The following is a 72,089-nucleotide window of genomic DNA, read 5'->3' on the forward strand; positions in this document are numbered from 1 at the left end:
AGAACACAAAAAGTTGCATTCTAAGGGAAGACATGAACATTTAGTTTGATAAAGGTGGTATCTGCCAAACATCCGGCTCACTCAGCAGCAGATTTATTGCTATAGTTGAAATACTGAGGCCTCCGTGTGCTTTATCTCGAGTGCCAGCCCCTCCCCTGAACAAGTGGAGTGTTTGGGAACCGTAGAAATGTCTTTATGACCAAAGAAAAATACTCTATACATCGTTTTCAATTCTCACCTGAATGAATTTACCATTAAAAACGAGGAAGCTGTAAATAAATAAATAACACCACCACAAACACTTGGAAGATTTTAGGACCATTTCTATCCTACTAGTGTCCAGTACTGCAAGTATTTCACATCAACAATTGTCTAAGCACTTCAATGGCTAGGCCCCTAGTGCTGTGTTAAGAGAGACGGTGCTGTTCGAGCCGCTTGTGAAACTGACTAGCCCCAGGGTTTGCACTATTAATAGAACTGGTATACGCCATGCTCTGGAGACACAGGGAGCCGTGAGGGACCAAAGCTCTTCTCTTCACTGGGGAAGTAAAGAGTGTGATTTTTACAAGGTCTAATGGACACATACTCACTCACACACCAGATAGAAGGTGGTTTGTACATTACAGACACAGAAGACATACTGGTCTGTGCACGTCATCTGTGACCAGGAAGAAGGCGGCATGTCCCTTACGGTCACAGCAGCTGTAAGGGGATATATAACTTACTCAGGTTTCAGCACCCTGAGATGGTCTCTCCAATACTTGATGCTTCTGGCCTGACATTGTGTCTGCAAATAAGGTGCACTCGGCACCTCTAGCTTTGTGTTGAATTTGCTTGTAGGTCCCACCACTTTCAAATGCCACTAGTTGTCACTGCATATATTGGGTGGGTACCGGGTGGGTGGAGGGGAGCAAGGGTTTTTGAAGATTTTTTTTTTAAACACGTAAATGTGTGTGTACATAATTGCATGCACACACGTGGAAGGTAAAATAATTAAAACACACAACTCAATAGATCGCGATTCGCGACACACCGCCATCTACTGGGGAAAAAAGCAATTTAATTTCTGAAGGCATCGATAACCCATGGAGATAGTTATATAGCCAGTCATTACCAATACACACAAAGGCTCATCCTCTCACTCACCCATTCAAAAACGTCCACACCCAGTCACTCATGTATTCCATCTGTAAAATACCCATGCATTCGTCTATACATCACTGATACTCCCACTTAGTTAGCCATAAAGACACTCCCACAGCCACTTACATTAGTATATATGTTTGACACCCAGTTTCTTTCAGTAAATAGTTACAATTACTGGTTGATGTCATCAGTGATGTCATTTGAGATGTCATAAGTGATGTCTTCAGTAAATTAATTTGAGATGCCATCAGTGATGTCACTGACCATGTCAGGATGATAATATGTGAGGTCATAAGCAGTGCATTGCGGGGACATAAGTTTTGTTTAAGTGAAATATCAGCCTAACTATAACATCCCTGTAAGCCTTGTTTTCTTCAGTGAATTTCTCTAGTTTTTAAATCTATATCTTAACTATAATATCCCTGTAACATCCAGAGATTTCAGTGAAATTCTACATATTTTACATATATACAACAATAAACACATACTACGTATTCGATCTTGATCCAGGAGATGCCGTCATCCCTAAAAGAAATACTTTTTAATCTGCAAAATTGTTGTTCCGTCCCTCTCACCGCCTGAGACATCAGAACATATAAATTCAGAACCATTGCTTAAAACGAGCTCAGGGGATGAAGTGTTTACATTTAGAGGTTATGATGAAAGATAAAACACTGTCTTACGCGGATTTGTGTGATGGAAGAGGCTTTGTCGGAAGACAGAGAAATGCAGAAAGTGATAAGGTCGAAAAATGCATTGTTTGAAGGCAAAAATATACAGCTTTCTTCGTAAACAATTCACCCAGAAGGTAGATGTCTAGCATGTGGTTAACGGGGGTAAAATAATAAAAGGGGCAATAAGTAACACAGTAGTCAACTCGCATCACATCATGAGAGTGATCATCAAACATCCAATGCTTTTCAACCAACAGCTTTAGCGTGTTTGGACTTTTTTATGTTGTTTTTTTCCTTATCAGTAAATATGCGTATTGATACTGACCGGGAACTCAGGACTGAGTGTGGACTCCTTTAATGGTTTAGGGTGAAATGGCAGGTACGCAATCATGCTATGCTGTTACATTATGTTGCCAGCATGCGTGCATTGCCTGCCATTACTATGGAAACCTTAATGCTTTCTTCACTTGGACGCCCTTTTAGTATGGTTCTGGCATTTATAAATGAGGTCTGATTGCAGCATTCACTGGAAAATATTCAAATGTCTAATCCACTGGATACCTTATATTGTTGGCTTCACAAGAGCACGCTCTGAGAATTGTGCACGTGGAATGGCCATTGGCGAGGACCACTGTCTGTTTTGTTTTACGATTTCAGAATGTTGTGCTGTTAGGAGAGAGTAAGGAAACTAATTTGTGGAATATGTCAGTAACGCCAGGATAGCCAGTATGACCAGTGTGCCTTTCAGGAGGCTGTGCAGGAGGAGCATTTTTAAAATATGGCCTGAAACTATGATGCCATTAAGAAGATTACGAATAACAAAATGCAAAGAACAAATCTGAACCGGATACACAATGTTAAACGAAGGCATGGGAAACTTCAAAGTTCTGTGCCTTGTTGTATTGCCTTCTGTTTTATAATCCATGGGGCAGATTTACAAGCCCCTTGCGCCACATTTGTGTAACTTTTCCGATTTTAAAAGTGACGCAAAAGTGGTGCAAGGGTCTTGTAAATCTGCCCCCATGTGTTTTCACGTTAGTCTCCCGGTTATACTCTTTTATTTAACCTTCCTTTTCTACTTAGCATGTATGGGTCATATCAGCAACAACCGGCGATAATTATCGGTAAGCGCACTTAGCGCTAGGATAATTATCGCCAGCTATCGCTGGATTCTATCGCAGAGATAGCGTGCTATCAGCAACGCATATCTCCAAAGCGATAGAAATCCAAGCGTTAGCTACAAAACAGTGCGATTATCGCTGGAAAACCGGCGATAATCGCACTGGGACAGGCGATACCTTGCTGATAGGGCTGGGTGAACTTAGCCATGTAATCCACCTCCCATTGGATTACATGGCTAAATCAGATTAAAAGCAGGCGCACAGAAACCTGCGTTAAGCGCGGTTAGTGCTTCTTTTATTATCGCTAAGCAGGTTAGCGATTTCCTTGTTAATTGGAGAAATGTCGTTTAGCGACATTCTCCACGTAAGTTTTGCAAGGTACGCCCACTTTGCATCTCATTAGAGATGCAAAGCTGGGAGTTAAGGGAAAGGGCGCAAAGGCAAGGATTCACGCGATAGCGTGACCTTGCTGATAAGGCGATAAAATTATTGCTGCTTTTTGGCTGAAAACGGACGCAAAAGCGGATATAATTTTATTGCGCCGCCTTGATGATATGCCCCTACGTTCATTAATAAATGTTGCATGATGATCATACACAATATGCATTGCAAAGGACGCCTCTTGATTGTTTAGGATTTCTTTGAGGACTTTGTAATTCTTGGGCGACAACCAGCATCGTTATATTTGATTTGTGATGGAGCTCAGGCGGCCTTGATTGAGGCTGACATTCAATTCAGCTGAGGCATGGCGAGAGTTTTGAAAACTTCATTAGGAGACGTGCCAAGCTAGGATATTTCACTTTTGGGTGCCTTAAATGCCGAGTTTAACGCTCACAAATGATGTAAAGGCAAAAGCAAATACCAGGTGCCACTTACGTAAACATACCTTGAATCTGCCAATTTAAGATGAAGGAGACATTTTCAGTAAAGGCTGCCACGCTGAGAAACTCGACCTTTTCCTTCAGTGCGCACAGTAACTTGTCACCGCGCTTCATTTAGCAACCTTTTCGTCAGAATTGAGCCTTTTCAAACTGCGCCTGGGTCATACCGTTCTAGGAATACATACTAAAACTAGAAAATGGCAATAAGAGCCTGAAGGATGGAGAAATATTCGTAAATTCTCTCAAAGTAAATTACATAAAAACCACTAGAACCCACAGTTTAGCTCAGGAGAATGGCAAGTCAACAGTGTTGTCAGGTATTTTGCACCGACATTTCTAATTATATCCCTAATGAGAGCAAAGCACAGATATCGACAGCCCTCCCCTGCAAACGTGGTAAATAGCTGCTTAACACACAATAAATTAAGTAAATCAGAGATCACTTGGTTTGATCGAAAACAATTTTCTGCAGGTTTATTTCATGAGTGAAATTTGCCAAAGTGGTGAGTTAACTAACGGACGGGCAGAGGTGAGTGACCTAACCAGCCCAGCTACCTGATGAGCCAAACAGCACCGTGGGCCAACCTATTCGGAGCTACCATTTCTTTACTTGGAAAGATTTCTCCTTTAAATCTTTGGGCACCAGTCACATATTATTACTCTAACCTTTTTAGGGGTGGAGCGGGCAAGGGCACATCCCGGTTTCTCAACCTTGCGACCACCCAAAGGACTAACAGGGCACTGTTGTTTACATCCCAGGGTCCTGCCATAAAAACTCATGTGGTTTGGCATTGAGAAATCCTTGCTGTGCTCCCTCAGATGGCACCCCAATGTGCTAAATTGCCTCGAGATCACCCTGCAAGCCCACCAATGCCCTGGATGTGGCCACAGTCGCATCTGGGGCCCCCTCACTATGTCAGGCTCTATGATCTCCTGCAACCTGCAGCTACTGGTCCTTGTTACTGGACCAATTCTCTATCAACCTCTGGCAGGTGTACCCCATCCCTATTGCAGTACCCTGTGGTGTTTGCATTAGTGAGGCCACGCTTCATTTAACCAAAGACCCTCTGCTCGACAAACCTGTGCAATGGGTTACCAGTCCTTCTTCCCGGACCAAGTCCATATCAACCTCGGATAGGTGCACCTGGTCCCTATCTGCAACTTTGTGAACAAACTGCACCAGAGCATGCTGGAGAAACCCACCCATGCTATCTGTTGGACTTGGCCCTTCTTGCAGGGTCATCCCTGAACTTTTTGCCTTCCTCCTGTATTTTCTCTGACCTTTTTTTGTTGGTTCTATGATTCTGAGCACCTTACCACTGCTGATCAGTGCTAAAGTGCATATGCTCTCCCTATTGTAAATCAATGTATGGATTAGTGATTCCATGATTGGCTGGTTTGGTTTACCTGTCAGACGCTAGTACAGTGCACTGCGTGTGCCCAGGGCTTGTAAATCAAATACTGCTGGTGGGCTTGCAGCACTGGTTGTGCCACCCACAGAAGCAGCCTGTAAAAGTGTCACTCAGGTCTGCCATTGCCATAGGGTAGAATGGGCAGTTTGATTATTACATCTTATAATGCTAACTGACCCAGGGAATTAGGTAGTAATTCGAGTTTAGTATGCCTGAACTCAGAATGATAAAATGCATATTTTAGTGAACTTGGTTTTAACATTCTGTGTTTGAAAATACCACTCTTAGAAAGTAGGTATTTTCTTGTCTTACTATCCAAGCCTGCCTCTGCTAGGTTGTGTATTCCTTGTCTGGAGTTTGAGTGACAGGGGCTGGGGGATTCCAGGAGACAGGGTGAGTCAGCACAGGGCTGAATAGAGAGATTTGCATGCAGATGGGTGGGAGGAGTTGCACCTGGGACCTGAATTGGGCTGTGCCTTCCCTCCACAATGCTGGCTCCACATCCTGTGGTGCGTCTGATGTCTCTGCCCTGCTTTCTGAAAGGAAGGAAGGAAGGAGTCTTGTCAACAAAGTGCTCCAGGACTGACCAGAACTGGTTTGGACTAGGTGAAGGCCTCTCTGCCTTCAGAGAACAAAGAGAAAATGAGTTTAAAAGGGGGGACCCAGACCCCATAACTGTAGATCACTTTGGGAAGCAAGAAGAAACCTTTGCTGAGGAGAGAAACCAGAGAGACTGAGGAGAGACTATCCCTAAGCTTGAAGGATGAGCCTGCAGTGGTTGCCTGACTGCCAAAGAGAGGAGAAGGCACTTTGTGTATACTTTATTAAAATTGTGAAGGATTTCCAAGGGCTTGAGAAAAGAGCTTGCCTTCTGCTGAAGTCTCAGGGACAACAGACTTCACCCACCAGCTCTCCAAGAGTTCTTTGGAAGTGCCTGCTGTTTTGCGAGGCTTTCTGAGGGACTGCGTGTCGCAAGGAGCTGGAAGCGCGACTCACGAGCAAGAAGTGTGTCACCGCATTGCCGCTGTCACTTCACAACGAGAAAGCGCCTCGCATCGCCGGAGAAGTGGATCGACGTCGCAGCAAACGCCACCACAGTGAAGGGAGTGACGCCTGGGGTGTGGAATAATTGAACTGGGAATTGTGTTTTATCTGTGTTCTTGATTTTAAAAATATACCCTGCTGCTGCTATTTGCCTTTTGCACAAAGACCGTATCGATCCAATTCCCACATCCGAGCACGACCGGAACTAGCGTACCCTCGCTAGGAGGTCAGCACTCTAGTCTTTTTTGGCTGGCGCCTATTTAACGTCGCCCTGGAGCGACCGCGCACAATTTCGACAGTGAAGGGAGTGACGCCTGGGGTGTGGAATAATTGAACTGGGAATTGTGTTTTATCTGTGTTCTTGATTTTAAAAATATACCCTGCTGCTGCTATTTACTTTTTGCACAAAGACCGTAACGATCCAATTCCCACATCCGAGCACGACCGGAACTAGCGTACCCTCGCTAGGAGGTCAGCACTCTAGTCTCTTTCGGCTGGCGCCTATTTAACGTCGCCCTGGAGCGACCGCGCACAATTTCGACAGTGAAGGGAGTGACGCCTGGGGTGTGGAATAATTGAACTGGGAATTGTGTTTTATCTGTGTTCTTGATTTGAAAAATATACCCTGCTGCTGCTATTTGCCTTTTGCACAAAGACCGTAACGATCCAATTCCCACATCCGAGCACGACCGGAACTAGCGTACCCTCGCTAGGAGGTCAGCACTCTAGTCTTTTTCGGCTGGCGCCTATTTAACGTCGCCCTGGAGCGGCCGCGCAGCGGCCGCGCGCAGCAGGTGCGTCGGCGGCGCGCCAGAGGCGCGCCAATGGCAAGCCCGTCTGCGCCCGTCCGCGCCTCGGACGCGCCTGTCGCGCCTAATAACGCTGCTTATAAGCCCTTGCCCTGTGCGAAGCCACCCACTGCGCGGCTTTGCTACTCTCGGACACAATTGTACGAGCTCAATAATTGTGCTTTGACTCTGGAAGCGCCGGAGGTAGGGCCTCCATTAGGGACTGCTGTCTGCTCTCCCCACGAGGATGGACTGAACTGTGGACTGTTAAACGTTAGGTCTCTCCCCAAGCACTCCACGGAAATCCAACTGCTAATTGACGAACACAACTTTGATATACTGTTCATGACGGAAACCTGGCTTGCGCCTGGTCTTGACTTAGAACTTGGCGCTGTTTGCCCTTCTGGTTTCAAAGCCTTTCACAAACCTAGATCTAGCGGCATGGGTGGCGGAATTGGGATCATCTACAAAGAAATATGGGATTTCTCGCCATTGGACATTGACGAGATCTCGCAGCTTGAAACTCTGGGCTTCTCTCTGAAGGACAGGTCTGGTCATGTCTTGACTGGGATTCTATGCTACAGACACCCGGGGACTGTAAGCGAACAGTCACAACAGCAGTTTTTGGATGTGATCGGCAATTTGGCACTTACCCACCATAGATTGATGATTTTGGGAGATCTTAATCTCTGGCCTAATGCAATGATGAAAACAGCATATAATAATATTGTTCAATCATGTGCTAATTTTAATCTATCACAACATGTGCTGGAGGCAACTCATTCGGCAGGACATGTACTAGATCTGATATTTGCGGCAGAGAATGTAGTGACTCTGGATAATATCCTCCCAGTGGATTGGTCTGATCACCATCTGATTAGATTCAGAATACTGTCGATCCCTAGGTGTAGATCCCCCCCGCTCAAGGATACCAACAGTGTCCTGGTTAGGGACTGGAAAGCCTTGAGGAGGAAAGCTCAATGTGCATCTCTCTTTGATGCGGCCCCTCTCCCTGACTCAGGGCAGTCGGTTGATTCTAACTATAAGGAGCTCTGCAGTTATATTACGAATACCATTAATCGGTCTGCTCCTATGAAACGGCTTAGGAAAAGAGGATCTCCTTCTGCACCCTGGTTCTCAGAGGAACTAAGGGCTTTTAAAATTCAGTGCAAACATGCAGAGAGGCAGTGGCGTAGTCAGTATCTAACCAGTGACAAGATTATCTGGCGGGAATTGCTGGTCAGATACAAACAAGCCATTATAACTACTAAGGCGTCGTATTTTGCGGACCTTATTTTAAAAGCCCCCAATAGTGCTAAATGTGTTTTTAATATCCTGAGAGGTATTACCAACCCAGAGTGCCTGGCCAATAAGATTACTCCTTCGCAGGATCTGTGTGATGGGTTGGCAGCCTTTTTTCACAACAAAATAAAGGGAATCCTAGAGGGCTTGCAGCCTGATCCTGTGATCAGCTGCAAGGCTGGAGCAGAGATACTAACAGTGGATCCGCCCGGCTGTACAGGCTTCAGGATAAACCAAGAGGTATTGGCAGGACCCTGTTTAGATCATTGGACGTGTCCTTCTTTGGAGGATTTTTCCAACTTGGCCAAGAAAGTCTGTTCTGGTTCTCCGTTAGACCCTATTCCGCAGAAACTCTGGAAGGAATTAGGGTTGGAAACTTTCCCGCACCTTCATCAGATTACTAATCAGTCACTAATTAGTGGTGTGGTTCTGGCCTGTTGGAAGGATGCGCTGGTATCTCCCCTTTTGAAAAAACCTTCGCTGGACCCCGCTTGCTACGGGAACTATCGCCCTATTTCCTTGCTGCCTTTCCCAGCTAAGATAGTTGAGCGCCTCGTCAGCCAGGAGCTTTCGGGGTTTCTGGAGTGCAACGGCAAGCTGGAGGAGAACCAATTTGGTTTCCGTCCAGGGCACAGAACCGAGACTGCATTGGTTACTGCCTTGGATGATCTGCGAATGCGGGCGGATAAGGGGCACTCTGCAACTTTGATATTGCTAGACTTATCCGCCGCATTCGATACGGTTAGCCATAACATCCTCCTACATCGGCTTGAGGAGGTGGGGGTCACAGGTTTGGCCCTAAAGTGGCTCTGTTCTTATCTGTCGGACAGACGGCAGGCGGTCTCTCTGCCTCCGTATCAGTCAGATTTTTTGCCTAATCAACAGGGCGTCCCTCATGGTTCTTCTATTAGCCCGATATTGTTCAATGTTTATATGCGACCTTTGGTTCAAATCATTAAATCTTGCAATGTTATGGCAGTCAACTATGCTGATGATACGCAATTGATCATCTCCCTGGAAGGTGATCAGGTGGACTCCTTACCCACCTTCCACAATTGTATGCTGGAAATGACGACTTGGCTGAAAAATAATGCCTTGCAGTTCAATGGTGCCAAAACTGAGATCTTACATTGTTCAGTGGGCAAGGTGCCTTTAGCCTTGCCTTCTAATTTCTGGCCTCTTCCCTTGGACACCCCCCTGGTTCCAGTAAAGACTGTGCGTAATCTGGTGGTCTGCTTCAATGAGAAGCTAAGTCTGGAGTCACATGTCAACAAAGTGGCCTCGAACTGCCACATGATCATGAGAGGCTTAGTAAGGATCCTACCTTTGCTTCCTCTCCATGTGAGAGGCACAGTGGTTCGATGCACTATCCTTAGTCGCTTGGACTATTGTAACGCCTTGCTGCTTGCGTCTCCAGATTATTTGATCCGGCGACTACAACGTATCCAGGCAGCTGCCGCAAAACTTGCCCTTCTGAGACCGTGTTTTTCCTCTAGCACTAAGGCTTTGTCCGAGCTTCACTGGCTGCCTGTGCAACAGAGAATTCTGTTCAAATCCTTGTGCGTAACCTTTAAAGCTCTTCATGGCCTTGGCCCTAGACCGCTGCAAAACCTATTTAGTTGGTATATCCCCACACGCACTCTGCGCTCTTCATCAGCTTGGCGGGCCATGATTCCCAAGACGAAGAGATCTACCTTGGGAGGCCGAGCTTTTAGCACTGCGGCTGCGTGTTTGTGGAATAGTCTTCCATTGGAGCTACGACAGGTCCAGGATTTGACACTATTCCGTGGGCAGCTCAAGACCTGGCTGTTCCCCAAAGTATAACCCCCCAGTCCTCTCCTCTCTTCTTCATTATGTCATTAGCGCCAGGATGCCCGTAGGGTTGCAGTGCGCTCTATAAATATTTATACATACATACATACATACATCACCGGGAAGCGTGTCGCAGGGCCTGTCGCGGCTCAGAAGAACAGTTGAGTCAGCGCAGGGTCCCTGAATCGCCTCGCATCGCCGGAGAAGAGGATCGACATTGCATCAGATGCCGCCGCATCACAGGGAAGAGTGTCGCAGGGCCTGTTGCGGCTTGCATCGTGTCGCATCAAGAAAAGACGGCATCTTTGTTTCATTGTACCAGATCTTCATCGCATCATGGCGTTGCATGCCGCATCGGCCCTGAAGCGCAGCAAGAAACCGACGCATCACCGCTCCTCGCAGAGAAGAACCGACGCATCCCCTACGCAGCAGTAGGGACCCAACGCATCACCGTTCTTGCTTGTAAGGAACCGACGCTTCACCTTCCCTGCAACACTTTTGTTGTATTGCGTTACACATCTTAAGGTACATTGAACTCAAAGTGTCGCAGTTTAACATCTAAAGAGAACTAAGCTAATTCTACCATTTTAAGTACAGTATTGTGGATTTTTGTCGTTTGTGGTCTTGTGATAAGTTTATATAAAGAATACTTATTTTTTATATAAAACTTGTGTGGTGTCCATCTGTAGTGTTGTCACTTGATTACTGTATGTGTTCACAAATGCTTTACACACTGCCTCTGAGATAAGCCTGTCTGCTTGTGCCAAGCTACCAAGGGGGTGAGCAAGGGTTATTTTAGGTGTGTACCCTCTTACCCTGACTAGACGTAAGGGCCCCTACTTGGACAAAGGTACCTACCTCTGCCATCAAGAGACCCCCAAATCTAACATTGGTGGTCAGCGGTGAGGATTCTTGACTTGCATTTGTGACTCATGTACAGTTATTGGTGAACACTACTAGTGAGTGCAGAGCAAAACACAACCACATACTGTCTTTCTGTTTTCTGGTGCCCTCCTGGAAGTATTTTTGATATTATAACTCTGTTTAGTTGTTGCAAAATGGAACTCGACTTCTGGCGCATGTTTGTCTACACAATGAAGGAGCTACTTGTGTTTTGCAAGGAAAGAGGGCTGCCTGTGAAGAGAAGGTCCAGGGAGGATCTAGATGCATCCCTATTTCAGTATGAGTTACCCAGCTGGAAGGCAACACTACCAGTTGAGTTTGAGATGGAGGAATTCCCTAAAAGTGAGGGAGAAACAGAAAAAGATAGCTGGCTTCTGGCTTATGAGCAGAGGCTGAGAGATTTTGATGAAGAGCTTAGAGAGCTTGATGAGGCTCAGAGGGCCTCAGCCCAAAAAGAAGAAATTTGGGCAGCTCAGGAAGTAAGCTTTGCTGAGTTGGAAGTAGAGTCCAGCTCAGATAGTGGCAGCAAAATTGAGTTATCTAGTGCTGATGGAGCAGTACATACACCGAGAGATGTGGCGCCTGACTTGAAGGAGGAGGTTAACATACATCGGGAGGTTCAAGAACATGAGATAGCTCCAGTAGTGCGCAGTGTCCCTGAGGAAAATAGGGAAACTGACGCAGGGGTTCATGGTCCTAGTGGTGGGTGGGACACTCTACTGACTCTAGATGAGAGGTGCAGGGAGAGGGGTTCCCCCAAAGTTGAAGTCCTGGTATGTGAGTGTGAAGACTGCACCCAGAAGAGTGTGAGTTGAGTGACAGAGACAGTCAGATACTGTCTTGCCAATCTCAAGAGAGTGGTGTGGAGTATGTGTGCGAGGCACTGGATGGAGAGGTGAAGGATAGTTTGGTTAATCCTTGTAGGGGGCTGTGTGATCCAATTGTGGGAGAGCATATGGTAAGTCCCTGTTTTCCAGAGCTATGCCAAAACCTGTTGGAGAGTGAGTTCTTGGACCCCAGGGAGCTCACATTGGAGGCAGACCTTTTGGTGGATTTCAGAGGGCCTGGAGAGGCATTGGGGAGTGACCCTGAGGGGAGTGGCTCAGGTATCTTCCAACCCAGAGTGGTGGAAGTGGTTAAGAGTAGCCCAGCTAGGTCCCACTGTATTGGGAGTGGTGTAGGGACTCACGTCCTGTCTCTGTGGTGTAGGAGTGAGTGCAGGGCTGCGTGTCCCAAAGTGCCCAAAACTCAGACTCAGGGTATAGATGGTTCTTTAAGGGAACACCAGGTAGGGAGCCTAGGCTGTCCTGATGGGCCGCCTGTTGAGGAGAATACCCTAGTGTCTGGGGAACTGGGAGTGCCTGTAAGCAGGCCTCCATCAGTTCTGGTGTCTGGCAGTGCTACTCCTAAGTGGAGGGTGCAGAAGTCCAGAGTGAGGGGTGAGAGGGGGAGAGAGTCCCCAGTGGAAGAACCAGTGGGTCAGGGGCCAGCCAGAAGGGCTGAGTCACCAGTGAATGACCATGGTGACACCACTTCTGTCCCGGGGGATCTTCAGGCGCTATCAGATGGACAGGGGTTGGGAGATCTGCGCCAGGGAGACTGTCACACGGCACATGAGTTGTGTGTCACCCTCGGGGGGGCATAGGTGTTCCTGAGGAAGTCCTGGTGCGCCGGGCGAGTGTTCAACCTCAGGGGTTGGTCCCTGGGTTGGGAAGCCAGGTTCAGATGTTGTCAGACCTGGAGGAAGGGGCAACTGTAATCAGTGTCCTGACCGATGTAGCTTCTAGGGGTACCACTCCAGTTGGGTTGGTGACGTGCTCTGGAAGGGGGTGTAGAGGGAGGGAGTCCTCGCCTCTGACCCTGGTGCAGCCCGAGGGTTTAGACCCTAGGTTAGAGGGCCAGGTTCAGGGTGTCCCTCCTGACCTGGAAGCCCAGTTGCAGGATAGAACCTTGAACTGGTGGGCGAATTGTGCAGGACACCTGCTACAGGTACCCTGACAATTCTGAAAGGGGGTATCGCTCCAGGTGGGAGGGTACAGAGCCCCAAGGAGGAGGACCAGATGTGTGAGAGCCCACCCCAGTCACTTGTCCAGCCGCCGGGTACCGGCCTGGGGCTGGTGGGTCAGTGTCAGGATGTCATACCTGACCTGACAGGAGGGAGAGTGGACAAAGGGTGCCAAGCACCTGGGGCCACTACCCCTCGCTCTCTGACGCCACAGAGGTTTGAGCGCCCTGAGAGGCATAAGGCCTGGGTCTCATCACTGACTACTGTCAGTGGCCACTGTGGCTTGCTGTCTGTCTGTTGGGACACATCTGTGAGCACGCTAAGGTTAGGTGCTGCACAGATGGTGTCCACAGGTGAGGAGAAGAGTTCCCCATGGGTTAGCTTGTTGGGCCCTGAGAGTATGGACAGAGGGATTGAAATGGGTTCAGATTGGCGTAGAACTGGAATATGCCCCTGCAGTTGCGGGCCAGGGCCAGGTAATATTGCCGAAAGCAGGGAAACCCATCGAGGTAGTGATTGGTCTGCCCTGCGTTTTGGCTGGAAGGGGGTTGTGTTGGACTTGCCCCTTTTTGCAGGGTCATCCCTGAACTTTTTGCCTTCCTCCTGTATTTTCTCTGGCCTGTTTTTGTCTGTTCTATGACTCTGAGCACTTTACCACTGCTGATCAGTGCATATGCTCTCCCTATTGTAAATCAATGTATGGATTAGTGATTCCATGATTGACTGGTTTGGTTTACCTGTCAGACCCTAGTACAGTGCACTGCGTGTGCCCAGGGCTTGTAAATCAAACACTGCTGGTGGGCTTGCAGCACTGGTTGTGCCACCCACAGAAGCAGCCTGTAAAAGTTTGTCTCAGGTCTGCCATTGCAGAGCCTATGTGCAGTCTAGTACGGCCATGTTGACTGGGCAAGTGCACTCACTTGCCAGTCCCTAAATCTTTCCTTTTCTTCATATCAGACACCCCTATGGTAGGCCCAAGGGCAGGGTGCATTATAAGTAGAAGGTAGGACATGCCCTGGTGTGTGTGGCATGTCCTGATAGTGAATTACAGCCCTTTTCGTTTTTCACTATTGCAAGGCTCCCTGTTCCCCATAGGCTAGAATGGGCAATTTGATTATTACATCTTATAATCCTAACTGACCCAAGGAACTAGGTAGAAATTCGAGTTTAGTATGCCTGAACTCAGAATGATAAAATGCATCTTTTAGTAAAGTTGTTTTTAACATTCTGTGTTTGAAAATACCTCTTTTAGAAAGTAGGTATTTTGTTGTCTAACTATCCAAGCCTGCCTCTGCTAGGTTGTGTATTCCTTGTTTGGAGTTTGAGTGATAGGGGCTGGGGGATTCCTGGAGACATGGTGAGTCAGCACAGGGCTGAATAGAGAGATCTGCATGCAGATGGGTGGGAGGAGATGCACCTGGGACATGAATAGGACTGTGCATCCCCTCCACAATGCTGGCTCCACTGCCTGTGGTGTGTCTGATGTCTCTGCTCTGCTTTCTGAAAGGAAAGAAGGAGTCTTGTCAACAAAGTGCTCCAGGACTGACCAGAACTGGTTTGGACTAGGCAAAGGCCTCTCTGCCTTCAGGGAACAAAGAGAAAATGAGTATAAAAGGGGGGACCCAGACCCCAGATCTTTAGATCACTTTGGGAAACAAGAAGAAACCTTTGCTGAGGAGAGGAACCAGAGAGACTGAGGAGAGACTATCCCTAAGCTTGAGGGATTAGCCTGCAGTGGTTGCCTGACTGCCAAAGAGAGGAGAAGGAACTTTGTGTATACTTTATTCAACTTGTGAAGGATCTCTAAGGGCTTGAGAAAAGAGCTTGCCTCCTGCTGAAGTCTCAGGGACATCAGACTCCACCCACCAGCTCCCCAAGAGTTCTTTGGAAGTGCCTGCTGTTTTGCTAGGCTTTCTGATGGACTGCGTGTCGCAAGGAGCTGGAAATGCAACTCACGAGCAAGAAGCGTGTCGCTGTACTGCCGCTGTCGCTTCACAACGAGAAAACACCTCGCATCGCAGGAGAAGAGGATCGACGTCGCAGCAGACGCCTCCGCATCACCGAGAAGCGTGTTGCAGGGCCTGTCGCGGTCCGCATTGTGTCGCATCAAGAAAAGACGCCATCTTTGTTTCATTGCACCAGATCTTCATCGCATCACGGCGTTGCGTGCTGCATTGCCCCGGAAGCGCAGCAAGAAACCGACGCATCACCTCCCCTCGCAGAGAAGAACCGACGCATCCCCTATGCAGCAGTAGGGAGCTGACGCATCACCATCCGTGCGTGTAAGGAACCGACGCATCACCTTCCCTGCAACACTTTTGTTGTATTGCGTTATGCATCTTAAGGTACATTGAACTCAAAGTATCGCCATTTAACATCTAAAGAGAACTTAGCTAATTCTACCATTTTAAGTACAGTAATGTGGATTTTTGTTGTTTGTGGTCTTGTGATAAGTCTATATAAAGAATACTTATTTTTTATATAAAACTTGTGTGGTGTCCATCTGTAGTATTGTCACTTGATTACTGTATGTGTTCACAAATGCTTTACACTCTGCCTCTGAGATAAGCCTGTCTGCTCGTGCCAAGCTACCAAGGGGGAGAGCAGGGGTTATTTTAGGAGTGTACACCCTTACCCTGACTAGGTGCAAGGGCCCCTACTTGAATAAAGGTACCTACCTCTGCCAACTAGAGACCTCCATTTCTAACACATACCTAATGGGGCTTTAATTGTTATAAATGATTATCAATTTAGACCCCCCTAACCTGTGGAAAGGCAAGCTGGCTCTCCAAATTGAATCTGAGCCCTGTTCAATATTACGTGGAGTTATGTACCTTAAAGAAGCCAGTACTGTTCATATCAGGAACCCTTAAAGTAGACGTTAGCTGAACCAATGGAAGGCTCTCATGCTAAGTCACCAACACTTCATGGCCAGTAACGGGATCATATGCGTCCAACCTGAGATTAAACATGTTGAAGGCTCTAATCTATAAGTCAGACTAAGAGCTAGAGTAAGAGCCGTTTCGTCTTGGTGTTGGCCAATATGTAAGGGGTATTTGAATGAAAATTGTTCATTTTTAAAAAATGATATACCGATGAACAAATTGGGTGCCATTCAAAAATAACTTTAAAGCAGATGGCTGTAAGCGCATTCCTCCATGCAGCTGTATGACCACTGGGAACTGTATTCCTTGATTAATTGTATTACCATATGTCTTTTTACTGAATATTCAGATTTTCTTTTAGCACTATCTTCAGCTTTTTTCCTTTTATATCTATATTATATATGATCAACTTTTTTGGGTGGTGTGATGCACTAACTGTTAGACTTTTGCATGATGTAAAGACATAAAAACTGCATAGGTTTGCTTTGCCATAGCCATCACCCAGACAATGCCATTGTCTCAAATCATTAGCTGAACTGCTCCGTACCGTGACTAACTGTCTGAAAGCATAATGTGACCTGTAAATGCTATTTAACCATCATATACTCTGCACTGAGTCCAGGCAACACTCACCACTACAAATGCCTCAGTACAATGAGCATCTTTGTGACCTCATCGTGCCACTAAGGGTGGGCGAAGTAAGAGTTGTATTCAGCCAGCTTTACTTTCTTTCCTTCTGGTTATGTGTATAGTGGCTCAGAGAGGATAAATAGGTCACAATCGGCCACAGGTAAACATATGCCAGTTAATTTCTCAAAGAAAAAGACTCATTCTATTGCATTTATACAATATAGAGGCTCCAGTTAGTATTAACGTGTGTGTAATTTGTCTTGCTCCTGTAGACTCGAAGGACGTTATATGCTGGTGACTGACCCCACCTCAGCTACCTGACTGCTCAACGTTTGATGGGATTAGCAGCATGTGGTGTAAAGCAATGGGTGTCTTTATGTAATTACAATCTCCATAATTTCTTAAAAGAATTTCACATGCGCACAGTTTAATACTGTTCAGTTTTGCTCCTCATCTTACCAGGCTGCTTAACTTCTAACAATGAGTGGTTTGATCATACTAATGTGGCTTCTAATAGTTGCAGATTCCTACTTTACAAGCAGACCACATTCTTGTAGGTCCTCTTGGAACACATCTGTTTCAACATAAGTAAATTAGGTGCTTAATTTGAATTGTAACTCCTGCACGGGACAGTCCGCTGCCTCCTTGCAGGATGGACACATGCAAATAAAGAAATAACTATGGCAGATGCATTGTGAAATTAGCTTGAAAGTGGGTGCTTAAGGAAGAGATAAAATGTGTGTGCATGCCGTTAAAGAGGTGACACCAGTCAGGCCTTGGACACCCCAAATGGTTTAAAGTAGGAAGCTGCAAAGCATACCATCATCGGCTTTAGTACCATGTAGGTAGAACCAATTTACAGGGGAGCTGTCGTTATTCGACCTTAATCCACATTGCAGAGCCCAGGCCAGGTACCAAGGTCAGCCTCTCGGGGCACTAGGCCACCGTCCTTGGACATGTTGCTTGTAAAAGGACAGCTACAAACTGAAATACAAAAGACTTGGGCAATCTTAAAGACCATTAGTTCGCTTTCTGTTGTCATAATGAGGAAAAAGAAATGTTACAAAGAGCAAGGAAACGAGGCAGCTTAATTTGTAAAAAGGATGAAAGTGAACTTATCTAACAATGCACATAGAAGAAACAATAATTTCACACTGTATAAATAAAACAGTGTGCGCTGTTAAGATTTGGAGAAAGCAGCAATGCATGCCTGCCAACCATGGGGCAGATTTACAAGCCCCGTGCGCCCCTTTTCCCCCACCGTTGCGTCACTTTTGTGACGCAGCGGCGGTGCAAAGCTAGCGGCATGCTGCGACAGATTTACAACATGACGCATCTAGGGAGATGCGTCACGTTGTAAAGCCCTGCGCCTCATTAAACCCACGTCAGGTATAATGTATGCAGGGTGGGCGTTATGTCGGAAAAAGCCTCGGAAAAGTGACGCAGTGAAATCTACAAGATTTCACGCAGTCACTTTTCCAACGCTGGTGCGTCAAATCCTTACGCCTGCTTCAAGCAGGCGTAAGGCGTGACGCACCATGTTAAGGATAGGGCAGGTTGGAACAGTGCTGGAGTTGCGTCGCGCTTGCGACACAACTTCAGCACTGCGCTAACCTTATGCCGGCAGATGCGTCACGCATCTGCTTGTCCTTGCGCCACGATGCACCACATTGTAAATGCGGCGCATCTGCGGTGGTGCAAGGGCTAACTTGCGTGACGCATCTTCCCTGGCGCATCCCTGCTGATTTGCAGGGATGCGCCAGGGAACGTAAATCTGCCCCCATGTATGTTAAGGATGCCTGGTCTCAGGGGCGTCACAAAAACTCCCGCAGCCCCTGTGGTGCGGGGGGGCCCCAGTCTTCAGTATGTGAAGGGAGCCCCCTCAGCTCATCTGGAGAGAGCTTTGAGAGGCTTCCTCTAAAGCAGCTGCAGAGTGCAGCCTGCTCTGAGCTCCTCGCACTGACCCAGGACTGAAGAGAAACGAAGTAACAAGTTACATTGTCAGGCCCAGAAAAAGGATAGGGTTGGGGGCCCTCAGAGAGAGCATTGGGCACTGCTCCTCTGAGAAGGCACGAGGCAGCACAGAGCTGACAGGGGCAGGAGAAGGTTTGCGGCTCCAGGAACAGGATCTGCTGGGACACATTGGAAGGTAAACAAGCATTTGCATTGCAATTGGTCTCACATTTGTGAGAGTTAGAGCTATTGACGTTGAAAAGGACAATGTATTTTACCTATGTGTTTTCTGTTTGGAATGGAGTGAATGTGTCTGGTGTCAAGTGGACATATATGGTTCGGATTGGAATTGTTAGTTGTGGAATTGTGTTGTGTGGATTGGATCTGTGTAGTGAAATAATGGGGCATGGTGTGCAGTGTAATTATGTGGATAGCAAGTGTGTGGTATTGAGTATACTGGAATTATGTGGAGTGGAATTGTGTGTCATGGAGTGGGATTGTGTGTCTTGGAGTGAGATTACCTGGAATGGTATTTTGTGTTGTGGAGTGGTATGCATTGGACGACTACTAAGTATCCATTTTATACATACCTCCAACCTAGCCAGTACAATTAACACAAATAGGAAACTTTTTTGTCTGTTGTTTTGGTTAGGTAACATAGCATTTTTACTAATAACCCCAAAGATGACTAATTCTATGCTTACCTCAATATCATGTGGATGCTGTTTGCTTTCTCTTCTCCGCATTTCAGGCAACTCTCCACCTCTTGATTGTTCATCTTCCTTACCTTGTTCGGAGACCAATATGCTCTATGCACTGTGAATAAATGCTTTTTTTCTGAGAGGTGCAGATTTAGTTGTGCACCATAATGCTGACATCGATACTTGTCTAAGGTCTTGTACATCCCGCGTCGTAAGGTCTCTCCCCCAAAGCTCTGTGGGTAATGTGAAGTCTTCATCCCTTCAGCCAGAATTAAGGGGTATCCAGTACCATCTGGATACCTCTTTTTAGGTCAAGCATTCAAGACCTCTTGTATGTACTTTAGTCTATATACTTTAGTATATACTTTAGTATATACTTATATGTGTATGTACTTTGTGGGCTCTGGAGATCAGCCCTAGGATTTGTCTGCTTCAGCTTAGGGACTTTCTTGTCTGTTCAACTGCCTCTATTTAAAAGTCTTGATAGAAAATGACCAGCAGAGGTCAGTGAAATGCCTGAATTGCTTTCTGCTGAGGGACTTTCTTTTTTTTTTTCTAACAACAGCCTCTATTTAACTTTCTTGATAGAAAACGACCAGCAGAGGTCAAAAAAATACCAGAATCACTTTAGCATTCTCTAGATTCCAGTCCATAGAAATTGTCTTCCACCAGCACCCATAGACAATAATATTTTTTATAGATCTTGTATGTTCAGTGATATTGTGGTAAATATTTAAATTACCTGTACTATTTTTTATGCGGTAAAGTCTAGTAAGAATAACTCAGTCAAAATAAGAGGCAGAATCCGTGGTATTAGAGGTTCTGAAAAGGGCTTTATTCCTTACAAAGGAATTATAGTTCGAACCAGGCAATCATATTCCATCACCACGAAGGTTCAGGAAGGGATCAGCAATACATTATTGACAAGTAACAATATTTATATGAAAAGCATTGCATTAAGACAGATGCAGGAGGCGTAACAGCTGATAATACAGATAAGAATACACATACGTAATGAAAAATAGGCGTAATACAGGCGTATACTAGAAACGTCATTTAAAATGATGTCACAAGTGGGTGGATCCATAAGAGAATCCTGCAGTGTCAGCAGAAATATTTGGCAGAGATGCGCGCGCAGCCGCATGACGTGTGATTGACGTGCAACTAGAGGGTGAAGGGGAATTGACATTTAGCTCTACATGTGGAGACAGAAGTCTGGGGGGTCAGGTCAACCTAATCCCAAATAATATCTAATATCTTTGTTTAAGGAACTGTTTTATCCAAAAGGAAAGGTCTCTCGGACGGAATCTATTCTATACTGACTGTTAGTGCATGTACAAGCGTCTATGTGTCTACACGAGATGCGAGGGGGCAGGAATCTTCCATGGTAACAGGGGCTATGAATTACTTGTATAAAGACAGCAAGGCCGAGCCCTTTGCTCGGTAGCTGGAAGGATGTTTACCTAAACTACTAGACAGGAATGCATTGGGTGAGGAGCGGAGCAGATAACTTGAAGGCTGAATACAGTTTTTGGCAGGCAACAGGCGCGTCAGGCACCGTTAGCCGCGCAGAGAGTAAGACAAAGTTCATGGACACGGATGCAGGTCCAGGCTGGAGCATTTCAGAGGCAGAAGCAGAAAAAGGCTTGATGGCAGAATTCAGGGCCTACTCGCCTGAACTATAAAACTAGAAAAGTGAACCACATAAAGTCGGTGGCCTTTCATACTTAGGAATGGAATATTCGACCCATTCATGGCGGATCTGAAAGAGGGCATGTTGACGTTGGACGCACATGTATTTGCGTCTTCATAGCTGGAACTGGAGGGAACATACATGTACTTATAGCATGTACATGGAGCCGTTGGGGTCTAAGATAGGGGACACAATTGACCATGAAAATTCATATTTCCTCATTCCCTCCTTGTCCCCTACGGACCCTCATGAAATATCCATCTTCATCAATCCATCAATCTGTTCATATAGCATCATTTGTTCTTCTTTCTTCTTCCGAGATCTTGAATGAAAATTTGAAGGCGGGATACACGATGTGACACACAGACCACAAATCGCTGGCCCACATTGTAGACACAAGCAGCAACTGAATATTATGAGAAAGCCAATACCTAGGAAGGATAGGATCCTCCATCCCCAGGCTGACAACACGCTCCAGAACCAACCGGACCAAGTCCAGGTGCCTGGATTCTGGTGTATCTGGCTTACGATCTTATGAAGTCGAGTTATGGCTTTATATACTGACGGCGCGTTTTCTGGTATGAAAACACAGCAACTTGATCCGATGACCCTACAAGCTCCGCCCCTATCGGCCAGAATGACGTCGAGGACAAGACGATTTTGGAGAACAACAATCCGCATCGCAGACTGCTCCTCTGTTAAGTTGCCCAAGGCGGAAGTAGTTTCATTCACTACTGCTTCAAGGGTTCTAGTTAATCTACGTATCAGCTTACTATTAGTGACTGTACCTATGTAGGGAAAGAAACCTTTATTGAAATCTGTGTATTTCTCCCATGCTGTTTCAGTGTAGTCGACAATCGGGAGATCTCTCTGCTGTCTATTGTGTACTAAATGGGTGTTCCTATGATAATCAGGTGGGGCTAGGAAAACAGGTGGCAGAAGGAATGCAATGTAACAGGTACCATCCCAATCTAGGGGTAGGCGTATGTATGCGGTGTGACCACAGATGAAGTAGGAGTGACGAGAAGCTCTAAATGTAGACTTGCCTTTATCACTGAATTCTATTACAGTGGTACATTTACTATGGCCCATGTGTATTGAACCATTCTTTCTTACACATAATTCGCCTCTAACTGAAAATACTGGCATAGTGGGCAAGATTGATGTGGCTTCGGATTCAACATTCAGGATCATGAGATTAAGTGTAAAGTTACCTAATCCATATACTTCGTTTTCTAGATCAGTTCCTGTTCTTTTGGGAAGTCCCTCCTTGTTAGGGTAGCAGACTTTAAGTAAAACTAGGTTCAGGTTTCCCCATACCCAGTTGTCTTGATAAACTACTGTATTTGAATCTAGGGAATTAATCAAACTAAACCATGCTCCGCAGGAGCCATTGTGTGTGAATGGATACGGAAAGAGGGGCAGAACTCCCTTGTATTTCTGATAGGGAGGGAGTCGGCCACATATCCAACAATTTGTAGCATTGCTGGTCTGATGAGAATGATGTAACATACTAATGAATGTGTTGTTGCGCAGCGCAAATCTATAGGACAACTCATGCGGAGGTAATTCGCTAAAAGAATGTTCGGCAGTAGCATTGTAAGCACGCTTGAAAATAGGATAATACATGTGTAATAATATACCGGAAATAATAATGAGAAGACTTAGGAAAAACATAATTAACAATGTCACTATGCAGTGACTACGAAGTGATTTACAGTACGCATGTTTCTGTCTATTTCTCTCTCTATTTCGGTCTAGAGGATACATGTCAGAGACAAATTCAACCGATTCACCTTGGAGAGGACTTAAACAATCAAATTGTCTGACTTGCTAGACCTTAGTTTTAGTTTATAGTTTTCACTCTCGGTCTTTTCAACCAGGGGTAGTTTTGAATCAGTCTGTGAGGGAATGCAGGGCTGAGGGTTCACGTCGGACGGTAGTCCATAAAATTTTTTGATGTGGCTCGAGTGCAACCACCCTTTACGTCCCTCAATCTTCACGGCTGTCCTTGTGGTCAATAAGACGAGCTTCGGCGACTGCCACCGAGGCTCCAGCTGGCTCCTCCTGTCAAAATTCCTCACAAACACGAGGTCCCCCGGAACCACGTCGTGGGGCTTCACCTCAGTGTTGTCGGGAAAAGCTGCAGCTACCTGTGAACGACAAGATTGTAGTGCAGACATCAAGGAAGCCAGGTAATCTGTCAGCATATTACAGTCAACATCAGTGATTTTACGAGGTATAGGCGTCCCCCACATATTTGGTGGTCTACCGAAGATCACCTCATACGGGGATAGCCCTGTTCGAGAATGTGCTACCATTCTCATGTAAAAGAGCGCAACTGGTAAGGCTACTATCCAGTCGACACCTTTTTCTCTACATACTTTGGACAGTCTAATTTTCAGAGTTTGATTATGTCGCTCCACGAGACCTGCTGCCTCGGGATGTCGGACACAGTGGAATTTCCATTGGTAGCCTAACAGAAGTGAAACATGTTTCATTAGCTCGGATGAGAACGGCTGGCCATTATCTGAGTACACGATACGGGGCAAACCATACCGTGGGAAGAATTCTCGAACTAACTGTTTGGCAGTAGTCGGGGCAGTGTAATCTGAGACGGGATACGCCTCTGTCCACCGGGAAAGAGCGCATACAACTACGAGGACATATTTGAATCCTCAACAACGTTCCATCTGGATATAATCCATCTGGAGGACTTCAAAAGGGTGATCGGGGGGTTGAAATCCACCCTGTTCTACAGGTACGCCTTTTCCTGGATTGAACTGACAACAAATCATACAGGTACGTACTTTCTGTTTAGCTGCTGCTCGTAAGTGTTTATTGAACCAAATGTGTTGAATACTGTCTAGCATAGCTTTCTCTCCTAGGTGCGCTGGACTATGTATTGTGTTAATGATGACCTGAACCATTGAGTCGGGGAGAAACCATATAGATTTTCCCTTCGTCATCCATCCTTGATCCGTTTGGATCCCTCCTAATTCAGTCCATCTCTTTATTTCTTCTGGTGTAGCATGTGTCTGTATGTCAATTACATCAAGGGCGGGATCCTTAACTGTCATGCAGTGTGTTGGTGTCGGAACTATTGTCTTTGTCGTGTCAGTTGGACGAGTCTGATTCTGAGCAGTCTGTTTAGCTATTCTGTCAGCTAGGTCGTTACCCTGAGAAATAATGTCAGTCACTTTTGTATGGGCTTTACACTTCATAATCGATATTGCAGTCGGCAGATGTATTGCATCTAACAGAGCTTGAATAAGGGGACCGTGCTGGATGTGGGCACCGTGAGAAGTTAAATAACCTCTCTCTCGCCACAGCACGCCGAAGTCATGGACGACTCCGAATGCATAACGTGAATCTGTGTATATGTTGACTTTCTTATTTTTGGCTTGAATACAGGCTTGTGTCAGAGCGATGAGCTCTGCTGCTTGAGCTGACAAGGTATCGATACAATTTGTTTCAATAATTTCAGTGTCCGTTGTGACTGCATAAGCGGCCACTAACTCTTCTGTATTTGTTCTCATGCATGAACCATCTACATACAATGTCAGGTCTGGATCTGATAATGGAATATCTGTCAAGTCTTGTCTGGGTTTCGTCGTAATAGTAATAACTTCAATACAATCATGTGCCAATGGGTCTGTTCCACTTAATGGCAAAAGTGTGGCAGGATTTAATGTACTACAACGTCGGATTTCTATGTGTGGCTGGAACAATGTTAGTTCATAACCCGTCAGTCTTGCTATAGTCAAGTGTTGTGTTTGGGTCCGGTTCAAGAGAACCTCTACTGCGTGTGGTACTTGTACTGTCAATTGATGTCCTAATACTATGGCATCGCTTTTTCTGATTGCTAAAGCTGTTGCTGCGACTGATTTCAGGCACGCAGGAAGAGCCTGAGCTACGGGATCTAATGTACTAGAAAAATAAGCACATGGCTTGTGTGATCCTGCCTGTTCCTGCGTGAGTACTGACAGAGCAGTACCTTCACGTTCTGTAACAAAAAGTGTAAAATGTTTGCTGTAACATGGCGTTGCTAAAACAGGTGCTTGGCATAAAGCTTTCTTTAAGCTTTCAAAAGCTTGTGTGTGTTCCTGAGTCCAAGGGTGGACAGTCGGTGTCGCTGCCTCCTGTGTTGTCAACTGAATGAGTGGTTTCGCTAGAAATGCATATTGAGGGATCCACTGCCTACAGTACGAAGTGAGGCCTATGAATGCCCGTACCTCCTTTTGTGTCTTAGGTGGCGGCATGTTAACAATTAACTGGATACGGTCGGGTGTAAGCTGTCTTCCCCCCTTGGACAGCAAGTGCCCGAGATACACAACTTGCTGGACACAGAATTGCAGCTTTGAAGGGGACACTTTGTGCCCCTTGTTGGCTAGGAAATGTAAAACCGTCAGTGATGCTTTTTCACATTCACGTTCGCTTCGGGCGGTGATCAGCAGATCATCGACATACTGAAGCAGGGCAGTGTTAGCTGGCATGTGGATACTGTCAAGTTCTCTTTTCAGTGCTTGGCTATAGATGCTGGGGCTTTCTGTGAATCCTTGAGGTGCGCGTGCGAATTTAAAACTTCGTCCATTCAAACTGAATCCGAACAAATATTGGCTTTCCGGATCGATTGGGACGCTAAAGAAAGCGTTCCTGAGATCAATTACAGTAAAGAACGTTGCTTCTGAATCTATGGCTGTTAGCAATGAAGAGATATCTGGGACCACGGGGTATTGTGGTACAATGCATTTGTTTAATTCTCGCAGATCAATAACTAATCGATATACTGGTGGTGCTTTTGGATCAGTTCGTTTAAGAATCGGAATTATCGGGGAATTACATACATTGGAGTCGGTTTCCACGACCACTCCTTGTGCAATGAGCTCGTCAATGATTTGCAGTAAAGCCACAACAGCATCTGGGGGTAATTTGTATTGTCGTATTCGTGGTAGTACCACTCCAGTTTTTATTGTGACTCGATATGGTGTAATGTGCATACAACCTACATCAGTGGGGCCTTGCGCCCATAAATGTGCAGGTAGATTCTGTAACCGGTGATCCATGTCTCTAGACACGTAGTGACCTTTAAAGTCACGCAAAAATAGTCGTACTCCTTCCGGAGAACAACATATTACAGCTCCTAGAGCTTTCAATGTTTTTATACCTAACAAGTTTTCTGGACATGATTTCGTAAGTAATAGATCTGTAGTCCGTGTCAATGGACCAACTGTAAATGCCAGTGGTTGTGATACTTCGTTAATAGTGGGCTTTCCTGAAAAACCAAGGGAAATATTTTGTGAGCCTGAGAGGGGTACCCCTGGGACTTCGCTGTGACGGATAGTGGTTCTGCTTGCCCCTGTATCGAGTAGAAACTTTCTGTCTTTCCCTAATAACTGACTCTGTACATAAGGACCTTCTTGATCTACTGGAACCTCAATAAGGGGTAAGCCAACTTCCCTCTCTAGGCTATTTCATGTGTAGCGCTGATACTCTGGGTAGTCATTTTGTGCATACTGGTACATCTGTTGTGTCGTGTTTTGTGTTGCAGCAATAGGCTGTGGTTGTTGTTGTAGTTGTTGTTGTGGTTGTGGTGCGGTCTGTTGTACAGCTGGCATAGGCTGTATATTCTGAGGTACTTGTTGTTGGATCTGATCCTGTCTAGGCGGACGTGGTCTCTCTTTCGTTATACCCGTAGAGATATTATGTTTCAGAACTGCGCAATCGTGTATATAATGACCTGGCTGTTTACAATAGTTGCATGTCCCTCTAACAGGACCTACTGAATCATTGGACTGTGTCGTACCCTTTTTATGACCGTCAACTGGAACTGACTGAGCAACAAGCATTTTCATTTTTGTGTCTTTCATACGTCTTTGTTCATGTTCTTGTTCTTCCCTAATTCTATTGTGATGATATTGTAACATTTGTAACATCTGTGACGGTGTGTTTCCTTGCCAGGTACTCTCGAATTTCAGTACTCTACTCTTAACTTGGGGCAGGGAATTCTCAACTAATTTTGTCACAAACAGATGTGGATACGATTCACTACTTGCTTTTATGCCACTATTAATACCAAAACATTTTTCAAATCGGGAATAGAAATCACTAGTGTCTTCATCTTGTTTTTGTTTACAGGCTGAAATTGCACCCCAGTCTTCCTTTTTCGTAGTTAATAAACGTGGTAGTACCTGCACTAATAATCCTGGTAATGCTGTAGTCCTTTCCCCAAGCCCTGAACCTGCAGCTCGGGCCTTTTCTTCGTTTTCTAATACTGTCCAATCTATCTTTTGGTCTCCCACCTCCCATTCCTTTTCTTTGAGTTTCTCGTAAATACCGGCGGGTAATAGGACTTTTAATATTTTCATAATGTCCGGGTAAGTATACTCTCCCATGAGTAACATGTATTTTATCTCACGGTGGAAACCTGCTGGGTCTTTGTCATGGCTAGGTACTACTTTCTTCATCTCTAATAATTCAATTTTAGTTATGGGCGCGTACACAAACACGCGTTTAAAAATATTGTCCTCACCTCTGACTGGGTGCACTTCGCGTAAGGGATTCTGTCTGTCTATGTGATACGTTTTTCTTTCCTTGGGGGGAACTGAAACATGTTCTGGGCATATGAAGACAATGTACTGGTGTCGATATTCCAGAATTTCTTTAATTAAATCAGTACCTGAACCTCTCCATTTATTCGTGAGTAATTCTATCAATATATCAGGCAGGGGACCGGGATCGGAGTGTTGGCTTCTATATAATATAACGAGATGTTGTATCATGTATATACCAGCTAAACGCTGTTCGTCTGGGGTGAGATTCAAAAACGTGTGTGCCAACGCATCATCACTGTATTTTTCAGAACTGTCAACCCATTGTACCGCTGACCTGGCTAATTCTTGTTCATCCATAGAATCGAGCATATGATACCCCCTTCGGTCTCGGAGTAATTTATCAGCGGCCTGGAATAAGTGTTCAGGGGACTTCGGATTTAACATAGGGGCTTGAAAATGTCTGTTATATTCTGGACGTATCGGACGTATCGGGTCATTAAAGTATCTGGTATTGTTACAAGGTCTTCCCCTACCTACATAAGCTATCGTTTCTAATTGTCCTGTGGGCATTTCTGATTCTTCCTCCTCCTCTCCCTCTGATTCAGTTTTGTCTGCCTCTAATCTGGCTTTATGTATTCGTTCTACTTCTTTGCGGATCTTTCGGCACATAACTACTATACATGTCTGTTTATCATGTTTTCTCTCTGATATATTCTGACCCCATCGGGTAAGTACTTGCATTTCATCCTGGTCTACCTCGGACCTATCTCTGTCTCTGATCAAGCAGTTTATGAAGAAACGTAACAGTTGTCTCTGTATATCCGCTTTCTGGTATTCCATGGCTTCGTCAATACTTTCAGGGCCTTGCCCTGTTTGGACAAAGCGATATATATTGTCTAAATGTTTAATCATTCCTGGTAGCGTCGTTAAATATAGTGAAGCTCGTCGTATACGTAGTGATGATAGCAGCATTCTATCATTTTTACCGGGCACTGGATCATATCTACAATCTACAAGATGTTCCTTAAACATGTCGGACGTTGCTATTTGGGGTGTACGTTGGTTGGCTAAATCTCTAAGAGACGATTTGCTTCTTGATGGTGGTGTGGCAAAAATTGCTGTCGCACCTTCTGAGGTGCTAGGCACGAAAGGATTCGTGGGATGTAAGGTAGAGACTGTGGATGCAGGAAAAGCGGTGGAAGCAGATGAACCTGTTGGATTGTGCGGAGGAGTTTGTGGTTGCGGAGGTGGGGGCAGATGATCTTGGTGTTGAGCTCCAACGATAGGTGGCGTGTGTGGTGGATCATTAACATATTCGGGAGCTACATCGTCTAAATAGGAGGAAAGGAAAATATCTTTTGCGGTCTTTGGATGTGCTTTAGTCGGGAGTAATGGGGGTGGCAAATCTTTCGGTATTTCCGGGGTGGCCTTAGGTAAACCTTCGGCCAAAAGAGGATACATACCATTCATAAGAGTGTTTCGTTGTCTGTCTACTTGTTCTGTTTTTACTCGAATACCTTCCTCAACTAATACGCTTTCTCGGGCTCTATTTGAGTTCTCCCTACTTTTCTCTTCCAGTCTGAGCGCTTTCTCTGTGCGCCTATGCGATTCTTTACGCCATAACTCAATGGCATCTTTCTGTGACTGTCTGGCTTTCTTTTTCCATAATTCTTCTTCTACTCTCATGATGCAGTCTGCATCCCATGTCCCAGCTGCGGGCCACCTCTGACTTTCTGCTAGATCCTTGGTGTAGTCCACCCATAAGTCAAGATATAATACGGCATCTAGACCATGTTTATGATACATAAAATACCCTGGAGTGTCCCTAGGTGGAATGGGAACAGCTTCTTCGAGTACTCCTTTTCTAGTTTTGATCTGTCTTAATTTTGAAAAGAACGGCATCTTTAAACCTTGTTACTTGGTTCTTACTCGAACTGGACTTGAACACAATTAATACGAAAAACACAATAATGAACACTCATTCATACCACAATTTTTGAACACAGTAAAACATTTAACATTTAACATTTAGCTTTTTAACGAACATTTAATTTAGAAGAAAACTAGTTACTGACATAATACTAATACTAGATAATACTGAATTATATACATGAACATACTGGATATACTGCTAAACAGTACAGATACACTGCTAAAACAGTGCAGACCGGATCTGTGTACCCAAACCCGTCAGGACCGGCACAAATTAATGTGCACGTCTAACTGCCTCCCCAGCAACGGTACTCACCGGGTAGCACGGAACGGAAGGCCTCGGAACTGAACTGAACTGGACCGGACTCGACTCGACTGGACTCGGAACTTCGGAACCTGGTGGGCCTCTGTATACCTCGGATCTTGCTCTCTCAGCTAGGCTCTGGTCGGGATACTTCGCACTTCTCACCGCCTCATCTGGGTGTTGTTCGCAGCCTCAGTCATCCCCGCTTGGCCGGAGGGAGATACAGGAAATCCTGCGGGTACGCGTTTTTGTCCGTTCAGCTGTGGCAGGGGACCGGGCCTGCAACGCACCTCCGGCGCGTGAGATGAGAAAGTGTCCCTATTCGGGCGCCAATTTATGTGGTAAATATTTAAATTACCTGTACTATTTTTTATGCGGTAAAGTCTAGTAAGAATAACTCAGTCAAAATAAGAGGCAGAATCCGTGGTATTAGAGGTTCTGAAAAGGGCTTTATTCCTTACAAAGGAATTATAGTTCGAACCAGGCAATCATATTCCATCACCACGAAGGTTCAGGAAGGGATCAGCAATACATTATTGACAAGTAACAATATTTATATGAAAAGCATTGCATTAAGACAGATGCAGGAGGCGTAACAGCTGATAATACAGATAAGAATACACATACGTAATGAAAAATAGGCGTAATACAGGCGTATACTAGAAACGTCATTTAAAATGATGTCACAAGTGGGTGGATCCATAAGAGAATCCTGCAGTGTCAGCAGAAATATTTGGCAGAGATGCGCGCGCAGCCGCATGACGTGTGATTGACGTGCAACTAGAGGGTGAAGGGGAATTGACATTTAGCTCTACATGTGGAGACAGAAGTCTGGGGGGTCAGGTCAATCTAATCCCAAATAATATCTAATATCTTTGTTTAAGGAACTGTTTTATCCAAAAGGAAAGGTCTCTCGGACGGAATCTATTCTATACTGACTGTTAGTGCATGTACAAGCGTCTATGTGTCTACACGAGATGCGAGGGGGCAGGAATCTTCCATGGTAACAGGGGCTATGAATTACTTGTATAAAGACAGCAAGGCCGAGCCCTTTGCTCGGTAGCTGGAAGGATGTTCACCTAAACTACTAGACAGGAATGCATTGGGTGAGGAGCAGAGCAGATAACTTGAAGGCTGAATACAGTTTTTGGCAGGCAACAGGCCGCGTCAGGCACCGTTAGCCGCGCAGAGAGTAAGACAAAGTTCATGGACACGGATGCAGGTCCAGGCTGGAGCATTTCAGAGGCAGAAGCAGAAAAAGGCTTGATGGCAGAATTCAGGGCCTACTCGCCTGAACTATAAAACTAGAAAAGTGAACCACATAAAGTCGGTGGCCTTTCATACTTAGGAATGGAATATTCGACCCATTCATGGCGGATCTGAAAGAGGGCATGTTGACGTTGGACGCACATGTATTTGCGTCTTCATAGCTGGAACTGGAGGGAACATACATGTACTTATAGCATGTACATGGAGCCGTTGGGGTCTAAGATAGGGGACACAATTGACCATGAAAATTCATATTTCCTCATTCCCTCCTTGTCCCCTACGGACCCTCATGAAATATCCATCTTCATCAATCCATCAATCTGTTCATATAGCATCATTTGTTCTTCTTTCTTCTTCCGAGATCTTGAATGAAAATTTGAAGGCGGGATACACGATGTGACACACAGACCACAAATCGCTGGCCCACATTGTAGACACAAGCAGCAACTGAATAGTATGAGAAAGCCAATACCTAGGAAGGATAGGATCCTCCATCCCCAGGCTGACAACACGCTCCAGAACCAACCGGACCAAGTCCAGGTGCCTGGATTCTGGTGTATCTGGCTTACGATCTTATGAAGTCGAGTTATGGCTTTATATACTGACGGCGCGTTTTCTGGTATGAAAACACAGCAACTTGATCCGATGACTCTACAAGCTCCGCCCCTATCGGCCAGAATGACGTCGAGGACAAGACGATTTTGGAGAACAACAATCCGCATCGCAGACTGCTCCTCTGTTAAGTTGCCCAAGGCGGAAGTAGTTTCATTCACTACTGCTTCAAGGGTTCTAGTTAATCTACGTATCAGCTTACTATTAGTGACTGTACCTATGTAGGGAAAGAAACCTTTATTGAAATCTGTGTATTTCTCCCATGCTGTTTCAGTGTAGTCGACAATCGGGAGATCTCTCTGCTGTCTATTGTGTACTAAATGGGTGTTCCTATGATAATCAGGTGGGGCTAGGAAAACAGGTGGCAGAAGGAATGCAATGTAACAGGTACCATCCCAATCTAGGGGTAGGCGTATGTATGCGGTGTGACCACAGATGAAGTAGGAGTGACGAGAAGCTCTAAATGTAGACTTGCCTTTATCACTGAATTCTATTACAGTGGTACATTTACTATGGCCCATGTGTATTGAACCATTCTTTCTTACACATAATTCGCCTCTAACTGAAAATACTGGCATAGTGGGCAAGATTGATGTGGCTTCGGATTCAACATTCAGGATCATGAGATTAAGTGTAAAGTTACCTAATCCATATACTTCGTTTTCTAGATCAGTTCCTGTTCTTTTGGGAAGTCCCTCCTTGTTAGGGTAGCAGACTTTAAGTAAAACTAGGTTCAGGTTTCCCCATACCCAGTTGTCTTGATAAACTACTGTATTTGAATCTGGGGAATTAATCAAACTAAACCATGCTCCGCAGGAGCCATTGTGTGTGAATGGATACGGAAAGAGGGGCAGAACTCCCTTGTATTTCTGATAGGGAGGGAGTCGGCCACATATTCAACAATTTGTAGCATTGCTGGTCTGATGAGAATGATGTAACATACTAATGAATGTGTTGTTGCGTAGCGCAAATCTATAGGACAACTCATGCGGAGGTAATTCGCTAAAAGAATGTTCGGCAGTAGCATTGTAAGCACGCTTGAAAATAGGATAATACATGTGTAATAATATACCGGAAATAATAATCAGAAGACTTAGGAAAAACATAATTAACAATGTCACTATGCAGTGACTACGAAGTGATTTACAGTACGCATGTTTCTGTCTATTTCTCTCTCTATTTCGGTCTAGAGGATACATGTCAGAGACAAATTCAACCGATTCACCTTGGAGAGGACTTAAACAATCAAATTGTCTGACTTGCTAGACCTTAGTTTTAGTTTATAGTTTTCACTCTCGGTCTTTTCAACCAGGGGTAGTTTTGAATCAGTCTGTGAGGGAATGCAGGGCTGAGGGTTCACGTCGGACGGTAGTCCATAAAAATTTTTGATGTGGCTCGAGTGCAACCACCCTTTACGTCCCTCAATCTTCACGGCTGTCCTTGTGGTCAATAAGACGAGCTTCGGCGACTGCCACCGAGGCTCCAGCTGGCTCCTCCTGTCAAAATTCCTCACAAACACGAGGTCCCCCGGAACCACGTCGTGGGGCTTCACCTCAGTGTTGTCGGGAAAAGCTGCAGCTACCTGTGAACGACAAGATTGTAGTGCAGACATCAAGGAAGCCAGGTAATCTGTCAGCATATTACAGTCAACATCAGTGATTTTACGAGGTATAGGCGTCCCCCACATATTTGGTGGTCTACCGAAGATCACCTCATACGGGGATAGCCCTGTTCGAGAATGTGCTACCATTCTCATGTAAAAGAGCGCAACTGGTAAGGCTACTATCCAGTCGACACCTTTTTCTCTACATACTTTGGACAGTCTAATTTTCAGAGTTTGATTATGTCGCTCCACGAGACCTGCTGCCTCGGGATGTCGGACACAGTGGAATTTCCATTGGTAGCCTAACAGAAGTGAAACATGTTTCATTAGCTCGGATGAGAACGGCTGGCCATTATCTGAGTACACGATACGGGGCAAACCATACCGTGGGAAGAATTCTCGAACTAACTGTTTGGCAGTAGTCGGGGCAGTGTAATCTGAGACGGGATACGCCTCTGTCCACCGGGAAAGAGCGCATACAACTACGAGGACATATTTGAATCCTCGACAACGTTCCATCTGGATATAATCCATCTGGAGGACTTCAAAAGGGTGATCGGGAGGTTGAAATCCACCCTGTTCTACAGGTACGCCTTTTCCTGGATTGAACTGACAACAAATCATACAGGTACGTACTTTCTGTTTAGCTGCTGCTCGTAAGTGTTTATTGAACCAAATGTGTTGAATACTGTCTAGCATAGCTTTCTCTCCTAGGTGCGCTGGACTATGTATTGTGTTAATGATGACCTGAACCATTGAGTCGGGGAGAAACCATATAGATTTTCCCTTCGTCATCCATCCTTGATCCGTTTGGATCCCTCCTAATTCAGTCCATCTCTTTATTTCTTCTGGTGTAGCATGTGTCTGTATGTCAATTACATCAAGGGCGGGATCCTTAACTGTCATGCAGTGTGTTGGTGTCGGAACTATTGTCTTTGTCGTGTCAGTTGGACGAGTCTGATTCTGAGCAGTCTGTTTAGCTATTCTGTCAGCTAGGTCGTTACCCTGAGAAATAATGTCAGTCACTTTTGTATGGGCTTTACACTTCATAATCGATATTGCAGTCGGCAGATGTATTGCATCTAACAGAGCTTGAATAAGGGGACCGTGCTGGATGTGGGCACCGTGAGAAGTTAAATAACCTCTCTCTCGCCACAGCACGCCGAAGTCATGGACGACTCCGAATGCATAACGTGAATCTGTGTATATGTTGACTTTCTTATTTTTGGCTTGAATACAGGCTTGTGTCAGAGCGATGAGCTCTGCTGCTTGAGCTGACAAGGTATCGATACAATTTGTTTCAATAATTTCAGTGTCCGTTGTGACTGCATAAGCGGCCACTAACTCTCCTGTATTTGTTCTCATGCATGAACCATCTACATACAATGTCAGGTCTGGATCTGATAATGGAATATCTGTCAAGTCTTGTCTGGGTTTCGTCGTAATAGTAATAACTTCAATACAATCATGTGCCAATGGGTCTGTTCCACCTAATGGCAAAAGTGTGGCAGGATTTAATGTACTACAACGTCGGATTTCTATGTGTGGCTGGAACAATGTTAGTTCATAACCCGTTAGTCTTGCTATAGTCAAGTGTTGTGTTTGGGTCCGGTTCAAGAGAACCTCTACTGCGTGTGGTACTTGTACTGTCAATTGATGTCCTAATACTATGGCATCGCTTTGTCTGATTGCTAAAGCTGTTGCTGCGACTGATTTCAGGCACGCAGGAAGAGCCTGAGCTACGGGATCTAATGTACTAGAAAAATAAGCACATGGCTTGTGTGATCCTGCCTGTTCCTGCGTGAGTACTGACAGAGCAGTACCTTCACGTTCTGTAACAAAAAGTGTAAAATGTTTGCTGTAACATGGCGTTGCTAAAACAGGTGCTTGGCATAAAGCTTTCTTTAAGCTTTCAAAAGCTTGTGTGTGTTCCTGAGTCCAAGGGAGGACAGTCGGTGTCGCTGCCTACTGTGTTGTCAACTGAATGAGTGGTTTCGCTAGAAATGCATATTGAGGGATCCACTGCCTACAGTACGAAGTGAGGCCTATGAATGCCCGTACCTCCTTTTGTGTCTTAGGTGGCGGCATGTTAACAATTAACTGGATACGGTCGGGTGTAAGCTGTCTTCCCCCCTTGGACAGCAAGTGCCCGAGATACACAACTTGCTGGACACAGAATTGCAGCTTTGAAGGCGACACTTTGTGCCCCTTGTTGGCTAGGAAATGTAAAACCGTCAGTGATGCTTTTTCACATTCACGTTCGCTTCGGGCGGTGATCAGCAGATCATCGACATACTGAAGCAGGGCAGTGTTAGCTGGCATGTGGATACTGTCAAGTTCTCTTTTCAGTGCTTGGCTATAGATGCTGGGGCTTTCTGTGAATCCTTGAGGTGCGCGTGCGAATTTAAAACTTCGTCCATTCAAACTGAATCCGAACAAATATTGGCTTTCCGGATCGATTGGGACGCTAAAGAAAGCGTTCTTGAGATCAATTACAGTAAAGAACGTTGCTTCTGAATCTATATCTGGGACCACGGGGTATTGTGGTACAATGCATTTGTTTAATTCTCGCAGATCAATAACTAATCGATATACTGGTGGTGCTTTTGGATCAGTTCGTTTAAGAATCGGAATTATCGGGGAATTACATACATTGGAGTCGGTTTCCACGACCACTCCTTGTGCAATGAGCTCGTCAATGATTTGCAGTAAAGCCACAACAGCATCTGGGGGTAATTTGTATTGTCGTATTCGTGGTAGTACCACTCCAGTTTTTATTGTGACTCGATATGGTGTAATGTGCATACAACCTACATCAGTGGGGCCTTGCGCCCATAAATGTGCAGGTAGATTCTGTAACCGGTGATCCATGTCTCTAGACACGTAGTGACCTTTAAAGTCACGCAAAAATAGTCGTACTCCTTCCGGAGAACAACATATTACAGCTCCTAGAGCTTTCAATGTTTTTATACCTAACAAGTTTTCTGGACATGATTTCGTAAGTAATAGATCTGTAGTCCGTGTCAATGGACCAACTGTAAATGCCAGTGGTTGTGATACTTCGTTAATAGTGGATTTTCCTGAAAAACCAAGGGAAATATTTTGTGAGCCTGAGAGGGGTACCCCTGGGACTTCGCTGTGACGGATAGTGGTTCTGCTTGCCCCTGTATCGAGTAGAAACTTTCTGTCTTTCCCTAATAACTGACTCTGTACATAAGGACCTTCTTGATCTACTGGAACCTCAATAAGGGGTAAGCCAACTTCCCTCTCTAGGCTATTTCATGTGTAGCGCTGATACTCTGGGTAGTCATTTTGTGCATACTGGTACATCTGTTGTGTCGTGTTTTGTGTTGCAGCAATAGGCTGTGGTTGTTGTTGTAGTTGTTGTTGTGGTTGTGGTGCGGTCTGTTGTACAGCTGGCATAGGCTGTATATTCTGAGGTACTTGTTGTTGGATCTGATCCTGTCTAGGCGGACGTGGTCTCTCTTTCGTTATACCCGTAGAGATATTATGTTTCAGAACTGCGCAATCGCGTATATAATGACCTGGCTGTTTACAATAGTTGCATGTCCCTCTAACAGGACCTACTGAATCATTGGACTGTGTCGTACCCTTTTTATGACCGTCAACTGGAACTGACTGAGCAACAAGCATTTTCATTTTTGTGTCTTTCATACGTCTTTGTTCATGTTCTTGTTCTTCCCTAATTCTATTGTGATGATATTGTAACATTTGTAACATCTGTGACGGTGTGTTTCCTTGCCAGGTACTCTCGAATTTCAGTACTCTACTCTTAACTTGGGGCAGGGAATTCTCAACTAATTTTGTCACAAACAGATGTGGATACGATTCACTACTTGCTTTTATGCCACTATTAATACCAAAACATTTTTCAAATCGGGAATAGAAATCACTAGTGTCTTCATCTTGTTTTTGTTTACAGGCTGAAATTGCACCCCAGTCTTCCTTTTTCGTAGTTAATAAACGTGGTAGTACCTGCACTAATAATCCTGGTAATGCTGTAGTCCTTTCCCCAAGCCCTGAACCTGCAGCTCGGGCCTTTTCTTCGTTTTCTAATACTGTCCAATCTATCTTTTGGTCTCCCACCTCCCATTCCTTTTCTTTGAGTTTCTCGTAAATACCGGCGGGTAATAGGACTTTTAATATTTTCATAATGTCCGGGTAAGTATACTCTCCCATGAGTAACATGTCTTTTATCTCACGGTGGAAACCTGCTGGGTCTTTGTCATGGCTAGGTACTACTTTCTTCATCTCTAATAATTCAATTTTAGTTATGGGCGCGTACACAAACACGCGTTTAAAAATATTGTCCTCACCTCTGACTGGGTGCACTTCGCGTAAGGGATTCTGTCTGTCTATGTGATACGTTTTTCTTTCCTTGGGGGGAACTGAAACATGTTCTGGGCATATGAAGACAATGTACTGGTGTCGATATTCCAGAATTTCTTTAATTAAATCAGTACCTGAACCTCTCCATTTATTCGTGAGTAATTCTATCAATATATCAGGCAGGGGATCGGGATCGGAGTGTTGGCTTCTATATAATATAACGAGATGTTGTATCATGTATATACCAGCTAAACGCTGTTCGTCTGGGGTGAGATTCAAAAACGTGTGTGCCAACGCATCATCACTGTATTTTTCAGAACTGTCAGCCCATTGTACCGCTGACCTGGCTAATTCTTGTTCATCCATAGAATCGAGCATATGATACCCCCTTCGGTCTCGGAGTAATTTATCAGCGGCCTGGAATAAGTGTTCAGGGGACTTCGGATTTAACATAGGGGCTTGAAAATGTCTGTTATATTCTGGACGTATCGGACGTATCGGGTCATTAAAGTATCTGGTATTGTTACAAGGTCTTCCCCTACCTACATAAGCTATCGTTTCTAATTGTCCTGTGGGCATTTCTGATTCTTCCTCCTCCTCTCCCTCTGATTCAGTTTTGTCTGCCTCTAATCTGGCTTTATGTATTCGTTCTACTTCTTTGCGGATCTTTCGGCACATAACTACTATACATGTCTGTTTATCATGTTTTCTCTCTGATATATTCTGACCCCATCGGGTAAGTACTTGCATTTCATCCTGGTCTACCTCGTACCTATCTCTGTCTCTGATCAAGCAGTTTATGAAGAAACGTAACAGTTGTCTCTGTATATCCGCTTTCTGGTATTCCATGGCTTCGTCAATACTTTCAGGGCCTTGCCCTGTTTGGACAAAGCGATATATATTGTCTAAATGTTTAATCATTCCTGGTAGCGTCGTTAAATATAGTGAAGCTCGTCGTATACGTAGTGATGATAGCAGCATTCTATCATTTTTACCGGGCACTGGATCATATCTACAATCTACAAGATGTTCCTTAAACATGTCGGACGTTGCTATTTGGGGTGTACGTTGGTTGGCTAAATCTCTAAGAGACGATTTGCTTCTTGATGGTGGTGTGGCAAAAATTGCTGTCGCACCTTCTGAGGTGCTAGGCACGAAAGGATTCGTGGGATGTAAGGTAGAGACTGTGGATGCAGGAAAAGCGGTGGAAGCAGATGAACCTGTTGGATTGTGCGGAGGAGTTTGTGGTTGCGGAGGTGGGGGCAGATGATCTTGGTGTTGAGCTCCAACGATAGGTGGCGTGTGTGGTGGATCATTAACATATTCGGGAGCTACATCGTCTAAATAGGAGGAAAGGAAAATATCTTTTGCGGTCTTGGGATGTGCTTTAGTCGGGAGTAATGGGGGTGGCAAATCTTTCGGTATTTCCGGGGTGGCCTTAGGTAAACCTTCGGCCAAAAGAGGATACATACCATTCATAAGAGTGTTTCGTTGTCTGTCTACTTGTTCTGTTTTTACTCGAATACCTTCCTCAACTAATACGCTTTCTCGGGCTCTATTTGAGTTCTCCCTACTTTTCTCTTCCAGTCTGAGCGCTTTCTCTGTGCGCCTATGCGATTCTTTACGCCATAACTCAATGGCATCTTTCTGTGACTGTCTGGCTTTCTTTTTCCATAATTCTTCTTCTACTCTCATGATGCAGTCTGCATCCCATGTCCCAGCTGCGGGCCACCTCTGACTTTCTGCTAGATCCTTGGTGTAGTCCACCCATAAGTCAAGATATAATACGGCATCTAGACCATGTTTATGATACATAAAATACCCTGGAGTGTCCCTAGGTGGAATGGGAACAGCTTCTTCGAGTACTCCTTTTCTAGTTTTGATCTGTCTTAATTTTGAAAAGAACGGCATCTTTAAACCTTGTTACTTGGTTCTTACTCGAACTGGACTTGAACACAATTAATACGAAAAACACAATAATGAACACTCATTCATACCACAATTTTTGAACACAGTAAAACATTTAACATTTAACATTTAGCTTTTTAACGAACATTTAATTTAGAAGAAAACTAGTTACTGACATAATACTAATACTAGATAATACTGAATTATATACATGAACATACTGGATATACTGCTAAACAGTACAGATACACTGCTAAAACAGTGCAGACCGGATCTGTGTACCCAAACCCGTCAGGACCGGCACAAATTAATGTGCACGTCTAACTGCCTCCCCAGCAACGGTACTCACCGGGTAGCACGGAACGGAAGGCCTCGGAACTGAACTGAACTGGACCGGACTGGACTCGACTGGACTCGGAACTTCGGAACCTGGTGGGCCTCTGTATACCTCGGATCTTGCTCTCTCAGCTAGGCTCTGGTCGGGATACTTCGCACTTCTCACCGCCTCGTCTGGGTGTTGATCGCAGCCTCAGTCACCCCCGCTTGGCCGGAGGGAGATACAGGAAATCCTGCGGGTACGCGTTTTTGTCCGTTCAGCTGTGGCAGGGGACCGGGCCTGCAACGCACCTCCGGCGCGTGAGATGAGAAAGTGTCCCTATTCGGGCGCCAATTTATGTGGTAAATATTTAAATTACCTGTACTATTTTTTATGCGGTAAAGTCTAGTAAGAATAGCTCAGTCAAAATAAGAGGCAGAATCCGTGGTATTAGAGGTTCTGAAAAGGGCTTTATTCCTTACAAAGGAATTATAGTTCGAACCAGGCAATCATATTCCATCACCATGAAGGTTCAGGAAGGGATCAGCAATACATTATTGACAAGTAACAATATTTATATGAAAAGCATTGCATTAAGACAGATGCAGGAGGCGTAACAGCTGATAATACAGATAAGAATACACATACGTAATGAAAAATAGGCGTAATACAGGCGTATACTAGAAACGTCATTTAAAATGATGTCACAAGTGGGTGGATCCATAAGAGAATCCTGCAGTGTCAGCAGAAATATTTGGCAGAGATGCGCGCGCAGCCGCATGACGTGTGATTGACGTGCAACTAGAGGGTGAAGGGGAATTGACATTTAGCTCTACATGTGGAGACAGAAGTCTGGGGGGTCAGGTCAACCTAATCCCAAATAATATCTAATATCTTTGTTTAAGGAACTGTTTTATCCAAAAGGAAAGGTCTCTCGGACGGAATCTATTCTATACTGACTGTTAGTGCATGTACAAGCGTCTATGTGTCTACACGAGATGCGAGGGGGCAGGAATCTTCCATGGTAACAGGGGCTATGAATTACTTGTATAAAGACAGCAAGGCCGAGCCCTTTGCTCGGTAGCTGGAAGGATGTTTACCTAAACTACTAGACAGGAATGCATTGGGTGAGGAGCGGAGCAGATAACTTGAAGGCTGAATACAGTTTTTGGCAGGCAACAGGCCGCGTCAGGCACCGTTAGCCGCGCAGAGAGTAAGACAAAGTTCATGGACACGGATGCAGGTCCAGGCTGGAGCATTTCAGAGGCAGAAGCAGAAAAAGGCTTGATGGCAGAATTCAGGGCCTACTCGCCTGAACTATAAAACTAGAAAAGTGAACCACATAAAGTCGGTGGCCTTTCATACTTAGGAATGGAATATTCGACCCATTCATGGCGGATCTGAAAGAGGGCATGTTGACGTTGGACGCACATGTATTTGCGTCTTCATAGCTGGAACTGGAGGGAACATACATGTACTTATAGCATGTACATGGAGCCGTTGGGGTCTAAGATAGGGGACACAATTGACCATGAAAATTCATATTTCCTCAGAGGTCAGTGAAATGCCTGAATTGCTTTCTGCTGAGGGACTTTTCTTTTTTTTTTTTCTAACAACAGCCTCTATTTAACTTTCTTGATAGAAAACGACCAGCAGAGGTCAAAAAAATACCAGAATCACTTTAGCATTCTCTAGATTCCAGTCCATTGAAATTGTCTTCCACCAGCACCCATAGACAATAATATTTTTTATAGATCTTGTATGTTCAGTGATATGACCACTGAAGGCCCTGCTTTTATATTAAAAACAGAGCTTTGAACTATACCATTTCCTGCTGAAAGGCAATATTTCTCTCCATGTGTTCCCATACCTGGTGTGTCACGCAGTTTGGTGCTTACTTTCCCTCCATGTTAAAGAACAGTAGATGTTTCAGCACCCAGGTTAATGTGCTGCATAGCTAAATACATATAAGGTCCCAACGGTGAGACCTAATGCATTGCAAATGCTTGTTTATAATTAAGCCTCCTTTTTGTCTCCCCTCTAATTCGATGTTTCCAGTCCCATCTTTCCCGAGATCCTTTGCCCAGCTTGTCAACTGATAATATTTAAACCTAGACAGATTGCCTTTGGTGCTTACTGACAGGGATTCCCAATCAATCACAGTACCTTCTTCCACCAGCTGCTCCACTTCACTACTCGCGCCTCTTTCAAGGGAGTTGATAGTTAATCTCTCAGGCATTCTGGAGTTCCTGGTGAGTCCCATATTGAGGCATAGGTACTGTAATATGGTATTTCTAAAGCTCTTCAAATTTGATACCACAATTTACAAGCAGTTAATAACATCTTCAGCCTCACTTTTTCAAAGTATTTATGGGGACCACTCTTATAAAGAAAGAAACTTTCTTCTATCATTGCTTGTTGATATGGTGCATAGGCAGAGTGTTTCATAAGTAGTTGCCTAACATTTTTAAACTGGAATGCCTGATAGTATTGATAACAATCCAGACTAGCAATCCCCCCTTGTTTTTTCCTTCTTAGCTTCTCCCTTGATATTCTCGCCCCTCTTGAGGCCCAGAAAAACTGTTCATCTCTCCTTGTAGTTTTTTGAACCAATCTGATATAAATTCTAGAGGTATGGTAATTAAAGATGTAAGTAAACATTTGTAGTATTGACACCTTTGGCACATTAGATGTCCAGATGAATGATAGTGGTAACCCATTCCACACTTTTAATAGTGTCCTCGTCTCCGTCATCCTCATGTTAAAAATAAAATTTGCTTGAGCTATTCCATCAATGTCTTTCAACACCAATACTCAAAAGCGCCAAATTCTCAATGAAGTGGTGGAGAGAGGCGTTAGCCTTCTTGGCTTAACGCCTCTCTCCTCCACTTCGGAAACTCGAGGCTGCACCCTATTCTCAAGGATATGCTGCAGCTTCGCATTTCCCCCTGCGATGTTGCCAAGTTTCACAACTTAGCTCCAATGCAGGCACCCTTGCACCAGGGAGGTTTGTTTATGTACAGAAGGTGTTGCTTCCTGCACATAAGCAAACCTAAAGTGCCAGTTTGTAACTTACATGTGTGCTGCTTCATGCAGCACACATGTAAGTTACAAAACTGCATTTTTTAAAAAGGTTTGTTTATGTACAGGAAGGGAAACCTTCCTGGACATAAACAAACCATGGAATTTTGTTTTTTTCAGCACACATGGAAAAAGCAAAAACAAGGCGAAATAAAGCATTTCTCCTCATTTCGCCACCTTAAGACCAGGTTTTTCCTGGTCTTAAGTTTGGCGCTACCTCCTATTTACGCTGCCCTTGTGAATAGGAGGTAGCTTCAAACTCAAGGGGTGTTGCGGTGGAAGGCCCACCGCAACACCCACTGCACGGCCTTTTCACGCTAAAAACAGCGTGACAGGGGCCCTATTCACAAGGCAGCGTTAAGCCGCGTTAATCCACTTAACGTGGCTTAACGCTGCCTTGTGAATAGGGCTAAGCCCCTATCGCCACCACAACGTCACTGAAAGTGACGTTGTGGTGGCGATAGGGCTTGAGAATATGCCCCAAAAATATCTTATCTTGTCCTTCACTAGGGGAGTATAGTTGGGGGAGTTCCACTCCATAATTTCTGTTTTTTGTTGATTAACTTGATATCCTGATACTTCCCCAAATTATTTCAAGATGTCTATTAACCTTGTGAATTCATTAAATCATCTGCGTACAGAGCCACTTTTTTCAGCCAACCCTGGAACTGGAAGGGAATGATCTCTCGGTTAGCTCTAAGTCCATTGGCTAGGGGTTCAATATATATTGCAAAGCAACGGAGATAGTGGGCATCCTTGATGGGTGCCTCTTTTTAATATGTATCTCCTCTGTGAGGTTACCATTGACCAGTATCTTAGCGGTTGGGTTTTTATACATGGACTTCACTGCCTTTGAGAATTCCGTGCCTAGTTCAGAATGATTAATGACTTTATGCAGAAAAAGCCAATTGACCCTATCAAAAGCTTCAGCTAAGTCAAAAGTGAGCACTAACAGGGTCTACATCTATTGCCCCAATCAGTTTATGGGTCAGTTTGTGCAATGGTCTCCCTCTAATAAAACCTTTCTGGTCCCCATGTACCAACTGACCTATCACCTTTCTCAGCCTTCTAGCTAGTATCTGAGTATATATTTTATAATCGTTCTTTATTAGGGATATTGGTCTGTATGACTCACAGCACTTCGAATCCTTCCCAGGTTTCAGAATTACACTAATGGTTGCCTCACAGTCTTCTTGTGCAAAGCTCTTTGAGACAAAGTCATAACTGATAAGATATTACCTTTTTGCAGTATTTATTTGTTTTTATTTTCAAGGGTGGGCTTCCTCTCTGCCTGCTGTGTAAGCTCATCAGAGATCGCTACACAGTAGCACCCTGGGTGGCAGCAGGGGGGAGTTCGGTATTAGTTGCACTGTAATACCTGATGGTACCAGAAATCCTATGAATAGTTCAATGGTAACACTGACCAAAAATCTCAGTGGAATACCACAGAGTCCTGCATGCAGGCGAAATTAATAAAACTGTTGTGGTATGTGCCTTCAGGGAAACTGTGTGACCCAACCCGACTACAGAGAATGTTCTGCTTAGGACCGGACATTGCTTTGCACTGCATTCTTTTGTCTGGCCAGCCCGTATTGCAGCTGGCTCGATGAGGAGCATGACCCTGGGGCTGCTGCGAGGTAATGCCACCTGAGGCTCAACGTGGCCAGTAAGCACAGCTCAACAAGTGGTGACTAGGGCACAGGCTCTGCCTGTGGACACGGTATATGTCTGTACTGTCTCCCTTGGGGGCAATCTCACCCATCCATCTCCCACCTTCCCAGGCCAGAAAAGGAAAGCGCCTTACCTCACCTCTGCAGTCTGCACACAGACGCCTTCACAGCCAGGAAGCAAGCACTGAACACACAGCCATAGTGCAGCAGAGACTTCACACCAGCAGTAGAGGGCAAGAGCCCTCTCCTGCACACTCTGTGCTCCTTTTCAGGCTCAGTACCCCTGCCTGCAAGATGAGGTTCACTGCCGAAAGCTCTAGTCTGCAGACCTTGCTGGTAGACAGAGCTTGTCATCCCCACTTCGTCTCGTTCAGCAGGCTCCCTGCAGAAGTTATAAGTTCCCTGCAGCTTCCTGCTGCAGGCTGCAGTGGGTCACTGGCTGCTCTGTGGGCGGCGCTTCCTTCACCCGAAAAAGAAGTATTGGTATTTCCGGGTGTGGGTGGAGGAATTCCAACTTGTTGTACCCTGGCCTGCATATCCTCAACAAGCATTGAAAATGCAATAGGTCTCGCCTTTGATTAAGTTAAAGCCATTTGCTTTGCTAATTGTATTGTATAGCAAAGCAAATGGATTCAACTTAATGAAAGGCGAGACCTATTGCACTTTTAATGCTTGTTCTCATACCTACTGAGGTGTTTTTTACAGTACAGTAGGCCCCATTCCTTGCCCTCTCTTCTTCTCATCCCCGCTGACACACCAACAACACTCTCATCAGCCTGAGGCAGCTCCACTATGGTTTAAATAGTTGAGCTGGGGGAGGTCCGGAGAGGTTTGTGTTGGGGGACCATTTTCTACTCATCCAGGGAGTGACCAGCGAACACCAGAGGGGCGCCCTGCCGCCTCATTTTACTCACTAGCATCAGCAAGGGCACCAATTTTCTCTCTGCCCATGGCACTATCTTAGCAAGGACCGGCTTTAAGTACTTTCATATTTCACTATACTAATTCAACACTAATTCTTTATGTGTCCCGGAGTAGCGTGCTACTCGCCGAAAAAGCGCTTTGACGCCTCGCCTGGGGTAGTAAGCGCTATATAATTGCAATTACAATACAATACAATACAATATTTCCACTGTAGCCAGCCTGGGGTAGTATACAGAGGGGCTTATTTACAAACCTCTTGCGGAGCCAGTGTGTTACTTTTAATATGGGAAAAAGTGAGGTATTGGCGGCGCAAGGGGCTTGTAAATAAGCTCCGGAGTGTGTACAACACCAGTGGTGCGCACTGCAGACAGGGTGGTATATGTAGACTGCACTTCTTCAATTACCTCGTCACTACTACAGTCAGAGGCTGGCTCGCTTGCTGACACTTCTCACTACTCTTTGCTGCAGCAGGTGGTGTTTTTAGCATGGGTGTGAAGTAACACCCAGCCTGCGACCTATCCTAGTGCGAGACCCGGTCTGTGCCTGCCACGTCTGTGAGGGACGGCTCCAATAAAGCGCTCTCCGCCCGCCAGAAGCAGCGCCTCCTGCTTTTGATCTGCTCCGGGCTCCCATGCATGGCAATCCCACAGCGGAGACGCGTCCTCGCAGTCGCAGACTGTGCAGTGACCGGTTTAATGCTTCAGGTTAAAGCAACGGCAGCCTTAAAATCCCTTTTCAGTAAAATCCCGGTGTCTGATTAGTCCAGTCACACTCTTTTTGCATTTACCAGTTTGTGATCGTAGACACAAATATTTTTTCATACCAGCACGTTGCGCAATCCACATTCCTATGTTACTCTTTAGAAGGGTATGTTTTATGTATAATGTGTATGTTGTTTCCCTTGGTAAATTCAGGCATGACGCGTTCCTGAGCTGCACAATCAGTTTTATCCCAGTAAGTTACTCAGCTAAACTTTGTTCTGCTTGCACCCCGTTATCGAGCATCATAAAGTCAGTATTACCCCAGCCAGTGGCTCAGCAGTACTCCGCCCTGCTTGTACCCAGAATAACGCCGCAGAACGTTCATATTACTCTAGTCACTGACTCAGCACCCCCTGCTTGCTCCCCTCCCATACTGAGCTGCATAATGAAAGTATTACCAAACAAGTGCCTCGCTTCAAGGAAACAGCACCATAACATTTTATGTGTGGCTATGTTGAAGCTGTTTTCTTGATAAATATACAAACGTAGCATGCATCACTACCTCTATTTTCCATGTTAATTTATGGCAATGGTGTACTGTTTGTAGTAAATAAACATGTTTTATGTAAATCTACGTTGTACTCATTGTAGTATTGTAAGGAAAGAATCATTATGGGGCATGCGGGTGCAAAATCGCATTCTAAGGAGGTTAGATGGACTGCTGACTTTCTAAATACCCAGATTTTGTGCAGCTTGATTTTGAGTGCACTAAGTATGCTGCATGTAGTACCAAACTGTGGGGGGCTTCTAAATGCTAATTTTAACTTTAAAATAGGATGCTTACAGTTCACAGGCAGGTGAAAGGTCAGCATTTGGTTAAAGGGGGCATTCAATGATAGACTCCAGAATGCACCAATTTCCCATCATGTTCTGGTGAGCCCCTTTAATACCCCAGAGTCATGGCAGCCATGGTGGCTTTAAGGCACATTAAATGTGTGAAGAATTTTGAAATTGCCCACTTATGTTTTCGATAAATGTCAGAGCCGAACTTGTTTATTTAATATTAGACATGCCTGAACGTATTTGCACAGTAGATGGCTAAACATGGCCACTTGCCGGAAGTTTAAACAGGATTTCATTTGTAAAATATACTACAGTTGCCACACATGCGCAGACACTTCTCAAACTTCCTTGGGCCTCGTTAGGTCTCGCCTGAGACAGCGCTTTAGCGCTGCTCTGGCGAGACTTATAGTAAGGGACATTTGGAAGTGGAAACGAATGCATTTCAGGCCGCCAACTACAGTGCATGTGCTCCGGGCGCGCGCACCATTTGGCAGCCTGAAAGCATTCGTTTACTTTCACTTTCGCGTCCGCTTTGATGTTTGATCGCGATTGCGATCACTTTCACTTTCGCGGCCGCTTGTTATTTATTGTCGGTGTAGTTTTGTGGCTTAATGTGTTAGGCCGGTCACACGTCCATACATTCTCCCTTATAGTGGCTGTTGTCATTTCACTATTCGCGTCATTACTTTTTATGACCTGTGGACAGAAACGGGATCTCGGTGTGCTGCTTAAACACCGCCAGAAGTAGATCATTCGGGGTACTTGTGGAAATTCATATGCTTCCGTTCATCCCAAAACTAATCTCAGTCGCCTTCAAGAACCTCATTTAAACGCTGTTGGTGAAACAGATCTCGCCCCCTGGGACCCGGATACGGACATAAACCTTCCTTCTCCACCAGATTCCAGCTGAAAGACATTCCTGTTTGTTACACTTTATCCTCGGAGTCTCCTGGGTGATAACACCTTTATTTAGCTGTATTTATTGTTGAATGCCAGTAATTATTGATAAAGTGTACTTTGTCATTTGCCGTTGATGAGGTTAAATAGATGGTTGGTAACATGAGAGGTGCCGGATGGGGCGCTGTAGTGCCAAACCAGTGTATAGAAGTAGTCCTTGTAGCAAAATAATGTACATTTTACTCAGTTGTATCGGACTGCTGCTCTGTGGAGTGTGGGCCTCTAGCTGTTGTACAGATTCATCTGCCAGCTGTTACCATGGGGTTATTTATAAACCGACCTGCCTGCCTTGTAGTACCCCCCTCTTCAGACAGCGGTCACGCTTTGCAAGCACGCACACACTCCTGCTATCTTTGTGATCATAATGTGCTGTTCCCGAAAATCACCCTGCCCACACCACATGCACAGCTCTACCTCTCCAGATTCGGACTTGGTAGGATGCAGTTCCCAAAATAAAAGGCCACACTCCGCTCTGCGACTGCACACTCAGCTCTGATGCTGTTGTATTTGGGAACTTCAGCCCGCGTCCAGACTTCCAAACAGCTCTCCCCCTTCACGCTCAGACTTTTGAAACTTAAAGGTTCTTAAAATTCACGCACCATCCCAGCCACTCGCGCGCCCCCCCCCCCCCGCTCAGTTTTGGCATGGTGTAGTGTCACTTAACTCCAGACCTTTCCGTACGCACCTATTTGTCTTTCTTCCTGCACACTCGGCTGTGTGATGCTGCAGTATTTTTGAACACCAGCCCCATGTGCAGACATCCACACGGCTCTCTCCCTGCACACTCAGCTGTGTGATGCTGTTTGAGGTCCAGCCCCATGCGCAGGCATCTTACACAACTTTCTCCCTGCACACTTGTCTGTGTGATGCTGCATTGTTCTGGAACTCCAGCCCAAGCCACACTGCTCTTTAAAGCATTTGCAATGCAATAGGTCTCGCAGTTACACAAGTTAAAGCTATTGCCATTGTAAATGACAATGCCATAGGCATTGTTATTTGCAATGTCAATAGCTCAAACTCGCGTAAATGCGAGACCTAATGCATTGCAAATGCTTGTTTTACTTGGAAGCGTGTAGGGGTGCGCATTTGTTGTTGTTTTTTTTTTTGGGGGGGGGGGCTTATATAGCGCGAACTTGACCCTAATGCCCTAATGTATCGGAGTCTTTACATGCGCACCAGTTTCCTTACAGATGGACACAATTAGGCACAGGAGATTAAGTGATTTGCCCAGAATTACAGGATGTTGAGCGTCCCTGCCGAGACTCAAACCCGGTTTCCCAGCTTCGAAGTCAACGCTCTAGCCGTTAGGGCACATCTTCCCTCCAGTTGTTTTAATTGCAGAAATTCAATTCCGGCGCCATCGTGCATTATATGCTCAGCCCCTTCAGATGTTGCATTTTTTTAACAAAGAACCCAAGCTAGCGATTTCGTTCGTTAGCGACACACGTTGATTGTTGGAGAGCCCCTAAATATTGGTTGAAGTGCATCGTTCACTGATGAAAACATATCTCAGAGCCACCCTGGGATTACTGGCCCATTCCTGTAAATCTGCCAGACAGCTAGCGCCACAACACAGCGCCTTGTCTGCTCGCAGTGAACGGCCTGGGGACTGCTAGTGTGCACAAACGCCACGAGGGAGTGAATGAGTGTGCTTTAACGGAGTAAATTAACTAATGAGTGAGTAACTCAGTGGGAATTAAGTGGGTGGCTGAGTGTATGAGAAAGTGAATGGTTGAAAGAGTGAGTGCAAGAGACAATGAGTGCACTGTAGAATGAGTAAATGAGTGAGTGATTAAGTGGGGGTTTGAGTGGATGAGAGTGAGTCCATGGAATAAGTTTGGGAGTTTTTAAGCGACTGTTGTGAGTGGGTAGGTGAGAGGATCCTTGTTCTAGCACTTGTAGGTGCTGGGTGAGTGAGCAAGTGGGTCATTGGGTGAGTGAGAAGGTGACCGAGTGGGGAGTTGAGAAAGACTGTATGGCCTGTTACATCCTTTAAATACATTCTGAGTGAGCAGACAGCTGTGCGCTTCCCCCAGGTTATGGTGCCTCATGCTTTGCTGAAAGTGCGCTCACCCCGTTTTCACTGGTGCCTCATGCTAGATGGATGAACTGTTTTCTATTTTCTTTCTATAATGATGGTTACTTAAGCCCAAACGATTTTAGTATTTCGGGGACTGGCACTGGCCCTGAAATGCAAGGGTGTTGCCAGGCAGTGGAACCGTTCCTTTGGTGCCCGCAATGAGGCTAATAGCCTCGTGACGCTTTCAGTCACAATAAAACCTTTCCACGTGCGCGACACAATCCCACTGTGCACCGAAAGTAAATGCAATATGTGAGAGGGGCATGGGGTGCAGCTGAGAAATTAAAGTAAAAGCCCGGGTCCAACTGGGCCCTTGGGCTGGACAGGTCTGCGCCCCGGTCAGATGCCCCCAGTGTCGTCATAAAACGAGTGCACCAGGGCGGGGGGGGGGAGGCAGCTGTTTCACCAGGCGGAGGGGGCGGTAGAGGACTTATGGGTAAAATGGAGCAGGCAGCTCCCTCCTGCCGCCCTCAACGTCACCAACAAATGCCCATGTGCGAGATATAGGGTTGGGGGGTGGAGAGGGACGGAAAGTGAGAGCGGGGAAGGGTTCACTGTGAGCTGTGTTGATGCACCGAGGATGGTGGGTGCCTAGATATTTTAATTACAGAGATTAAAAGGTTTAATGCAGAGGAAGGAGTGTGTAGTGAACTTAAGTGTGAGGAGCAGGCAGAGTGACAGCTTGGAGGGTGCAGTGAGGGTCGTGGAGGGACAGAGGGCTGAAGCGAGTGCGCCAGTACAGAGGGGAGTGCTGGACGGTGAATGGGTTGCAGTGAGGGTTGTAGTGAGTTCTGGAGTGGGATTCTGTGAGGGTTTTAGTGAGTGCTGGGGGTGAGGGTTGTAGTGACTTCTGGAGTGGGAGTGTGTTCCAGTGAGGGATTTAGTGAGTGTTGGAGGGTGAGTGTATTGCAGTGAGGGTTGTAGTGAGTGCTGGAGTGGGAGTCGGATTCTGTGAGGGTTTTAATGAGTGCTGGTACGAGGGTTGTAGTGAGTTCTGGAGTGGGATTCTGTGAGGGTTTTAGTGAGTGCTGGGGGTGAGGATTGTAATGAGGTCTGGAGGGGGAGTGGGTTTCAGTGAGGTTGTTATTGAGTGCTGGAGTGGATTAGTGAGTGCTGGAGTGAGAGGGCAATGCAGTGAGGACTGTAGTGAGTGGGGGGAAGTGAGTTGCGGTAAGGGGGGTAACTGCGGCCTGACTTGAACATAATCACTTTCACTGGCGCTGTGTTACAGTGAGTGATTCTGGGGTTCAGGTCTGGCGCTCACAGCTAGCGCAGGCCCATAAAAGACGCCTGTTACGCACAGAACATGTACGTACAGTGCATGTTCTGCATTACGCACACACGTGGTGTTGTTGACCATATGTACATTCATTGTGGTGCGCAGTATATTGGGTACAGGAGGGGTACTCCCTGCTATAGACGCCAAAGCTGTGCACGTTCGGAGGACACGTGGATGACACGCTTTGTATACACTGGCGCTAAGACTGTATATAAGTGACAAAATGTACTGCTGTGTTCTCCTATATGTGATGGTGTCAGACTTTCTTTTCAGTGCACACAATACTCCACGTCAGAGTTTACCAGAGGCTCGCGGGCCGCGCCTTGTGCACACGCCAATCGGCGTGAGCTCAAATACCTCAGGATGACAACAGTATACCTCGGGTACAGTATACTTTGTAGCACAGTACTGGGCTCTGCACGCCGTACGTACTCACCACCACAGTTTACCGGAGGCTCTGGGCAGGACGTTGTGCACAGGCGGTGCGCGGTGAGCTAAAGTGTGCATAAGATGTATACTGTATCCCTCGGGCACATTATGGACGGAAACCAGCAGTGCACGCATACTCACCGCCAGAGACTTGCTGTGCTGCTTTGTGAACACGCGATGCCAGGTGAGCTAGAATGCGCACAAGATGTTGACGGTACTCAGCGGTGCACACAATACTCACTGCTAGTACTCACTGCCAGAGTTTGTGCCTAAGGCTTGGGATGGTCACGGGTCCTTAAGGGAGGGAGGTGCACTGGATGTATTCAGTGCACACCGCGGCACTGCACGATTTCGTGCACACCGATACCCAGTGCCAGACACTTCCCAGGTCGTGCTGTGTTACAACGTGTGGCCTTTGGTGCTGAATGGGGCAAACAGTCTCCTTCTAAGTGCCAGCCAGTGTATATTTAGTGGCACCTCGGGTGCAATTTGGTGCCCACCAGCGCAGCGCGCCCAAGACTTTGTTGAGCTTAGCGCTGCTCAGGCGTGGCAGTAGTTCAGGTTACACATGTGCATGCCAGAAATATCGTCCTGCACAAATATCGACTACATACATTCCCACGGTGCGCATACACAGGGGGTGCCTATATACACCCAAGGAGTCGGATTGCGGCCTCGTATTTGGTAATATGCACAAGTCGACATATAAACATCAATAATATTGGAGAGCGCTGCGCTTGGCCCGTACCCTGAGTATTGTATGGAGTACGTCAAAGTACTCATTGCCAGAGACTGCCCAGGGCCTTGTTGAGGTCACCACGGACAACATGTGGTATTAGTAGCTGGGGAAGGGCGGCGGTGGAGGTAAATACTGGGGTACAGCAGTGCGCTCTTTTGGCCGAGACCGGCGCTGTGCATACGCAGTGCTAGATGCACACGGGGTGGCACATCGAAGGTACACAGTACTTGTTGTGAACATGTATGTGGAGGTAGGTGCTCACGGGTGACCTATACAAGGAACGTAAAGTAAACACTGGGGGTCAGTACAGCACAGTACGCACCGCCAGAGCGGGCAAGGGGTTTGCTGAGCTCGGTGCTGTGCACACGTGGTGCAGATGCTCACAGTGTGCTTCATAATCGGTACTCACAGTAAACACTGAAGTGCAGTAGTAAGTCAGAGTGTGCTTGGCGCTGTGCATGCGTGGTGGGGTGCTGGGGGCTCACACTGCTCATGTGGTACTGCATACAAGGTACACACAGTAGACATGGGGTAGAGTACTACTCACTAGCAGAACTTGCCAGGTTCACGAGTGGTGCTGCATATTCGGTACTTTACAGGAGACATGGGGTGCAGTGCTCACCGCCAGAGCTTGCCCAGTGCTTTGCAGAGCGCAGCCTCCTCTCTCGTGCCACCTCCCCCAGCAGGCGCAGACCAGCTGTGGCCTTTGTCTAGCCGTGTTTACTTTGTGAAGTGCCTACGAGTGCACCCCGACACTGCTGACGTTTTTTTACTTTTGCATTTTTCTATTATAAATTAAATACATGGTAAAATGCATAGATGTAGCCACAACTACCCACAGAGGGGAGGAAAATCGAAAGAGATGTTCAACAAGCATACAAAAAAAGTACAAAAAAAGTGCGGCAAGCTAACACTAAACCTTCGGTGTCACACCGCGGTAAGAGATCCAATTCCGCTGGGCGTGGATCAAAGGAGACAGGGTGGCAACAAGCAGCGAGTGGCATGCCTATAGTGCAATCATTGTACTGACTTTGGCATAATTCGTGACGCACAAGGACGCGCACTAATGAAATGTAAGGCGGAGCTGGGACGATGCTTTTGGAATCCTATTGATTCCAAAACGTCTCGTATGATGATGCAGCGCATGCGCGCTGCCTACGTCAGGCTGAGACCTAAAAATGAGGCATTACAGTATCACATGCATCTTTTTCCTTCCTGCTTGGAGTCTGTGCCAGGGAGCAGTCTCTCCAGTTCCAACCTCCTGCAGTGAGTGACACATGTGGAGCTAAGAGGGTGGAATCTGCTTGCCTTGCTTTCAATAATCAGGGGTAAGCGCTTCATACGAGTCGCTAAATTCTGCTCGACTGGTGGCCGGCGGAGCCCTGCCGAACTGTGCACTCCTAGCAGAGTGTTGAGTCCCAAAAACTCCACAAACACCGCCAGTGGAGCCTGCTGCCCATCCCTGCCAGGAACTCCATGTGGAATACAAGATGGCATGGAGGCATCAACATTTAGTGATGGCGGAAGAATGGGAAGTAAAAGCAGTCATGTGCTGCAATCAACGATGTATCACAGCGCAAACGCATGTCATTAAATTGCCATCATATGAAGCACCACATCTCAGCTTGCAGCAGGCGCAGCATTTAGAAAACTGTAATTTCAAGATTGCAACCAGACCAAGGAGTGAAATCATTAAAGTAAGACCCAAACATGTTAACGTTATGTGTCGCCTGCATTCTCACAAAACCCGCAACAGCTCTTGACCCATGTCATCCAGCACTGCCCCCCCTCCCCCATAACGAACCGCCAGCTCAATCTAACACTTGGCCCACACGAGTAGCACATGGATCCGTGTTTATGACCCCCTTCAAAATTGCCATTAACATTGCCAACCTGCCATGGTGTGACGTGGAGCTTATGTGTAGACTATACAAATCATTTATCAGGCATCAGTGTTTCATGATTACATTGGGGATCGCCACCGCAAAACAATTAGTAATAGCAAACGGACATTAAGAGGATTTAATACCAATAGCAACTTTCATCAAACTGTAAATTTATGGAGACATTTACGGCGCATGTACATCAAACTGGAGGATATTCTTATAATCTTACTAGTGCCATAAACCATCGCCGGCAGCCATGCCCTCAACATGCCCCCAGAGGCGACTCCTCTCGACTCCAGCCAGCGTAGAAGAGCAGAAATTGTTAGTGATTGCATGTTGAACAGACCTGGAATAATTGCATTCCATAGTAGATTTTTTTCAACCTAATGCCTTACACAGACACACCAGCTTTCAATTGCTTGAATGACCAACATGACTCATGGACGGACTTCCAAACCATCGCTTTTCTTTTCACCAAATGAATGCCTTTGCACATGATGAGTGTGCCATTCTGCTGCTACAAACGACCACCAGCTGCGGTAAGCTGGGCAGGGGGAATGGGAGGGAAGGTTTTTGGGACATTACATTGCGTGCAAAACACCTTGTGCCTAAAAAGGAGGAACGCAAACTGCCTTAAAAACAGGATATGGTTAAGCCTGGGCAAAGCACTATGCTGCGCTCGCATAGTTTGCAAAGTTTGCGCTACTTCGCACAACGGGAATTGCACGTAGCACAGTGCAAACATGCGTAGCGTAGCATTGCGTAGTGTAGCGGTCATTTTTTGCTTGCTCGTGGTCCTCAACGTCAAGTTGGCGACCGCGAGCAAGCAAAATGACATCCCGGCGAGACTTTTTCCTCGTTCGCGATCAGCAACATCAAGTTGGCGATCGCGAGCGTGGAAAATAAACCTCCCGGCGAGATTCTCAATGCGGGGAGGTCAGGTTTCTCAGGTTTCTCATTGCGAGTGGTCGCATATGCTCGTGACCGCTCGCGATGAGAAACTACCAGTTTGCGTTGAGAAAGCTGCCGCACGAGTAAAAATCTACTCGAGCGGCAGAAAACTACAGCTCGCACTGTGCAAGATGCCGTTTTCAATGATTGCAGAGTGCCGGATGCTTGTCCGCACTGTGCAATCATTGAAAACGGCATCTTGCACAGTGCGAACAGGGTACTACGCAGTTCGCAAAGTGCTACGCGTAGCTTGCGTAGTGCGAAGTGCACTTTGTGTAGCTACGCATAGCGCTACTTCGCAAACTACGCCCAGGGTTAGACATGGTGGCACATTACTGATGACATAGCTAAATGCATTTGAAGCAGCACCCTAACAAAAGTCAGCTCAATTTGTTTCCCCTTCATGCCCAGTCATGCATGCCCCTGAAACACCTGGAGGTCTTAAGCCTAACTTTCAGTCTGGGCAGTCTAGAAAGCGAGTGAATGGATACATACATATCCATTCACCCACCGTCAAGCTGTGTAAATGCAGCTAAAAAGGCGGATTGCAGATCCCCACACTCACCAAAATTCCTGATCAATAGGATCTTCCTCCGGGCTTGATCACAGCTCGACACCAATGGTGAGATAGGGACAGCGTGTCTAGCAGGGGAACAAAGAGGCCGGCACCTGGGTTGGCCAGGTTTAAATACCTGGCCCCAGCCCTCCAAGCACTGAATATGACTTGGGAGAGTGCCAGAAGGGGGGGACTCCCTCAGAGGGTCCCAATGAGTGTAGCACTGGTGATAGTGCCGGAATGAGGCACTAAGGAGCTGCCCTATTAAGAAGGCCCACTGTGTGCGCTGCAGGCAGCTGCAGAAACATCAGGGCCGAACTGGTCTTTATTCCATTTGTTGCAGGCCAGTGTTGTGTAATATTGGGTATCTTCTCAGGATCGTGTATCCCCTGCTCTTTAGAAGTCACAATAATATAAAAAGTAAGTCAATATTGCAAAAACAAGAGGGAAACCAGGGATATTTACATAGTAAGCACACAACGAGACATTCCCTCCTCCCCAAATTCCCTCATCTTACCGCCCCGCTACACCCAAGAACTCACAGAATAAAGGTATGTTGTCTATGGCGTAGCCTTTTAATCCCATCAATCCAAGTTATTCACCACAGACCATAACCAGAGAAAGTATCCTTTTTGGGTAAATACCTGCTATGTTTCATTTTTCTGTGCCACCTCCCGATGACATCACCACGGCCAGCGTTTCCATAACCAGCCCTCCCCTTTTCAGGGCCCCGGAGGAGGCTCAGCCTCGTGGCGCTACTAAGGGCGCCCTCCCCTAGGCGTGGGGGCGCCTGCTCAGGACTGAAAAAGAATGAGAGAGAAAGCATGAGAGGAAAATGGCAACAAAAAATATTTTGGCTTTGGTTTTAGTAATAAAATGTATTCAAATCTTTAGAGATACTACAGGGACAGAAGTAGCAAAGGCCTTTCATATTTGCATGTAGATGGGCCTGGTGGTGATAGCTCATAACCTATTGAACTAAGAGCTGATTAAATTAATACAACAAACATTGTGTAAAATACGATAAAGTCTGATCAAAATTCAAATAGGTGTATTTCTTTAAAGTGTGGAAGCTTTGGCATTAATATGCCACGTTATACTGCTGCACTGAGGAGTACTCAGTGAAAGTGATCGTTTTTAAACATGGCTGTAAAACCATTCCTGCCCCTTCCTCCACAATGGTGACACTGCTGCCATTAGTGAACTAAGAGGGATGACATTGTCATGTGAACCCTGTATGCGTCCCAGATCATTATTGAGCAACATTATGGTCTATTAAATCAAACACAGTAGGTTTTTATAGAGCTGGTATTCTGAATTCACATTTTTGAAAGTAGTTTAATATGTAATTATGAAGAAAATGGAATTTAAGTGAAATAAAATATATACTTAAGTTCACACAATTGAAGCAGGGAAGCCATGATTTATCTAGATTTTCTTTCTGGTTTCACTTTGTAAAAAGCATCCACTAAATGGTTATGTATTTCTCTCATGTTATGGTAAAGCTTTGTTTGTACCTCTCTGCATTTTCTGTAGTTTTTATATAGCACAACCCGACCCGAAGGCATTGGAGCACTGTACTTCAGCATCAGTTAAATTACACAAGGTTATATTTTTGGGCATGGGTAGGTTGAGTGATTTTCCCAGAGTCACAGAATGTTGAGCCAATATTGAGACTCAGACCTGGTTACCCAGTTCCAAAATTGCCTGCTCTAGCTGTAACATCACATCCCGAGCTCAGCAGAGGATACCAGGCAGAACCATTTGAAAGCTCAGCTTGTTATGGGTTCTCGGTTTAAACAGGACTTCGAGCTGAGCCAGAGCCAGGCTTCAGGCTTGAGCCTTCCTTGATCTTTCTGTGACTTACCCACCTCTAATTCAATCTGCAACAAGTTGCCTTGTGGCACTTGTAGGCGTTTATTTTAACCAGTGCTGGGTGTGGAAAGAAAGTGACTAAAGAATCCCATAAATTGGGTCTGACAATGTGGCAGATGAACAGGCTGGAGGAGCCCAGCCAAGTTTCCAATGTCTCCAGTCAAGGTTGCTTCCTTGAATTCTGGGAGTCCTTGTATTAGTAAATGTGTGCTAATAACAACTCAGACAGATGCCACTGACATTCTTCTATAGCATATATATGTCTTGGTTAAGAAACATCAAACATTTACCCCAAGTGGTAGATGGGTCAAACATCTATCCCATCTACCTTCTAACAATTACCCTAGTTTACCTCTTGAGTACTTATGAAGTGACAAGCTCTGTTAGCCCTGTCAGCCATCAGATGGTCTTCCCACAAACACTTTGCATTTATCCTTCATTATTGCCGATCTCATTTTCCCTGGCCTTATGACTCTACAGACTTCACCACTGCTAGCCAGTTCTAAAGTGCACATGCTCACTCCTTAAAACATGGTCACACTGGCTTATCCCCTATTGGCATATTTAATTTACTTATAAATGCCTAGCAAAGGAGCGCTACCTGTGCCCAGGCCTGTAAAGTAAATGGTATTAGTAGGCCTGCAGCACTGATTGTGACACCCACTTAAGTAACTGTTAGACCTGGCATCTTTGGTGTGTTTTTCCTCTGTCTTTTTTGCTTCTGACCTCCTGTTTTTGACTGTGTGCTGTGTTTCATTTTTGCTGGTTTTAGAACTCTGGGCATTTCTTGTTTTACCATAAGTTGCCTCTGTCTGCCTGTGGAATCCACGTCTGAGGGAGGATGACAGTAGGGCTGTTTGTGCATTCACTCTAGGCAGTCGCGCAAAGGGAGCAGAGGTGTGCCCTGCATATCCTTATGTCCCATCACCAGGCTGTTGGGTCTTCCTGAGCTAGAGTGGTGGGAGGAGTTTTCACTGACACCTGAATAGGGCTATGCCTGTCCTCACACAAAGCTGTCTACACCCCTTATAGTGTGTCTGGAGCCAGGTCAGGGAAAGGCAGGGTCTTGTGAACTACAAAGACTTTCCTTTGAAGTTTGCCTTCTTCAAAGGGAGAAGCTGGTATAAGTACTGGAGCTGTGACACCATAAATTCAGTACACTTCTGGACTTAGAGGACAGTCTGTCATGAAGAAGAGCTGGAGAAGCTGTCAGGAGGGACTACCATTTTGCTGTGTGCTTTGCTCTATTGGCCTGCTACTTGCTGTTTCTGTCTTTGGCAGTGAAAGGAGTGGACTTTGCTTTCTACATCCTGCTTGCCAAGGTTCTCCAAGAGCTTGTGTATTCTTGTCTCCTGTTAAGAAGTCTGAGGGCCATCAAAGCCTTCATCTGCAGCCTCTGAACTAATCGGCTGGGAATTCTGACTTGTAAAGTGATGCTAATTCCAGTTCTGGTCCCTTGGAGGTGGGTCTTGCTTTGCTACAAAGAACCAGGAAGATCCATGTATTGACCTACAGTGACTGTTTTTCCTGAAGCAGCATCACTGTGCAGTTGAAAAACCAACACATCGCCACAGAGTGGTCAAAGAACTGGTTTGGTGCCTGCTGTACACCTGACAGATCACCACAGCCCAAGTCCTGAGCCCCATGTCACTGGCGTTTGTGGTGCCCGCTCCATCGCAGGCACCTGCTATGCCCCACCCCCCTGTGGCTAGAAACTCAGCGAGGTACCTGTTTTGCTGCTGCCGCATCAACCCAGGGCGCCCGGAGTTTTGATGCATCACACCTGTGCTCCAAGTACTGCATCGACGAGGCCCAGAAGTAAGGAACCGAGGCTGCATGTCTAGAAATCAACACATCACCTCCCCTCACAGTAAGGAACCGATGCATCATCTCCCCTGGCAGGAGGGAACCAATGCATTGTCTCCCCTGGGAGTAAGGAACCAACGCATCACTTTGCTTTTCTGGCACCTCACCTTCCATGCCCCTGTTTTCGTCTTTGATTTTGACGCATCCCAGGTACTTTGTGTTACAATTGACCCATCCATAGTTTCCTATGGACTGAACTGTTTTGAACCTTTTTAAAGTAATATGTTTACTTGTGAATTTGGGATTTTTGTCATTTTGGTCCTTTTTCATTCAGATAAATATTTGCTGGTTATTTTTATATTTATATTGGTTATTTTTCTCTAAAGTGGTGTGGTGTCCTTTGGTGGTGTTTTCACTTTGCTACTGTGTTTGTGTGTGTACAAATGCTTTACTCATTGCCTCTGAGATAAGCCTCACTGCTCATGCCAAGCTACCAAGGGGATGAGCAGGGGTTCTCTAAGCTGTGTAATCCCCTTAACCTGACTAGAATAAAGGTCCCTACTTGGACAGGGTGCAAACAACTGCCAATTAGCGACCCACATTTCTAACAGTAACCCTTTGAACGTGTCTTATGCCTGTCATCTCAGCCTGTATGTGCTGATTTAAACTGCCATTTTGACCAGGCAAAATAAACCTTTTTCCAGGCCTAAACCTTCCTTTATATTAAATATATGACACCCCTCGTGTAGGCTCTGGACAGCCCAGAGGTAAGAGTGTCATGTGTTTGAAATATTGGACATTTACTTTTAAGTTTTACATTTCATAGTAGTTAAAAACTCTTAAATTCATTTTTCACTTCTGCAAAACATAAGTTCTCCCACAGGATAACATTGAAGTTACCTTATTACATTTAATACACTGTAATTTCCAAATGGGAGCAGGTCACCAGATTGTGTTTAGTGTCTTTGCAATTGTAATGACAAATCCTAACTTATGATGAAATCAGATTTTAAGTTACAATTTTGAAAATGCCACTATTAGAAAGCTACCATTTTCTGGCCTAAGCTATGTAAAGCCTGAAACATGTCTCTGGGTCATCTGACTGGGTGCAGCTGATAGATGGGCTATGTGTGTTCCTCCTAGACAGCCACACACAACAGAGAGATTAGGTATACCTGGATTGGCCATCACTGGCAAGATGACAGGGCAGTCAAGGGCCCAGCCTCCTTACCCTTGAATAGGCTATGTCCTGACTCCACACAAAGGGCTTCATACCCCCGTGGTTAGTCTGGAGCCAGGGCAGGGAAGGCCGAATGCCTGGGGACTTCACAGGGAAACCTCTAGAAGCTACTGCCCACTTCAAAGGCTCAACTTGATATAAATATTGGACCTCACACACTAGCTCTTCAGTACACATCTGAACCTGTGGATAACCTTCCAGGAAGAAGGACTATTGCCCACTGTGCTAACCTGGGGTGGCACCACTTGGCAGGGTAGACTCACAGATGTCACAGCCTTGGTGAGAAGGACTGGATCTGCATCTGTTGAACCCAGGGCCCCAAAGTGACTTCAAGGGCTAGTTGGCTGGGCTCCTGAATTGAGTCTCAGGAACCAAAGGCTCCAGTAATCTTGATCTCAGCAAATTGACTGTGACATGTGTGAGTCTACCCTGCCAAATGGTGCCGCCCCAATAGTACTGGACCCTTGGGAGTGAGCCTAAAATGCTCTGCTAGCCTCTGTGGATCCAGTGGAATGGATGCATCTCCTCTGCTTTGCGGCACAACTCTGAGCAGAACCAATGTTTTGCCACTGCTGCGTGGATCAGTACCTCCACAAAGACTCCCTCTTTGCATCTCAGTCCATTGCTGCATCGGAACTGCCAATGTGTAACCCATCCTCAGTGCAGAGCTGCACATCCCTCATCAACAGCAGCCACAAATACGATGCTGAGCCAAGCATCGCAGCCTCTCAGCCCCTGAGAACTGATGCATTGCCCTGACTGTGCGACTCATCCTTGAGGCTGGACTTTGCGTTAGAACCCCTTGTAGATGGGATTGTCAGCGAAGGCGCAGGACCTCACACCGCAGACTTGTCACACCTCAAAAGTGACGCATGACTTCAGATGGATGATGCATCTTCAACTTGGAACCAATTAAGGCTATGCGAACCGGGCTTTAAGGTACTTTGTTCGGCTGGTCTAACTGGGCCCCTGTCGCTGGCCCACACTCCATCGCGGGTAGCTTGAACTTGTGACTTTGATTAAAATGTGGGTTACCTTGTTTCCCTTGAATGGTAACAGTTGACATTGATTTGCCATTTGAACATTGTTTTGATGTTTTTTGTTAGTTTGTCTTGATGTTATGCCATTGTGAAGTGTAGTCCAAATCTGTCTTGTGAACTTACAAAAAGAGTATTAATTGAGAACATTGAATAATGAAATGATGTAGACCATCATGCTTAAAGATTTTGGTCGAGGGGGGCGCTAGAGGGCGCCAGGCAAGATGGCCGCACATTAGTGCAGCTCTGCCTGGCTAATCTTTCAATCCGTCTTTAATCTGCCTAATATCGATGCCTGCAAACGGCTGACCTGCATCGCATTTGCACCCTGCAGCTGGCGGAGGAATTTCTGGCCGCATACTGGCAGCGTGGGGGACTGTACATTGCCGATTGAGCATTCATAGACGAGCGGCAAGATGGCGACCGCCGCAATCTAACTGGGATCCTTCCCCCTGGTGCGGCGGGCTGCCAGCGTGTGATGGACCCACCAGTGCCAATCCTGCTGATCGGAGGGTGCCGGAACATCCGCTGAGCAGCCTTGAGAGTGAATGTGGAGGCTGCTCATTTTTATGCGCTGTTCGGCTGCCCTGGGGCCTGACACGAGGCGAGCAGACTGGCTGTGCTCAGCCTCAAGCGAGTGCTGCGGCCTCACTGGCGGTGACTGTTAACAAAGCCGGGAGCGGCAGAGACTTTCCCTGACCTGCACTGCATCGCCGGGCGTAAGATCCTAAGGGCAGTGATTGAGCACTGGGGGCCTGGAAAGCTGGGGGCCTACCTCGCTGCACACATCGGTGCAGGCTCGATTGGGCACTTGCCAGGGGAGCGGCGGGCCTCTCTGAACTCGCACCCGAGGAGCTGGAGGCTGACATCGCAGGCAGCTGGTGGTGGTGAGTGGAGTGCCGCCTGGCTCCTGGCCTTCAGCTGTGGTGGTGGGTGGGGGCTGGAGCGTGTGGCCACACCCTGCGCACTGCAGCCGGTGTGAGTGGCTGGTGGGGCTTCGGCGCTTGTATGTCCCTGCGCGCCCAGTCGTGGCGAAGGCCCTTTGACTTTTCCTGGGAGGCCTACCCTTCATGATCGCTAGCTGTACCCTTGATGAGCCCCCCTTCATCATACATGCCGGAAGGCCCCTTGTGCCATTTGTGTACCTAGCGGAGCACTTTGGTGCCTCAACGATCCTGCTGTTGATATATTGGGTTAGACTACACAGTGACTGCACCCTGTCAGTGGCATTGTAAATACGTGGCAGATATCCTTCAGTAACTCGCATATGATGTCTGGTAACAGCTGAACCTGGTGGCTGCTGATTCTCACTAAGTTCAGGCCGACTGTCGTGCCCTGCTCTGTCTGCGGAGCCCAGGATGTAGTTGTGCCACTTGTGTAGAGGAAACCGACTGTGCGATACGACTGTGACTGCAGGCTGTGGTGCTTGCGCTTTGGGAGCCTGGTTGCTGCATGGGGGGGTTTCTTAGTAGCGGCAGGCATGGGCAGAACAGACAAGACACAGCCCCACCTCACGATTGAAGCACGGAAATCAACTAAAGCGCAGCAGAGGCGGACTTGGAGACGGATGTCCAGGGAGAGAGCCCCTCCATGCAGGAGGCCACTCTGATTGCCATACAAAAGAGTCTTCAATCCATCGAGGGGACCATGGCGGCGTGAATCATAGGCTGGTCCACATGTCTTCTCGGTTGGAGAAGCAAAACGCGAGGATGGGGAAACTGGAGCAAAGCGCATCCACTAACGAAGATGGCCTCAGAGAGGTAATGGACAAAGCGATCCACATGGAAAAGGTCTTAGTGCTTATCCAAGCAAAAAACGAAGATTTGGAGACCAGGTCTTGACGCAACAACATCCGCGTCATGGGCCGAACAGAATCCACCAACACTGGTAGGATGGAGACTTTCATTGAGACACTGGTCAAAGACATATTCGGCCCTGAAAATCTCTCCCCAATGTTTATAATGGAGCGCGCTCATCGGTCACTGGCTGCACGACCTGTCCCTGTTGCCCCGCCTTGCCCTATAATTGCCCCTCTACTGAACTACCGGGACCGGGATGTCAACCTGAGGCTCGCAAGAGAAAAGGGCACAATTAATCAGCAGGGAAAGACTCTGTCTTTTTTCCCGGACTTCACAGTGGCAGTCCAGTCAGCGAGAGATGAATTATGCGCAGTTAAAAAATTCCTGCAGACAGAAGGCATTCCTTATACCATTCTGTACCCCGCCCACCTACGTGTATGCCTGGATGGGGAGTGTAAAATCTTCACGACTCCTAAGGCAGCAATGGATCATGTCAAGAAGTTGAAGCGGAGATGTTCGGAGGAGTCTGCGGAACAGGACGACGGGGAGCTGTGATGAAGTGCCTGGACCTGCTATGGAACTGTGGGCAAGGATGGATGTGCCTGGACCTTGCTTAATGTACTGAGATGTGTCGTTCTCCCTCTTATTAGATGCAGATCATGGTGGGGCAGTTGGGTGGCTGCTCCTGTCTACTGGAATCTCTCCAGTTGCCGGCACTCATGTGATGGGTACTTGGTACGGGGATGAAGTACGCTACACGATCGCTTTTTATTCCGAGTGTTATATATTATAGGCGTTCACTGTGATCCTTTTCCTCTAAATTGCTGTTTTGTAGGGAATGCAGCCTCTACCACTCTAAATGGTTCAGATGATTTACATTTGGTCACTGTTAGTATATCCTCGCACATTTAATCGTCCCAGATCAGCCACCTCCTACCCAGTGGGAGGGTAGTAGCATTCTGGCATTCCCCACATGGGTGTTCCCCATCAAAAGTTATGTTCAACTTGTTCTCCATATTGGTGATTGTTTAATACGGGAAGGGATGACTTTTGCAAGTTTGGGTCGCTGAAGTGGATGGGGGCTTGGGGGGCTGGGCTGGGGGCATGCTGTTGACACTCTCATTTTGTAATTTTTATTTATCTCTGTGATTTGACTTCCCGGCTCCCCCTCGCGCTACAGATTACATTTGCGCTTGCATTTCCATGGGCAGTAACATAAAGTTCCTTACATGGAACGTGCGCGGCTTGAATAGTCCCAAGAAGATATGATCCGTCCTGGTGCACTTAGACAGACTAGATGTCCAGGTGGCATTCTTGCAGGAGACGCATCTTACGCAGCATTCGGAGAAGACAGTTGGCTCCCGCTGTGCTGGACTGCGAGTAGCTTCCTCATATTCCTCTTCTGCCTGGGGAGTGATGCCGCTGGTGAAGAAAGGGGTCCCTTTCAATGTGTTCAGTGTGTGGAGACCGATGCTCAGGGCATGGTAGTGCTGGTTCATGGTCACCTTGGGGGCGCGGGGTCCTACTGCTTAATATCTATGGCCCAAATGAGGACGACCCTTCCTTTTTTGCTGATGTTTGGCACCGCAATTTCGAAATTCCCTTCAGCTGAGTTGCTCTGGGAGGCGATTTCAATGCCTGCCTAGACGGGTACCTAGACAGACAGGAAAGCGGGTTGGCGCACCGTAGTCTGGCCTCTGAGGCACTATTGGGGTTCCTAGATACAGGAGCGATACGTGATGTTTGGCGCATGTGACACCCAAGCGCACGAAAAAGTGCAGTCATTTCCATGGTGCATGGCACATGGTCCAGCTTGGACTATTGGCTTCTTTCGCAGCTTGCAGGCACATGGGTTCTAGACATACACCTTCTTGCCAAAACATTGTTGGACCACTCCCCTGTTCTGGTGGTGATGCAGGTCCCGGCATGTGAGCGCCCTCCGTTTCATTGGCGGCTGCAGCCCTCCTCTCTTACAGACCAGGTGTTCAGATGCACAGTGGGCGCAACTATCAGCAACTTTTTTATAGAAAACGCAGGATCAGTGGACAGTGCTGGGGTGTTGTGGGAGGCGTTCAACGTCACCATCAGAGGCGTATGCATGGGGGCCCAGGCCGGGGTCCTGAAGGACCTGCGCCGGAGTATGAACAAACTAGTGGAGGAAATCTCTGCACTGGAGCGCAAATATGCCCAAAACCCAGCCTCAAACATTCTGGCTAAAATCCGTGAGCTGGTCATGGAGCACAATGCTACAGTGGACCAGGAACTGGCACACAGGTCTAGACGTTCCACTGCTCGATACTATGGGGTGGGGGGTCGCCCTAGTCGGTCGCTCGCCCAGAAATTGTCTGCTTCTCGTAGCTAGGATCATATCACAGAAATGTTAGATCGGGAATGGCAGGCGCACTACACTTCCCCTGAAATTAGTGAGGTGGTACTAGACTTCTACTCCACCCACTATGGGACTCAGACGCAGGCGACAGCCGACGACATAAACACTTATTTAGACGATGTCGCATTGGAGTGGCTGTCCCTTAATCAGCGGGAGTACCTCACACAGCCCTTTGATGTGGAGAATGTAAAGCTGGCCATTATGTCTCTGCCCACGTGTAAGGCTGCGGGCCTGGATGGGCTCCCTAGTGAGTTCTACAAGGCCTACGCAGATGACCTGGCTCCTAGACTATTGGATGTCTTTGTGGAGGCGTATGATGGAGGTACTCTGCCCCCGTTATTCAAAGATGCCCTCCTGGTAATGCTACTCAAGTCTGATAAGCCTGAGGATCGGTGCCATTCTTACCATCCCCATTCCATTATAAATGTAGATGCCAAAATATTGGCAAAAATGAGCGCTGCAAGGCTGCAGCCACTTATCTTATATGGGTTTGTACCAACCCGGTCGACGGCGCATAATCTACGAACGGTGTTCTCCACCTTGCACTACTTCGAGGCTGATTTTCAGGCAATCACTGTGCTGCTGGACGCAGCAAAAGCATTTGATTCACTGCATTGGGGATTTATGTTCACAGTCCTACTCCACATGGGGCTCTCTCCTTTTTTTTTTTAAATGGATACTCTTGCTATATGAAGCTCCCGCTGCACGGATACGGATCAATGGTTGGGTCTCGGCTGCGTTTCCTATTCAACGGAGTATGCGGTAGGGGTGCCCCCTGTCACCGATGCTCTTCGTGCTGACATTGGAGCCACTGGGCTTGTAAGCTTCGACAATGCCACTCTCAGGCAGCGTTAAGATTTAGACAGCGTCCATTGATAGTCTCAATGTACACCGATGATATGTTGCTATATGTCCGAGAACCCGAAGCGTTTCTTCCAGGCCTGCTTCGTGAGTATATTAAATTTGAGCGCTTTCGGGGCTGGGCATAAATTGGGCAAAGTCGACGGTATTTCCACTCACCACCGGTACGCAGCTCATGGAGCTAGACTTCCCATTAGCATGGTCAACTGACCCAGTCAAATATTTGGGGGTATGGCTACATAGGGACCCGGAGGGGGTTATCACTGAGAAATATGGCTGGGCCCTGATACACATTACTGACCGAGCGGTGCAATGGGCCAAACTCCCGCTGTCGCTGGCGGACCGATCGCAGTGGTCAAGATGACCTTCTTACCCAAACTACTCTATTTGTTCATTAATATTCCTACTCGCCTCAATCTCGCGTTGTTCCAATCACTTCAGTCAGCGCTGCTATCCTTAGTGTGTGGGGGGTAGGAAGCCACGCTGTAGCTGGGAAGTTCTGGTTTTGCCGTTTGAGCGAGGAGGTTTTGAGGCCCCTGATCTGCGTCTGTACTATCTCTGTGCGCAAGCCCACTTTGCTCACTACTGGTACGTCCCACAGAAATTCCAACCGCACATGGCTATTGAGGTCGATGCTGTACTTCCATTAGCTCTTGCCGCAACTGCATTGACTGGAGGTGGGGGTGGACCCCAGACTGAAATTAACCCCGCAATTTTCACTGCATTGGCATGGAAGATGCTTGCGGTTCATGCACGATTGCAGTATCTCTACACCCTAACACTACCTCTTGCAGTGCACCCAGGTATCTCGGCCGCACGAGAGCCGGCTGCTCTTAATGCTCTGGGCGTGGTGGGAATTGCACACTTGGGAGGCCTTTATAAACAAGGCCAGTTCAGATTGATTTCTGATGTAGAAGGTGGCAAGGACCAGGGGTTGATGCTTGAATTCACCTACGTGCGCGTGCGGCATGCAATAAGATCCATATATCCCAATTTCCCGGAAGAGCCCAATCCTTTGCTGGTGCTGCGGGCGGTGCTGGCGGGGCGGATCGCACAGACCGGATAACGAAGCTGTATAATGCGTCCCTTAGGGAAAGAGAACAGTGTGATTCCCCTTCATTTAATAAATGGGTGGCGCCTTTGGGTACTTCTCTATCGCCGGATATGTGGAGGTTCTGCTGCGCCCAGACAGGCCAACTAAAGGCAAACTGTAACCTCCACATTATCCATTTTAAATACTTGCACCAGTTATACTATACCCCATTACAGTTGATGCGCTTCGGTTTGCGCGAGAGTGCCTGCTGTGTTCACTGTGGACGGGGGTATTCAGGCTTTTTGCATCTGGCATGGACTTGTAAAAGTATCTACAGTTTCTGGGAAAAGGTAACAAACCTGCTCACGGAGGTGGTGTTGGAACCAGTGCCATGTGCACCCGAGGTTTGCTTGTTGGGCTGGGTAAAGCCTCTCAAACCCTGTAATCGTAGACTGGTGGCCCTTTCGACCCTTCTGGCTAAGAGAACAGTGGCACAATGCTGGGGCTCTAAACTTGCCCCAACGCTGAAGAAGTGGGTCAGCGATTTGCTCCAGTACAGGGAGCAACTTGAGATCTACGCAGAGGAACTGCTGGAATCATCGCGCCCCAAAGACTTTTGGGCACAGCTCTCTGTGTATCTTCTGAGTAACCCGGACTTCGCTCACCCAGAAATTGTCTGCTCCTTGTAGCCAGGATCATATCACAGAAATGTTAGATCGGGAAGGGCAGGCGCACTACACTTCCCCTGAAATTAGTGAGGTGGTACTAGACTTGTACTCCACCCTCTATGGGACTCAGACGCAGGCGACAGCCGACGACATAAACACTTATTTAGACGATGTCGCATTGGAGTGGCTGTCCCTTAACCAGCGGGAGTACCTCACACAGCCCTTTGATGTGGAGAATGTAAAGCTGGCCATTATGTCTCTGCCCACGTGTAATGCTGCAGGCCTGGATGAGCTCCCTAGTGAGTTCTACAAGGCCTACGCAGATGACCTGGCTCCTAGACTATTGGATGTCTTTGCGGAGGCGTATGATGGAGGTACTCTGCCCCCGTCATTCAAAGAAGCCCTCCTGGTAATGCTACTCAAGTCTGATAAGCCTGCGGATCGGTGCCATTCTTACCATCCCCATTCCATTATAAATGTAGATGCCAAAATATTGGCAAAAATGAGCGCTACAAGGCTGCAGCCACTTATCTTATATGGGTTTGTACCAACCCGGTCGACGGCGCATAATCTACGTACAGTGTTCTCCACCATGCACTACTTCGAGGCTGATTTTCAGGCAATCGCTGTGCTGCTGGACGCAGCAAAAGCATTTGATTCACTGCATTGGGGATTTATGTTCACGGTCCTACTCCACATGGGGCTCTCTCCTTCTTTTTTTTTTAAATGGACACTCTTGCTATATGAAGCTCCCGCTGCACGGATACGGATCAATGGTTGGGTCTCGGCTGCGTTTCCTATTCAACGGAGTATGCGGTAGGGGTGCCCCCTGTCACCGATGCTCTTCGTGCTGACATTGGAGCCACTGGGCTTGTAAGCTTCGACAATGCCACTCTCAGGCAGCGTTAAGATTTAGACAGCGTCCATTGATAGTCTCAATGTACACCGATGATATGTTGCTATATGTCCGAGAACCCGAAGCGTTTCTTCCAGGCCTGCTTCGTGAGTATATTAAATTTGAGCGCTTTCGGGGCTGGGCATAAATTGGGCAAAGTCGACGGTATTTCCACTCACCACCGGTACGCAGCTCATGGAGCTAGACTTCCCATTAGCATGGTCAACTGACCCAGTCAAATATTTGGGGGTATGGCTACATAGGGACCCGGAGGGGGTTATCACTGAGAAATATGGCTGGGCCCTGATACACATTACTGACCGAGCGGTGCAATGGGCCAAACTCCCGCTGTCGCTGGCGGACCGATCGCAGTGGTCAAGATGACCTTCTTACCCAAACTACTCTATTTGTTCATTAATATTCCTACTCGCCTCAATCTCGCGTTGTTCCAATCACTTCAGTCAGCGCTGCTATCCTTTGTGTGTGGGGGGTAGGAAGCCACGCTGTAGCTGGGAAGTTCTGGTTTTGCCGTTTGAGCGAGGAGGTTTTGAGGCCCCTGATCTGCGTCTGTACTATCTCTGTGCGCAAGCCCACTTTGCTCACTACTGGTACGTCCCACAGAAGTTCCAACCGCACATGGCTATTGAGGTCGATGCTGTACTTCCATTAGCTCTTGCCGCAACTGCCTTGACTGGAGGTGGGGGTGGACCCCAGACTGAAATTAACCCCGCAATTTTCACTGCATTGGCATGGAAGATGCTTGCGGTTCACGCACGATTGCAGTATCTCTACACCCTAACACTACCTCTTGCAGTGCACCCAGGCATCTCGGCCGCACGAGAGCCGGCTGCTCTTAATGCTCTGGGCGTGGTGGGAATTGCACACTTTGGAGACCTTTATAAACAAGGCCAGTTCAGATTGCTTTCTGATGTAGAAGGTGGCAAGGACCAGGGATGGTGCTTGAATTCACCTACGTGCGCGTGCAGCATGCAGTAAGATCCATATATCCCAATTTCCCGGAAGAGCTCAAGCCTTTGCTGGTGCTGCGGGCGGTGCTGGCGGGGCGGATCGCACAGACCGGATAACGAAGCTGTATAATGCGTCCCTTAGAGAAAGAGAACAGTGTGATTCCCCTTCATTTAATAAATGGGTGGCGCCTTTGGGTACTTCTCTATCGCCGGATATGTGGAGGTTCTGCTGCGCCCTGACAGGCCAACTAAAGGCAAACTGTAACCTCCACATTATCCATTTTAAATACTTGCACCAGTTATACTATACCCCATTACAGTTGATGCGCTTCGGTTTGCTCGAGAGTGCCTGCTGTGTTCACTGTGGACGGGGGTATTCAGGCTTTTTGCATCTGGCATGGACTTGTAAAAGTATCTACAGTTTCTGGGAAAAGGTAACAAACCTGCTCACGGAGGTGGTGTTGGAACCAGTGCCATGTGCACCCGAGGTTTGCTTGTTGGGCTGGGTAAAGCCTCTCAAACCCTGTAATCGTAGACTGGTGGCCCTTTCGACCCTTCTGGCTAAGAGAACAGTGGCACAATGCTGGGGCTCCAAACTTGCCCCAACGCTGAAGAAGTGGGTCAGCGATTTGCTCCAGTACAGGGAGCAACTTGAGATCTACGCAGAGGAACTGCTGGAATCATCGCGCCCCAAAGACTTTTGGGCACAGCTCTCTGTGTATCTTCTGAGTAACCCGGACTTCGCTCACCCAGAAATTGTCTGCTCCTTGTAGCCAGGATCATATCACAGAAATGTTAGATCGGGAAGGGCAGGCACACTACACTTCCCCTGAAATTAGTGAGGTGGTACTAGACTTCTACTCCACCCTCTATGGGACTCAGACGCAGGCGACAGCCGACGACATAAACACTTATTTAGACGATGTCGCATTGGAGTGGCTGTCCCTTAACCAGCGGGAGTACCTCACACAGCCCTTTGATGTGGAGAATGTAAAGCTGGCCATTATGTCTCTGCCCACGTGTAAGGCTGCAGGCCTGGATGAGCTCCCTAGTGAGTTCTACAAGGCCTACGCAGATGACCTGGCTCCTAGACTATTGGATGTCTTTGCGGAGGCGTATGATGGAGGTACTCTTCCCCCGTCATTCAAAGAAGCCCTCCTGGTAATGCTACTCAAGTCTGATAAGCCTGCGGAACGGTGCCATTCTTACCATCCCCATTCCATTATAAATGTAGATGCCAAAATATTGGCAAAAATGAGCGCTACAAGGCTGCAGCCACTTATCTTATATGGGTTTGTACCAACCCGGTCGACGGCGCATAATCTACGTACGGTGTTCTCCACCATGCACTACTTCGAGGCTGATTTTCAGGCAATCGCTGTGCTGCTGGACGCAGCAAAAGCATGTGATTCACTGCATTGGGGATTTATGTTCACGGTCCTACTCCACATGGGGCTCTCTCCTTCTTTTTTTTTTAAATGGATACTCTTGCTATATGAAGCTCCCGCTGCACGGATACGGATCAATGGTTGGGTCTCGGCTGCGTTTCCTATTCAACGGAGTATGCGGTAGGGGTGCCCCCTGTCACCGATGCTCTTCGTGCTGTCATTCGAGCCACTGGGCT

The sequence above is a fragment of the Triturus cristatus genome, chromosome 4_1 (assembly GCF_964204655.1).
Source record: "Triturus cristatus chromosome 4_1, aTriCri1.1, whole genome shotgun sequence".
Lineage (NCBI taxonomy): Eukaryota > Metazoa > Chordata > Amphibia > Caudata > Salamandridae > Triturus > Triturus cristatus.